The sequence below is a fragment of the Benincasa hispida genome, chromosome 10 (genome assembly GCF_009727055.1).
Source record: "Benincasa hispida cultivar B227 chromosome 10, ASM972705v1, whole genome shotgun sequence".
NCBI classification, from domain to species: Eukaryota; Viridiplantae; Streptophyta; class Magnoliopsida; order Cucurbitales; family Cucurbitaceae; genus Benincasa; species Benincasa hispida.
Window position 1 is genome coordinate 1,945,018 of NC_052358.1, and position 72,089 is coordinate 2,017,106.

Sequence of the window (72,089 nt, forward strand, 5' to 3'; positions counted from 1 at the left end):
AGGCAGTCGACTATAAAGAGACTTTCTCGCCTGTTGCCATGTTAAAGTCGATTTGCATCCTTCTGTCCATTACAACTTATTATAATTATGAGACTTCTTGAAAATGGACGTTCAAGACGGCCTCATGAATAGCAATCTTGAGGGAGCCAATTTATATGGTGCAGCCCGAGGGATTCAATAGCCCAAGGTCAAGAGCAAAGTTTACAAATTGAATCGGTCCATTTATGGACTGAACACAAGCGTCTCGATCTGGAAACATACGGTTTGATACTGCGATCAAGTCGTATGGCTTTGACTAAAACGTTAATGACCTTGTGTCTACTAAATAGATCATCAACGCTTCAGTAGTCTTCTTAGGTGTTGTATGTAGACGATATCCTCCTCGTTGGGAATGATGTAGGTTTACTAAATGCAGTTAAGAACTGGCTAGCGAACCCAATTTCCAAATGAAATATTTGGGAGAGACTCAGTTTGTTCTAGGTATAATATCTTTCGGGATCGTAAGAACAAAGTGCTAGCACTGTCTCAGGCATCGTACATTGACAAGATGTTGCTCAAGTACTCGATGCAGGACTCCAAGAAGGGGTCTATTGCCATTCAGCATGAAGTCACTTTGTCTAAGAAAATGTGTCCTAAGCGCCTCAAGAGGTTGAGAAGATGAGACGGGTTCCATATGCGTCTGCCGTTGGCAGTTTAATGTACGCGATGCTCTGTACTCATCCAGACATTTGTTACTCAGTGGGCATAGTCAGTAGATATCAGTCTAACCTAGGCCAGGGTCATTGGGCTACAGTGAAGAACATCCTCAAGTATCTTCAGAGAATGAGGGACTACATGCTCGTGTATGGTTCGAGGGATTTGATCCTTATAGGATACACAGATTATGATTTTCAGATTGATAAGGACTCTCGAAAGTCCACATAAGAGTTGGTCTTTACTCTTAATGGATGAGTTGTAGTGTGGCGAAGCATTAAGTAGGGATGCATCGCCAACTCCACTATGGAGGCGGAGTACGTAGTGGCTTGCAAAGTTGCTAAGGAGTTCATCTGGCTCAGGAAGTTCTTGACAAGCCTAGAAGTTGTTCCAGATATGTCTAAGCCCATTACCCTCTATGGTGATAATAGTGGGACAGTGGTAAACTCCAAGGAGCCAAGGAGTCACAAGCGCGACAAACACATAGAGCGGAAGTATCATCTGATCCGCGAGATAGTGCATCGAGGGGATGTGATCGTCACGAAAATTGCTTCGGAGCACAATGTTGCTGATCCATTTATGAATACTCTCACGGCTATAGTGTTTGAGGGTCATCTATGGAGCATGGGTCTACAGGATCATCCATGGCTGGACTAGGATAAGTAGGGGATTTTTTTGTATTGGGCTTTTATGCCCTAGTTTATTGTTTTGTACTATGTTTTTTGTACATCCCACTTCGCTTTAGGACAAGTGGGAGATTGTTAGGATTGATGCCCTAAAGTCTCGTGTCCTGTAGTTTGTAAACAGTTTGTACAAATGCTTGTGTTATTAATATATGATATTTACTTCACATCTTGATTTTTTTGCTCATTTACTTGTTTTAGTTGCTTTACCACAAACCAATAAACACAAAATCCTTAGTTGTCTGTATGTGACTCAAGCATGTATGTGGTGACATACAAGTGGATCGTGTTTTGAGTGATAACTAAAATGGTCTGTAGTATATGGATAAATGAGGGAAACCTTATCCTGGTAACGCTACGAAAGCGGCCCGCTTTATGGAATGGTCACAAATGTTGTGACTTGTCACAGATGGTTTGATCCTGATCATTCGTGTTGGAGACATGCGAGTGGAGGTGTCTTACACAAAGAGTTTGTATAAAACCTGACCATGAAGTGTTAACGTCTCGTTATATAATACCGTTCATGATAGAGACTTCACTTCACTAGGATGACCATAGGTAACATGACCTCAATCCTGAGTAAGTTAGGAGCTCCTGCCATTGAGGGGGGTCTTTTGATTTGTATGGGTGCAAGTCGTCAGGTCGCCAATTCAAACCTACCATTTTGGAGATTCGTCTGATTTGGGAGATGGAAACTCAGCTACACAAGATAAAATTCACTCCTTTCCCGAGGTAGGGGTAACTAGATAGATGACTCCCTTAAAGGTTGATTCCGAGGCTTGAACGATGTGGCGCCACACACATTCTCCTTTCCTGAGAGGTGTTCACACATAGTTGGACTATGTTGTATTGTTCATTAGAGGAATCAGTGGTACTTAAGGAGTGAGATGTAACTACAGGGGCATAATGATAGTTTGGCCCAATTGTACTTACGAGCATCTGTGAAGGGTCATCGTACTTATGATTGGTTATATCCGATGAACACAAAAATATATATGTGGTAAGAAGAATTTAACTGTTGGTCTTTAGTGGAATATCTGACAGTTAGCGGATGGTGGATCTCGTGGTTAAAGAGTTTAGTCAGCTATTCACATACCGTTAGAGCTTCGAGCCACAGGCCCATTAAGTCCCCTGGGTAGCTTGGATAAAGTCGGGAACCAGTATTTGGGTTAAGTTGAAATGTTCAAATTGACAAGAGAAAGTTCGATTATATATGATATAATTGGACTGGTTAATTATATATGATATAATTGGCTAAATGCATGAGATACATTATTATGGAGGAAATTAGATATAAATATGATTTATATCAAGTAGAGGAGAAAATACTATAGTAGATATGTGATATCAAACTATAGGATATAAATATAATATGATTATATTTATTTATTAATTAATTGATTAATTATATGATAATTAATCATTTTTCCATGTTCGAACGTGGGTTAGTGGACAACATCGGTTATGGTAATAGATGAGTTAAAAATGAAAAAAGTTTTCATTTTTGCATCGTGCAATCGATATTCATTCTTCCACCCAAAAGATTTCGTGAAACGATCGCCCGAGAGCCTTTACGATAGATGCTTCTCTGCCTAAACGATCGTCCACCTTGCGATTTAACTAAACGATCATACACATTTTCCTAAGTGATCGTGTAGGGAAAATGATCATTCAGCATTTCTTACACGATCGTGTAGCTCCTCTATGCGATAAGCACTTCTGCTATACGATAGCATTGTTTACTCTCCCACTTGCTTATCTCCTACACGACTCGTTTCCTCCATCCTCTACCAAATTCACCAAAGCCTACCCTTTGGGTTTTCACTCCCGGAATACCCGGGACTCATTAGTGGTGGTGTCGTCCCCGTTGCGGCTTTCGTGTTCGCAATGATCGTGCTGTTGCAATCGACGTTCCCGCCGGGCGTTGGTAGATCTCTTGGAGGGTTTCCGTTACGTTGGAGCTTCAGAGTATGAAAATAGTCTTCAATTAGTATGGAACTCTATTTCTTATGTTTTTGTTTGTTCTTAGCATGCCAATAATTAGATTTGTTTGCATAACTGTATGTGATGAATGTATATAGTTATATTTCGGTCACGGTGAGATCGGAACGATCCGAACGTGTTCATGTAACTCTCGGTATGAGATCCTTCACTTACTTCTTCCCCACATATTGTTAAAAAATATTAATAAATAAATATTTTGAAATTTGAAATTTATATACTGACACACCCTGTGTTGTGTGTTCTCTCCTATGTAATGTCTACACACTTTACTTTCTGACAACTTTTTGCAGTTTTGGTCAAAGGTTAAAAAATTAACAAAAAGTCACTACTTCGCCCCCCTCCATTTAATTTAAATATTTTAACAAAAAACTGAACAAGTAATATAACTAATATTTTGGAATCTATTTTCTTTTCCTTTTTTTTTTTTTACAAATTTTTTTTTGAACTTTTTTTAAAACGAAATTTAGGAATATATTTCTATACATTCCAATCTAATTACAAATAATAATAAGAATAGATAGTAAAATTATCAAAATATAATGAAATATGTGGTATATTTGTAAGAAAATTTGTCTTGTGTCACACTATAATTGAATAATTGAGTGAGATGCATAGTAACAATATAGTCTTGAATACAGATATTATTCATTTTTTTTAACTTGAATATTCTCTAATTTATGGTTAAAAAAACTTCTAAAATTTCAAAGTTACAAAGATATCATTCACTTTTAAAGTGTTAAAAAAAAGTATCACAATTTTTAATGCAATTATTAATGTCTTGTTATAAATACTATAAAAGTTTCAAAAGTTTCACAAACACCTTTAATTTTTTAAAAAAAGATTTCAAAATAACCTTATTGTGAGTATGTGAATATCAACCGTTAATATCTTGTTATGAATATATATATATATATATATATCCCATTGTTGAGATATATAGACTATAACAATAAAAAATATAATAACTGAACCACCAAAAAAGTCAAAAGACTTCAATGTTTTAACATAATGGTACGTTAGCAGAGTATGTGTTAATAGCGAAATACTACGCATTTGGTTATTTGTTACTTTCATGAGTTTTAAGAAGAGGTATTGATTATGGGATTTTACAAAATTTTATTCCTCAACTTGAAGTTTTGGTGTATGTTTGGTTGCTAAAATCCTAGTGTAAGAATTTGACAAATGTGAATGAGAGTATGAATATATATATATATACATGACAGTATCTATGTAATTTGTTTTTAGTTATTTCCAACTCATAGATGACTTTAAATAAATTGATCGTTATATTAGTTGAAGGATTTTTTTAATAATTTTTTTATCATTATCTTTTTAAAATGGAGAGATTTCAACTTATGAAAGTTCAAAATTATTTTTGAAACATGCTATTAATGATATTTTTAACTTTTTTTTAAAAAAATTTAAGATTATTATTGAAATTCTTAAAAATTCAAATATATTTTCGAAATAAAGTACTGGTAATTTTTATTTAAAACTAACTGTATGAATATCTTTAAACTTATTTTACAGTTTAAAGGCATTATTGATATTGCTAAGAGTTCATAAATATTTTTAAAACAAATACAAAGTTGAGGGGTTTTTTTTTTTTTTTTTAAAAAAAAAATATAATTTAGCCTTATTTATATGTCTGTTTTTCCTTTGATAATTATACTTATTTTCTCGTATTAATTGTTCTCATTTTCAATATTTTTCTTATAAAAAGTGTTATATTTAATTTTTATAAGTGTTCATCAATCAGATTTAAAATTAGTACGAGAAAAATATTTTAGATCCCATTGATAAATACTTGTTTATTATAAATAGAGAGACGTTGGTTGTTTTTAATACCAATTGATAGTGATATATCAAAATTGTTGCAATTAAAATAGATTTATTATTATTTTTTTTTATTATTACGGGTGTTAAAAAAAATTTGATGATTCGATCAATCCAATCCAACCCTGTGCGATTTGAGTTGGGTTGGGTTCAAATAAATGAAAATTTTATGGGTTGGATTGGTTTATGGATTCAGCTAATATACCCAAACCAACCCGAATTTATTATTAATTTTAAAAAATATTTTTTTTTGTTACTTATAACATAATTATTTATGCATATATTGATTTTAATTTTATTTAATTTTAATAATTTATTTTTCAACAACTCTTAAAAGTAGTTTCTAAATAAAATCTTCACTAAATAAATTAAAATTGAGTAGTTAATCTTAATTTAATATATGAAAATAATTAAATTAGATTTTTACATATTTATGTTTTGCTTCTTTTTAAAATAAAATTTTAAATAAATGACTCCAAATATTTCATGATTGTGTTAGGTTGGATTATTTTTTAATAAGGGTTATTTGGGTTGAAGAAATTTACATCCCGAATAATTGGGTTGGGTCTAAAATGTCTTTCAACTCAACTCAACCCATCCCACTAACACTCCTATTTTTTATTATTTATATATCATAAAATATTGTTAATTAATTTTACGTGAACATTTTTTTATGTCTCTACTTTTCATATTGGAATTGCTCAAGGACATCTTTGAAATGGCAAAATATTCTTTTTTTTAAAAAAAAAAAAAAAAAAAAACCCATTACTATTTAAACTCTTTTTAAAATATAAACGTTGCCTAAATTCAATTTGGTTATGCACCTTATTCCTAGGAAGAAAGAGAAAATACAAAGAAAACAAATTCTCCATAGTTCTATGCACTTTATTTCTATTACTTTCAAATATGGTTTCTATGCACATTGTTCCTTATTCGCATGGACCATCTCATACCTATTTTATTATTCATTTAATTCATTTTAAAATATGCTAACAAATGTAGTTTATCGGCCTATGATATATATTAATAACCAAAAGTTATATGATTGGGATCTCCTACCTTATATTTCAAAATACATGATTTCTTTTTTTAAAAAAAAAATTAATAATAATCTAGAGAAATTCAAACCACAAAATTATTGGTCGCAAATATATTTGTTTGTTTGATCAGTTGAGCTATGACCACTTTAATCATGATTTAATTACTTGAAACTTTGAAATAACAAATAATGTTACATGATCATATCAATTTCATTGGTCATATTATAAGGAAAAAATCTCAGTCTATCTTCCATATTTGTCCAAAGAACAGAGTTAGATGGGTAAAATGACTAAAATTTGAGATTTAATTCTTTCTTGACATTTACTGTAAAAAAGAAAAAAGAAAAACTCACATATATATTTCTTTTTAGGAACAACCTTAAATTTCGTTGAAATTGAAATTTCAAAATCTACTACGGATAATCAAAATCCTAAAATGTAATCCTACTCTGTATAATTACAAAATAGTAAGGGTAAATAGTTTCCTTATTTTTCAATATTTTAAAATCTGGAGATTAATTCTACCCAAAAGAAAACTATTTTTGATAAAATTTTGCAAAAGTAGCCTTCCAGCTCATAGGTATATATATATTCGAAAGCATGATCGGCTTGGCTCGATTTATTTGCCATTGGCTTGGGCTTCCCCTTCTCTCTCTCTCTGTAACGCCCTTTCTCTCTCCCTGCCGTTTTCTTTGAGGTTCTCGAAGCTCTGTAATCATGCTCTGCGAAGGGGACGAAGCGGCTGATCGAAAGCTGTATCCCTGTAAATCTCTGAACATGAATTCAACTCCGCTTTGTAACCGTTCGAATCAGGTAGATTATTCTCGTTCCGGTTATTATATTCCTCGTGAATGTTCTAAAGCTCAAATGCGTCTTCAAAAGATTCTGCATATAATTTCGTCTGTTCCTCGCCAAGAATCATCCGCGGATTCGCAAATCGGGAAATTAGACTCCGATAGAAACGTTAGCGGTGGAGGAGGGTTTTGTACTGATTTCAATCTGAGATTCGGCGGGTTTAAGGCGGAAGAATATCAGGAATCGGTAGCTTTTGTGGAGAATGGAGGAGGCGGCGGTGGAAATGGTTCGGTTGACGCGGTATCTGTTGGTGGTTACGCAACGGAGAAATGCTCATATGGCGATGGTGAGAGCGCGAAATGCTCTGAAAAATACGAAGACGAAGAACACGAGAAGGAAATTCCAGAACATTCGAAGATCGCTGAGAGCAGCAGATTCGACGAAAACGAAAGCGAAAAGACAGTCGAAGAAGAAGGTAAAAAGGACAAACCCCCTGGGAGTTCCGATGATCGAAGCGACGATGTTAAAGCCGAAACGGCGCCGTTTAACGGAGCGAAATGCAAGAGCAGTGGCGATTGTCTAGGTTTGCTCATCGAAGCGGCGAGACTGATATTCGGAGACATCGGTGAGAACGAATTCGATACTGAGTCAACTCAAGAAGAAAACGAGTCGAGCAGCGAGTTAGACATGAAAGATCCGAGTCGACTCGAGAAAGTATTTTCAGAGTCGCATTCAAGCGACTCGAAGAGGAAGCTAGAGGGAAATTGGATGGTGATGAACTTAGTAAGAGACATTGGCGACAGGTCGCCATTGGTGAGATCAAAGAGAGGAAGGAGCCAGGTCTTGCCATGTCGTTATAAAGACTCAGTTCTCGAGCCATGGCGATCCCAACCATTGCCAAGCAAGGTCAAGGTCTCGAGGAGACAACGACGATCGAGGTACCGCACGTAGATCGGTAAACATTGAAATTCCTTTTACATCTTGAATTCTTGATTGATAATACATCAATGTGAAGAAAATCGATAAGTAACAAGTAATCTGCCATCTGTTGATTTGGCATATCAATGTATTGTTTTTTTCTTTTGGGTTGCTCCTGAAATTGGTTCTGCAAATATGGCAGAATCTGAAACTGCAGAGAAACGAGAAGACTGAGAGAGAATCTGTCATTAATGGTGATTGTACAGTGCACGGTAAGAGCGCAGAACTGATTTCAGAAGGTGGGTTTTCATTTTAATAATGTCTTCTTCTCCTTTTCCCCCTTTGTTTCCCACTCTTTTTGTGGAGAAGATGGAGATAATGATGAATGGTTGCGTATCAAAAATCCAAAGTAATTGCTGTTAGCCTTCACTTCATGCTATGCTTCTCATTTCTTAGGAAACATAACTCAATTTTCTCTCCCTATGGTCAAAGTGGGAAACAGATGTCAAACCTTATATAAGTTTGTAATCATATGTTAATTTGAGTGTATATTTTAGCCCTAAATTTCGAAAGCCAATCTGCATATTCTTTTAGTTCCCTGCAATTATATACTATTTTATGTTCCATATTGTTGTTATTGTCCAATCTAGACATAAGTGGTTGAACACACATTAATTTAGTCATCCATTTATCTGTTTTATTTTTATTTTATAGGTTGATGTGAAACTTTGGTCACATTTTCCACTAATATGATGTTGATATAACCCTGTCAATATAGGGTTTTGATCACATTTTTCATCTTTTTATTTCTATATAATAATATAATGTTCTTGCTATGATTAAGAATAAACAGTAGTGAAAAGAACCCCGTTTTGCTATGATTTTAGAAAATTTCACACAAGGTTAGATTAAGACTATAACTTATTTGGGAGTGTTTGGAGAAATAAGGAGTTGTGAACTTTATTAGTGGTTTGGTCCAAGGAATTTGTGGATCCCACTATTAAAAAAATCAATTTTATATCCCGTAAGTTGTGGATATTCATAATTTCATTAAGTTCACAAAAATTGAATAAATTAAGATGTGAGAGAGTTAGAGGAGTGGGTGAAGGAGACAGAGGATGACCGGTGCTCCCCTGATTTTGCCTATTGTCTGTTTCTCGTAATTCCGAAGGTAGAAAGCTGGTGGGCGCATCATCCAATCATATTCCTATCTTATTTTCTCAATTGTCGGTTTTAAAATATTTCCATTTCATCATTTTCATCTTTCATACTTTCCCCCTTTTCCCCCTCTAGTTTCATTTCAAATGTGGACACTATATAAATTGCTACCTAAAAAATTAATTCATTAATTAATTTAGGTAAGATCTAAGTTTTGGTCGATGTTATAACAAATTAAATTTTATGATTGTGTCCATTTTTATGATTCAAACTTTTGAAAAAAATAATATTTAATAATATGTCGAATAATTTTTTTTTTTTAATGCATTTAGTGAATTAAAAGATACATTTTTAGAATACGTGTGTTTAAAGAATTATAAATGACGAGTTTGTAAGAGTTATTCATAGTCACTACAAACTTATTTCGCTTTATTTCTTTTTAATTTTGATTGACGGGTATATTTATTCTAAATTAGTGTTTTCTTGGTTTTTTTTTTTTTTTTTGGAGAAAAGTGTTTTTTTCTCTAAATATATCTATTCTAAATTGTGATATGTTTATATTTATTCTAAATTAGTGTTTTTTGTTTTTTTAGTTTAATTGCTTTGTTGTGTGACTGTGTCATTTGACTTTTTGATGATCGATCAACTTCACTATGTTTAAAACTTTAAATTGACTTAATTAGTAAGTTAATTGGTGGGAATTGAATTAAAATGTTAGTTAACTACTTACACTATAAAATGTTACTACTCAATGTTGAAGAGGTATTGATTCTTCCTCGTATGTTTTTATTGCAACACACTTAAAAAAAATAGCATATATTATTTTTGTTCATAGATAAATAAATACTTATTATATTTCTTAAAGTCTATAATTATTTATTTGTTTATTTTTTTTACTATATGTGTGGTAAAAGAATCAACCGTTGACTTTAAAGTTTATAGTACAAGTACGATACTGAGAAATACAGACATGGATATTGATACAAGATATGTATACAATATGAAACGATGATACGCCAATTTCTAAAAAACCAAGATACAGAGACATTTAAAGATATGTTTATATATATATACGTACACATACACACACGCATGCCTGTCTCTTATACACATCTAGATGTGTATAAGAGACAGGATTAAGGGTAGGCGGTACTAGTGTCCAAGTGTTGGTACGCTGCAAGGCATCAAGCTCTTCAACCACTGTCTCTTATACACATCTAGATGTGTATAAGAGACAGTATATATATAATAAAATAAAATAATGTCCAAATGATTTTTGTAATACATATTTTAAGCTAGATTAAAGTGGATTTAAGAAGAGTGAAAACTAAAAAGAAAAAAAAATCCAACAACGTTGAGTGGTGGTTGAGCAACTAGAGCACACGATTGTGGAAAAGTAGAAGATGAATATTGGATGAAGAGGAAGGGGGTGTGAATCATAATTTGAATAGTGAGAGAGAATGGGAGAATGATTTTTTTTTTTTAATGTTTTTATTAGTTTTTTGTTTAACGTTATTTTAGATTGATTTTATTTTGGATTGCTAGATCTAAGTGAACTTTTAAATAAACTAGGTCGTGGGTTGGATTTTTTAAATGATTGGACTTAAATTTGAAAAAAAAAAAAAACGAATCAATGTATTTCTTTCACGTATTTGGAAGGGGATACACTATCTGAAACATTAAAAAAAAAATCAGATAATTCAAATCACGTATCGAACATGTATATGTATCTGGACGTATCCACAATCACGACAACAGGGAAAATTTAAGAAGAAATGAGCAGAGCAGAGGATGACGAAAAGAGGGATATTAATTATTCTTCCCTTTCCTTTTCTATATTCAATAACTTTTCCTTTTTCTGATGATTTATTGGACACGGGAGGCTTCTATATATATATACAATTGTGTGTTAAGTAAAAGACAAAAGAATAAATCAAATCTTTCCTTTCTGTAAGTGAAGGACGACCATTGTACTAGAATTTGTTTAGGGGAGAGAGGATCCACGGTGTCACTTATGTCAGCTCCCATGTTGTGCTTTGTCACCTGCTGATGAGGCTGATTTTCATCCTTGTCATCCCCCTTAAGCGAAAGGGTAATTTTGTTAGTCCGAGCTTACTTCGAAGGTATGAAAAGCTGTCAAAAGGAAGAGCCTTGGTTAGGCAGTCGGTCAGCTGCTCTGTAGAAGGAACATAGTGGACATGGAGTTGGTCATGAAGAACAAGGTCTCGAATGAAGTGCACATCGATTTCAATGTGCTTAGTTCGCACGTGGTAGACTGGATTTGCTGCTAAGGCACCAACGCCCATGTTGTCACACCAGAGAACATGAATGCCAATTAGAGGGAAGCCAATTTCAGTTAGCAGGTTTCTCACCCATATAATCTCTATGGCAGCGTGAGTGAGAGCTCTATACTCTGAATCAGTGCTTGATCAGGCCACGGTTATTTGCTTCTTAGAAGACCAGGAAATGAGTGTGGAACCAAGGTAAATGTAATAGGCAGCAGTCGACTTTCGATCATCGAGGCTTGAAGCCCAGTCGACATCAGAGTATGTTGTAATATTGAGGTGTGGATCAGAGTTGATGGTGAGGCCAAAGTAAAAAGTCCCAGCTAGGTATCTAAGTACACGTTTAACAGCTGACTAATGAACATCAGTGGGAGCTTTGAGAAACTGGCTTAGTTTGTTGACAATAAAATCTATGTCGGGTCGAGTGTGGTGAGATACTGAAGAGCACCAACTGTGCTTCGGTAAAGAAATGGGTTATGTAAAGGTGTGACTATGCTCAGTGAGAGTAAGGTGCCAGGGACAGCAGGAGTCGGGCAGGGTTTCATGTGTTGAAGATTGAGCTTAGTCAGAAGCTCAGTAATGTATTGGGTTTAATGTAGATGAAGACAAAAGGGTGTGTAGTTTATTTGAACACCAACGAACTGACTGAGTTTGCCGAGGTCTTTAAGAGAAAATTGTTTATTGAATTATGAAATAAGGTGATCGAGGTAAGTTGGATCACTTCCAGTGAGTATCAGATCGTCCACATAGACATGTAGCATGGTAATGGTAGATGAGGTGCGCATGTAGTAGAGAGATGTGTTAAGAGAACTTACTATGAACCCGAATCGACAGATAAAGGCTTTGAGTTCATCATTCCAAGCCCGAGGAGTATGCTTAAGACCATAGATAGCTCTGTTGAGCTTGCATATGTGGTGTAGATGAGACTTGCTTTCAAATCGGGGAGGTTGAGACATGTACACTGTTTCCTTTAGCGTGCCGTTGAGAAAGGCATTGTTAAAGTAAATTTGGCAAAGAGGCCAGTGATTCGATACCTCCAGTGTGAGGACAATTCTGATGGTGGATGCCTTAACAACAGGGCTAAATGTATCAAAAAATCAAAGTCAGGGTGTTGGTGAAAGTCGTTGGCGACAAGACGTGTTTTGTATCTCTGGACAGAGCCTTGAGCATCGCGCTTTAAGCGGTAAACCCATTTGCAACTGACAACAGTGTGATCAAGGGTAGGCGGTACTAGTGTCCAAGTGTTGGTACGCTGCAAGGCATCAAGCTCTTCAACCATTGCTGCTTTCCATTGTGGAATTGTAAGAGTTTGAGAGACAAAACTGGGTTCAGTCTAAGTGAGGTTAGTGTTTAGCTCAGCAATCCAAGCTTTTGGCTTGAAGACACCAGCCTTCCCTCTGGTGATCATTGGATGAGTGCTTATGAGAGGTTGGACTGCAAGTTGTATGGGTTGCTATGGGGAAGGTGGTGGGGAGGTGATATGAGGTCACAGTATAGTAGGATCGGGAGATGAATGTGGGAGCTGAGGTGATAATATTGGAGGAGAGCCTATGAGAGGTAGGTGAGGTCTGGAATGTGGAGATGATGGACTCGATATTGGTTCAGGTAAGGTTTGGAAGGACTGAGGCTGTTGAGGGGTATTGGTGCTTGGTGATTGTTGGTTTGAGGGCGGGTGAGCAAGAGGTTGGGGAAACCAGATGGTGATTGATGGAGCTGAATTGGAAGGGTTTGAAGGCTGAATGTTGGCAAAGCCCATTTGAAAGGGGAATTCTTCTTCATTGAATATTACATGGCGGGATATGATCATTTTTCCATCATCAGTGAGGCAGCGGTAACCTTTGTGTATTGGTGAGGGACCAAGGTAGACACATTTTCTGCTATGGAAGGCAAATTTGTGAGTCTGATACAGTCGGAGATAAGGATAACATGCACAGCCAAAGACTCTGATAGAAGATAGATCCAATTTACTGCCAAGTAGGGCTCCCATCGGGCTGTTGTCCTGAAGAATAGGAGAAGGAAACGAATTAATAAGTAGAACGATAGTTTGAAATGCATACCACCATAGATGCAGGGGCATTTTGGCTTGTGCTAAGAATGTGAGACCCATCTCAACAATGTGGCGGTGTTTGCGCTCAGCACGACCATTATGAGCTGATGTGTAGGGGCAGGAGACTCTGATTTGAATTCCTAACTTATCACACATGTGAGCAATGGCTTTGTACTCACCCCCTCCATCCATCTGCAGTGTATAAAGTGTTTTGTTAAATTGAGTATGAACAAAGGCCTGAAAGTGTTGAAAGGCAGCGACAGTGTCGCTTTTCTGTTTTAAAGGATATAACCAAGTGAATCTGCTGAAGTCATCGATGAACAATACATAGTATCTGAAACCATCAGCTGATGGCATTGGGGCAGGCCCCCAGATATCAGTGTGCACTAGGTCGAAGGTTGTTTGTGCATGAGATAAAGAGTCAGAGAAGGGTAAGTTATGAGATTTTCCAAATTTACAAGCTTCACAAAAATACTTCTCATTATTAGTGATTTTCAAATTACATCCACTAATTAGTTTTAACAAAATTTTAGGGGATGGATGGCCAAGCCGCCTGTAGAGAAGCAATTTGGAGATAGTCGTGTTGGTTGTGAATGCAGATAGATGAGGAGACAGAGTGGACCGAGCAGTCAAGCTAGCACCTGATGAATCTGAAGTAGGGAGTGCATTATTTATCGATTGATAGATGGTGTCCAATTGGTAGAGTCCATCTTTAAGCCGGCCTTTCAGAAGTATTACCCCCGAGTCCTTGTCCTTAACCACATAAAAATCAGCATAAAATTCAACTACAAGGTTATTGTCCTTGGCTAATTTGGACACACTGACTAAATTTTTAGCGATAGCAGGTACACAAAGTATGGTGAGAAGTGAAAGAACACCAGACTTAGTAAGAAGATTAGAATGTCCATAACGAGATATAGTGAGGGAAGTACCATTGCCAACGATGACTTTTTCAGTATCTGTGTAGGTGGAGGAGGAGTGTAGGAAGGTAGGATTGCTAGTTGGGGTCAGCGACTGTTTCAGGAGAAGCAGCAACCGAGTGAGTGAGTAAGGCAAAGATGTTCTGTTCTTGGATTCTACTTGGTGGGAGTTGGGTAGATTCAGCTCGGGTGTGTGTCCGTCGAGGGTTATTTAAACTCCTTGTTATACCTGAAGTAGCAAATATCGGCAACTTGACCAAGTTTCTCGCAGGTTTGACAGGTAGGTCTGGTTGTCGATGCACTATTCTAGCGGCCACGTCCTATGTTACGATCTCCTCCTCCCCTGAAATTTGAAGGTCGAGTGTTTCCATACGAGTTGTGATAAGCATTTGCTGAAGTATTGGGGTTGCTTTGCACAACATTGACTGAAGGTGGGCTGGGTGAGAGAGAGACATTTGCCATTCCAGTAATCCCAGTTTCGACTGCAAGCTGATACTCAAGCCTTTTCTCATATGACAGCAGATTAGACTGTAGGTCGGACTATCGAGTTGTTTCTTTGCTTTGAACTGCTACTACCATCAGGTTGTATTCCTTGTCAAGCCTAGACAATACTTTGTGATATAAGGTCAAGTGAAGAGACCGGAGAACCTGTAAGAGCAAGACCATCAGCGTACCATTTCATCAAGGTTAGGCACTCACTCATTTTCAGTGCGCCTTTGCGGGTTTGTTGAAACATTCTTTTGAGGTAATCTGTCTCAGCCCTTGATTGAATTCCAACAAACTCTTGAACAACTTCCCATAGGTCTTTAACAGTTTGGAATCCTATAACTTGTGTAGCAATTTCCTGATTCATTGAGTTGTAGAGCCACCCTGACAGGAGCTGATCGACGGCTATCCAAGCATCGTAGGCTAGATTTAGTTGCATCTCAACGTCAGACATTGTTGCGGTAGCTGGATTGACACTCGAGCTTTCACTGGAGTGCTCACTGGCTTGTTTGGTAATGAAATGATTTGGACAATAGTTTTCCGCGGTTAGGTAGCCTTCCAGTCGGTAGCTTATGAGGATCGACCAAGCAAGATTTTGCCAGAGTAAGAAGTTCGACCTATCCATTTTAATGGATGTCACTTGATTGAGTAGTTGGTTTAAAGGAGGTCTTGTGATGTTGCCATTGTTGACAGCTCCAAGAAAGATGGTAGAGGAGGTAGCTGGTGTATTCACCATTGTATGCTATTCTTACCGTTGGCTCTAATACTAAGTCACGGCAGTAGGGAAAATTTAAGAAGAAATGAGCAGAGTAGAGGGTGACGAAAAGAGGGATATTAATTCTTCTTCCCTTCCCTTTTCTATATTCAATAACTTTTCTTTTTTCTGATGATTTATTGTACAGATGAGGTTTCTATATATATACAATTGTGTGTCAAGTAAAAGACAAAAGAATAAATCAAATCTTTCCCTTTTTGTAGGTGAAGGACGACCGTTGTACCATAATTTGTTAGGGAGAGAGAGGATCCACGGTGTCACTTATGTTAGCTCCCATGTGGCGCTTTGTCACCTGATGAGGTTGATTTTCATCCTTGTCAGCCATATCAGATATATATCTGATACCGATTCTCTACACAATTTGAATTATCTATGCTTCCTAAGAACAATATCAGTTGAACTATGTTCATTATGACCTTAAAATTGTTACTTATTTAGTTGAATAGCACAAATTTAACATGTATCCTATTATTCTAACAAATACAAAATTAAAATCTTTGTCCCATCATAAATAATAAGTGAATGGAAATGTTAAATGAGATCAATTATACATACAAGATAGCAAGTGCTCCTGTTCCAAAATCAAATAAGCGCAACAATCTTATAAAATGAGCTTTATGAATTATTCTCGAGATTCAACATTTGTTATTGATTGTACTATATTCATATAAAATAAATACATATCAGTGCTTAATTTTTATTGTTGTATTTATATTATATATGAACTTCCAATTGGAATTCTTTTATGTCATTTCTGTAAATTTTTGAATTTCTTCATATATTTATACTTTTTTTAATAATTTTTTTGTGTTACTCGTGAATACAAAACAAATAAAATATGAGTAGATAATGTTTTTTTCTCACGATTTGAATGGTCACTTCATATGAGAAAATAATAATGATCTAAAATGACAAGAAAATCCTTTTCGACTGAGATGTCTATGTTAGACGATAAAAAAAGAAAAAAAGAAAAAAAAAAAGAAAAATGAAAAATGAAAACTCGTCTCTATAAAGTTAGACAATCTTCTGTTCTACAATCAACAATAAAAAACAAATCTAAACGAAACAAGTAAAAAATTTGGATCGAGACAGAGTATTTTATGAATTTTACACTACTTTTAATTTGTTATCTTTCTAAGAAATAATGGGGAAAAAAACTAATAATTCGGATATACTGAGAACTTTATTTATCATTTTTGAAACACAATAAGTTTAAAACAATTCAAAGTGAGAATTAAAGATCAGAGAGATTCGATCATTTGTTACCTAATTATCTAACAAACTTGAAATAAAATAACAACAATGATAATATACCATTTAACAATATTGATTATTTTCATATAAAAAAATTATATTTAAAAATAAATAGAGCAGAATATATTTTTAATCCATTAAGTTTAGAATTAGTGTTTATTTGATCCTAGATTCCAAAACATATATTTTTAGTCCCTAAATTTTGAAAAATAGTTCTAAATGATCCTTAAATAAATTTGACCGTTAATTAACTAACGGAAGTTTTACGTAAGAGGTGGCATATACGTTTGATGAGGTGTGCAACTTTACTAATTTCATATTACTTTTTGAATAACATTGATTTTTTATAATTACCTTTATTCTCCCCATCTCCCTTCCTCCCCATTTTTCTGCTACTCTCTTCTTTCTCATCTTCTATGACTATCTTTCTCTCTTCTCCTCTTTCTTATTTTCTCTATAACATTCGTCTCCTTTCATACCGCTGTCATTGATTCTCACTGTATGTGTCATCATTCCTTTGTATTTAGAAAACCGAATAGAATGAAATGATGAAAAATAAACTATTTTAATAGACCATCGACGGATTTAGGGGGACTCAAGCCCACTCAATTTGATGCTCATTATAGAATATATGTATATATAGTACCAATACTAGTAGTTGGCTAGTGGTAAAATTGACTTTTAGTTCCATCTAGATCAAGGTTCTATGATAAAGTTTTGCTTCATTTATAATATTTAAGTAAAAGATGGTATTGGAAATTGAAAATTGAAATCTTTTAGAATTTGGAAAGTTTCTTTGAGATTATGTGTTTATAATTTCTGTATTACTCTTTTAGAAAAAGTTAAAGCTTTAATAAGATGAAAAAAATTCTGATTCTCACTTGGTGTTGAAGCCTCGAAGGCCGTATTCAAGTGAGAAGAAGCTGGAGATTTTTTTTTTTAAAAAATATTTTATTTATGAAATTTTAAAGATTAATAATCATCCAAAGTATCATTTTATATATGATGTTTGGAATAGCATTAGATAAAATAAAAATTTCAACAGACATTGGGTAATTTTATTTTTGGGTTGGGTTGGATTTTTTCTATTTTTGTTTGATTAGGTCGGGTCTAAGATTGAATAAAAATAAAATTAGGTTGACCCAATCCAACCCCAATTACATACATATTAATGAAGGTATATATATATTTATTTTAAAATGGATGATTTTGTGAAATTTGTATGTTTTTCTTTTAGAAATGTTTATTCTTGTGTAAAATTTGTAGTGAAGATCATTGATATTTGATATGTAAGAATTGAGTTTAACGAGATTGTAGTTATTAGATATATATGGTAGATAAATTTAAGCATTCTAAATTAGGAAGAAAACAAGTAATAGTCCGAAAATTCAATCCAACCCAAAATTTGAAGGTTGGGTTGTCATTTGGATTGCCAACCGACCTATCCAAATTTTCGGGTTGGTAAAAAAATATACTACAACTCAACTCAACCTAACTCATGTACACCCATAAAAAATATGAAAGAAGGAAGATGAAAAATGAAAGACATAACTATTAGAATGAGAAGGACGAGGTTGGGGAAGGAGAGAAGGGGAGGGCAGAAAATTTAAAACTAAAAAAATCCATATAATCTAAAAAATAACATAAGGTTAGTAAAGTTATCCACCTCATTTAAAACATGTCACTTCAACTTAAAATTTTCAAACCTAACTCTATACTTCAGGGACTAAAAGTGCATTTTACCTAAATAAATTTATTACTAATATTATTTATAAATTATACATTTTTCTCCCCCCAAAAAAAATATACATTATCGTGTATGAAATTGCTACTATTATTAAAAAAGAAAAAAAGAAAAGGAAAAAAAAATGTTAAACCGCAGTTAGAATCATCTCAAAATCTTCCCGCCATATTTCCGCAAACAAAACTGAGACGTGCGAGGCGCTCAGGTCGTCGATCATTGGGAATTTGTGAGAAATATTTTCAAAGTTCTTGCGGTGAGTTTGAGTTTGATGCATAAGTTTTTTGTTTCTGATCTTCGTTTTTGTTTGCCCTAGCTTTTAGCGATGCAGTGGTCGCCCTGTGCAACCTCTCCGCCAGTCGTTTTGGAGTCCGTGTTCTTCGATTGAATCCTCTCACACAAATGAATCCTACAGACAAACAACAAATCTCAGCTCCCAAATAAGTTTTGGAAAATCACGAGTCAAGTTTTTTCAGGTAAAAGGAAGTTTTCTTCGTAGTTTCAACAAGCTGAAGTTCGTATGATTTGATTTTTGAATTATGCTAGAATAATAAGTTTTAGGAACTTATATTTGTACAAGCCGTATTTAGATCATGTGATATTCAAGGGTTTACGAACTCATATGTAGCTCCATATACCAAATCCAGAGTCAGGGATCTCCGATTTTTTTTCTTCACACTTTGTTATTGTAGTATGACAATAATTAAGTCTGTTTAGATCTCAAATTGATATGTTCTTCATGCTATCGTGTTAATTATTCAATTTTTTGTATATTGTTCTCACAGTGTTTGGTTTTTGCTGTTTTCTTAATGTTGTAATATTTCTTTATTGACAATGAGTTGTTCGCTTGATATAGTATTCATCTTTCCGAACCAATCAAAATATGCAGAGAATTATCTTGCGCCTAGTGTATAGTTTGTTTTGGGATCAGTTCTGATTATTTGAAAACTCAACTTAGAAGATTCAAGACTCAGAAAACATTCTCCGTTTGTCAGACAATGTACGCTACCATAACATACATATTTCATGGTGATGTGGTTTTTTTTCTTTTTCACTGTTATGTGAGATCTTTGGGTTATGATAGGATTTTTAGAGGGATTTAGAGGTATTGGAAAGGAATTTGGTCTCTTACTAGGTTTCATGCTTCTCAATGATAATAATATTGATCTTTGATTTGTTTGGGTCTCCCCACCTCTCTCTCTCCTTCTTTTATAGGCTGGAGTAGATTTTTAAATAGTTAGCTCAAGTTTTGGTTTGGATCATTTTACCAGGTTGTCTTTTACTACTTACTACTGTTAGCCGTATCTGTAAACATTTGTGAATATATATCTTATCATTGTTTTCTTTTAAGAAGAAAGAAATTTTTCATTAGTAGATTGGAACCAAGTTATTTCATACCTTTCTGGAAGCAGTACTGGATGTCCTCCTTCGCTAAGCCTGTAAAGGTGTATTAGATCATTTTCCACTCGAACAACTATAACAACCCTGTCATATGTTAATTTACCTCTAAAAATTGTTGTTGTTGAGGTTCCAAAATACGTGATTCTCCTTGGTAGATCCCATATCCATTCCCTAGGAACATGAATGGGGTTTTTACTTGTTTCATCATCGGCAAAAACCTGCATTTGAGTTGATTATGTTTAGTAGAAACATTATGGATAATGGAACAATTCCAACATTAAGTCTGACTAACCTCGTTGACTTGAAAATATGTCCCGTTTAATGGAAATTTGCCTCTCATGGCTGTTCTACAGGGTATCTGGAAGGAAGTCGTTCATATATATTGGTGGTTTTGCAAAGTAGTCAAATAATAACAACTTGGTAGTTTGCTTTTTCACTTACCAAAATTGTTCCACGGACTGTTCCACTGTTTTGTTCCCTGGCAATGTTGCATGATGAACATGATCCCGCGGTACAAATTTCTCCCATTTCCTGGTACGTGCATCTTGTATTGGGTGGCTCAGATGCATTTACAGTTTCACCTGAAAACATTGATTTTTACACTTTGAGCGCTGGATCTTCCAGATCACTGGAAATTGGATTTGTCCTTCATAATACTGACATATTGAGATTTGCACGTTTTCAGATTACACACACACACACACACATTACATTATTCAGCCAGCAATACCTGGTGATAATATGCACAAAAGGTACGGGCAAGGATCATTTGGCTCTCGTCTTTCTAGCTGTAGACAGATAGTTAGAAATAAACTTCTACACCACTATAAATGAAATGGTTTTCCAGCCGGATGAGGGGTAAAGTATTTACCTCTGATAGAAGAGGATGATTATCTGGAAGTTCATAGCTGCATCATAGAAAAAGAAATTATTTCTACAATAAAGCATTTTTGGCAATTGAAATTAGTTTCTTTTCTTTTATGTGTTTTAGTGAATACTCATTTCTACAATATCTAATTCTTCCCACCCCCATTTCTACAATAGAACCTGTTAGGCTAATGTGTACCCTTTCTCTTTTTCTTGGATTTATAATTTGTGTTGTTCTAAAAACCTTCCCAACCCCCTTACATATACAATGCATACCAAAGATTTAATAACTCATATTATCCCACAAACAATAAACCGAGATAAAAATATTTTTATACATAAATCTAGTTCTTTGGTACCTCACACTACTATTCCATAACAGATCTAGCAAAAGACTAGGGTTAAAACGCTATCAAAAGCTAATTTGAGCTTTAAGTGACAATTTATAACTCATATACAGCAACTTCATCAAGTAAAAATTGGCACATAACTCACATCTCAGCTGTCAGTTTTGTTTGTTATTTTGAACTATTCAGGAGCTATTTTTTGTTTTGCAATATGTTTCAGACTAAAACTCAAAGTTTAAAGGTGTACTTACGCTTGATGCTCTGTCCTCAAGCGCTCTATATGCTTCAGTTTGCGCATCGGGATGGAAGCAGCTTTGGCGTGCAAAGGAACCAAAGCTCTAGTGATGTTATCGTCCATGCAGTTCAGTGAAGTTGTTGTAAATTGTCCAGAGCTAAGTCTGATTATAGGAACATCATCAGAATCATACTCATATAAATCTTCAATATCTGTCAATTGTGATTCATCGTATGCAGGCTCGGGTGATGGAGGCGCTTCAATGATGGGTTCACAATTGCTGGTATGGTATCTTGCTCCTGAAAATGGATTGGCATCGTTTTGGAGTACAGTGGCTGGATTCATTACTTGAGCAGTGCCTTCAAAACTTTTGTCTGGAGCCACTGTGCTTACTATTCCTTTCTCTTGCAGTCCAGGTAATGCAAGCCTTGCACTGTTTTGATTTATAGGACCCCGGCCAGAGAATACAATAATAGAACCTATAAGTCTCTATAATCTTCACACAAACTCACAACACTTGGCTTCCATAAATTTATTTTCTAGTTGTTTTAAAGTTTTCCACCACAAAATCAACATTTTCATGTGGAATAGGAAAATGTAAGCTCAGATCAGTTAGTCTCTCATTGCTCTAGTTGGGAACAAGCATGAATCGTCAAAACTTCCAAATATGTTTTACGCACAACTCAATATAAAATGTGCTTTAGTTTATAATGTGAAAATCCGTACCTTGCATATGCGCTAGCATAATGCCGACAATCTGCCCTCAGTGGACAAGCATTGCAGTTCGGTTTCCTCTTCGTGCAAAAGACCTGCAGATAAATGTTCAAGGTATATAATCGAATACTTGAAAGGTTTTATATAAAAACAAAATTATATTCTATTTGTTAACTCTTGCTAGGAACTTGCGATTTACCTTTCCAAATGTTATCAGTTGATAATGAAGTTCATACCTGTAGTGAAAACCTCAATGTGTGAACTTTTGCTTGTTCGATGGTTTTTATGAAGTACATAGTTATGTTATGGTCAAAAAAAAAAAAAAAAAAAAAAAAAAAAACTGTGATTATTGTAATTGTATGTCAAGACTGTCTAAGTAGAGTTCAAGAAGTCTCTATAATTACAGAGTTGGTTGGTCAAGCATACTGAGCCTTGGCCATAGATATTTCTGAACAGAATCCATCATAGGGAACCTACATAAAAGACATGTTAGNTCAGTTGATAATGAAGTTCATACCTGTAGTGAAAACCTCAATGTGTGAACTTTTGCTTGTTCGATGGTTTTTATGAAGTACATAGTTATGTTATGAAAAAAAAAAAAAAAAAAAAAAAAGAAGAAGAAGAAGACGAAGAAGAAGAAAAGGAAGTACGGACAGAAAATAACAGAAAAAGTGTTTAAAATTACAGAGTTGGTTGGTCAAGCATACTGAGCCTTGGCCATAGATATTTCTGAACAGAATCCATCATAGGGAACCTACATAAAAGACATGTTAGCCTCTCTTTAACGGTCATTTGAACAATGATTCGTTTTGATATTCTATACTTACGTCTCGAGAAGATGCATTTGAACCTCCTCAGGCAGCGGTTCAAGAGGAACCCATCCCAGTCGAACTGCGATTCGACCAACGTTTATGTCCACCTTATTTAAAGAACAAATAGGAGTTATGTATGGAATATCTATCTTACAAATGATTAGTTCATATTTTACTTACTGGAAAGGCAACTTGTTGAAGTGCTAAAAGCCTTATGCATTCTACACTTTTCAATCCTAGCCCATCTATCTCCAGTAGATATTCCCTTCAGGCACAAATAAGTAATAAATATCAAAATCTGAAAATTAAATTTTAAGAATAAAATTACTTTTGTTGGAATATTTAAAAGAATTTCAGCCATCAAAGAACACTTACTTAACATCCTTTGAAGGAGCATGTCTAAGCCATTCAAGGTCAATGCGACCATGTATTCTTGCTGTTCGATCGAGAAAGTCCTGTATGAAAAATAATAGACAAGGCAAGTCAGAGGCCTTGGCCTACAGCCTTAAGTTTGTATGCACTGTCATCCCAATCTTTTTATTTTTAATTTCACTTAAGTTTCTGCTAGAGGTGTTCAAAAAACCCGATGACCCAAAAAAATCAATCAATCCAATCCAATCCGTGCGGTTTGGATTGGGTTATTAACTCATTTGGGTTGCGTTGGTTCAAATAAATGAAAATTTTATGGGTTGTGTTGGTACATGGGTTCACCTAATATAACCCAAACCAACTCGAATTTATTATTAACTTTAAAATATATTTTTTTATTACTTATAACACAATTATTTATATACATATTGATTTTAATTTTATTTAATTTCAATATTTTTTGAATAATTTATTTTTTAACAACTCTTAAATGCAGTTTCTTTGCACTATAGAAAAATAATTTTCACTATATAAATTGAAATTGAATTGTTAATCTTAATTCAATATATGAAAATAATTAAATTAGATTTTTACATATTTACGTTTTGTTTCTTTTTAGAACAAAATTTTAAGATTAACTCGAACCGATAAATATTTCATAGTTGAGTTCATTTTTTAATAAGAGTTATTTGGGTTGAAAAAGTTTACAACCCGAACAATTGGGTTGGGTCTAAAAATTTTTTCAATCTAACCCAACCCAACTCAACCCATGAATACCCCTAGTTTCTGCCAAAGTGAGCTTGGCTCAGTGAACCAAGCATGTGTTTCCGTCCCTAGAGGTCGGAGGTTCAATCCCCTACCCCGACTCACGGTTGTTGTACTAATAAAAAAATCTCACTCGAGTTTTAGACCTTGATTCTTCCAGCTATGATGTTATGCTGGCCACGTTCCTTGATGGCATCTGCAATCTTGTTAGGTTCTGCAGACCGAACTGCTTCCCAGTCCACCGAATCCAGGTGATCGCAACGTCTTGGCTCACGGACATGATGCATTCTCCTCATACTATCCCATTTTTCTCGTAAATGATTCCAGTCTACTTCTTGCTTCATTTTACTCTTTTTGGCTTTCCCCCTAGAAATGCCAGTCTCTTTTTCATCATTAAGATGATTAGGATTTCTGTCTTCCGAATATCCTTTGGCCTCTTGCTTTTCACTCTCTTCGGCTTCATTGGTACTATCACTTGCTTGAATCACACTTTCTTGACTTTGGACCTTTTCAACATCAAAATCTAATTTCTGAGATGAATTGTCAATGTCACTTGAAAGCTGAGAATCAGCTTCCATTTCTCCTTGATGTGTGGTTTTTTTTATTCCATCCTTTATTTGTTCATTGCACTCAGAACACAAGCAACACTTAGCATTGACATGACCAGTGGGTTGAATTTCTTGATTTTGAAACTTTAAATCATCTGCCATTTCTTCACAATGGTTAGAATCCTCAGCACTATTTTCAAGTTCACTCTTTGATTTGCTAATGCATTCTGAGCAAAAATAGCACTTCCCTAATGCTCTCAGCATATGCATTGTGTTGCCGAAATTTAAGTTTTTGGAATTTGGTTTTTGGTCTCTCCAATCCACCTCTTTGGATTCTGAAGTTTTATTTTCTTGATTGCTTCCGCACGACGCTGTGCCATTTTGACTACTGCTATAAGGTTCTTGCTCAAGGGTTGATTTATTAGAATGGAGCACTGAGTTATCTATGCCGGCCACATTCTTAGACAAACAGGTCTCACAATCATCTTCCAAACATGTGGACACGTTAAGTGTTAAATCACGACTTCCTTTAACTGATGACCCCAGACAATCTTGAGATGAAATTACATCATTCACAGACATTAATTCTTTAGCTTCTTCAGAATCCACTGCTGCCTTGTTATTTTCCATCATACTACCATTGTTGCACAGAAAAAATCCTTCATTTATCTGACTCGATTGTTGGATGCAGAAAATCTCCTCGCCGTGATAATTTTCTGTTTCCGGGAGAGGGAATGTTGCAGCAAGTGTCATATAAGCAGAGCTGTGAAGAACAATAAAAGTATTAAGATATCAGCTTCATTTGGTACAGTTTGACTGGTGCTAGAAATCATCATCTAGAGGAAAAGGTTAATTCTTCACCTTGAAAGATGGTCAGAGACATTTTGAGTTAGAAAAACACCAACCACAGAATCCACGACCGAACCTTTCCATGGCGAAAAACGTCTATCACCTGCACATTAGAAAATTCTGCTTATATACAAAGGTTCTGAGCATTTATCGAAGTGTGCAACGTATGACAAGCACACTATCTTTTTTGCCTTTTTCTAAGATTAGTTCGTAACTAAGATATTCCAGTTCTCCTGCCTAAATAACAGATATGCAACATATTATGCAATAACATGAAATAAGCAGTTACCTAATATTACATGCATTATAGCATTAAAAGCATTTATCCGTCCGCGGAAAACTTCCCGCTCATTGTCCCACCAGCTATCGTCGATTTTTTCTTTATCATAATTACTGTCATTTTCATATAGTACCTTCCACACAGTAATATCTCTTGGGTCAAGGTAGACTCTATCCAACTCTTTTTTCTTAGTTGAGTGATGGAGAACTATTGCTCCTTGCATCCCATGAACAGAATTTTGATTGTGCTCATGCTTGCTGTTTTTCTTTCCTCCTTTACGCGCATATGGAATAATTTGCTTCTCGTGGACCCAATCAGTTCCTTCTTTCTGTGAAGGATGTGATAGACCAGTGTTGTTATTAGTTCCCACATAAGTGGAAACATTTCTGAACCGTGCTTCGTTGTAACGACCATCAACAGCATATGGAACCAAAAGCCTCTTACGGAACGAATCCATTTCTTCTCCTAGTACACCTTTATTGTTTGCTGGACAAAAACTATTATTAGTGCCTTTATTGTAAAAACTATTATTAGTGCCTTTATTGTAAGGAGCAAACTTGAACCAAAAGAAGATACCTCTTGTTTCACCTGTAAGCCTGATATGTTCATGGTTGTTCCTGATTCCTTCCCTATTGTTCCATAATACCATACTGAGGGTGGGTCTCAATTGGTTTGAATTCCCTATTAAGATCATCACATAATGTTTTATCAGTAGATTGATATCATTAAACTTCAATCTTTCTCAAAATTAGTTTGAATTTCATTTGGGATCATTAGAATAAGAATACTCAAGAACACAAAGAACAATCAAAGAACACTAAACGATAGATTTATATTGCAATATCAATGAAGAAACTACAATATACTATAGCCTTTTGAGATGGTTACTCTCCCAATATTTCTCACGGGAAATCTCTACAAAATCCTTCACTGCCTTCCTCTCATCCCACTCCCACTACTTATAACTAAAAGTCATAACAAGCATACTATCTAATTACTAACATGCTCTTTCTAATAACCGTACTAACATTTACTAATAATCCTACTATTTTTCTATAACCAGAGATCTTACAGAATCTTGGTAGTGAAACAACATACCACTTGGTCTGGCTGAAAGAGTGAAGTCCTGCTGCCTGGGCAAGTTTCCTCCATTACCTACATTATGAAGACCTGAAGTAAGATCAATTAACCTTTTGCCTTGTATTTATTTCCCATATTGGGTTGAAAAGAGGAAAGAAGCTGTCTTAAATCAAGACATTTCTCTTGGTTTTTTTTTCATTGGTGCCTAACAGTAGCAACATAATAGTTTGCTACTAAAAGAACATTGAAGTGAACCAAATTATCTGCCTTCTTGAAAACAAGAGAACGGTGTTTGCTGCAATAGTGTAGTACCTGTTATAGTTCTAGGAATTGAGAGGCCTTTCTCTGGGGGGTCCTTTTCACTTCTACCATTGATAAGCCTTAAATTAGTTAAGAAATGTTTGATATCAAGCCATTCCATTGTTAGCTGCTCATTGTATTTACCTGCAAGACAAATACTGTCAACATTTTGCCCATAAGTTTTTTAAAGATAAGTTTAAATACTATTACTGAAGTGAAGTCTTACTTAATTTTTTGTTATAAAATAAATTCCTCATCTTCTGTGGGCCCCCCTCACTTCGCACATCCGCAAACTTGGAATTAGCTTGAGTGAGTGATGTTTGAGCCGATCCTTTTGTTAGTGGCTCTTCTCTATTGACTGTAAAAATACAAAGTTCTACGTTACATTCTACAAGAGTCATAACCTTGTTGCATTCAAGACCTAACACGCAAATGGAATATGTATATATTTTGAATTGTCAAAAAGACTCAAGCTAAAAAGAAATTACTATATGTTATGGAAGTTCCTATAGATGGATCTCTCCCATTAACTTGAGAGATGGATGTTTGAGCCAATTCTTTAGTTAGTGTTTCTTCCTTATTGACAGTAAAAATACAAGGTTTTACATTACACGCTACAAGAGCCATAACCTAGTTGCAGTCAAGCCCCAACAGGCAAATGATATATCTATATATATATATATATGTATATGTATATATGCATATATTATATTTCGAGTCGTTAAAAAGACTAAAGCTAAAAAAAAATTACAATCCATTAAGGCAGTTCCTATAGATGTATCTCTCCCATGATATAGAGAGAGTGATGTTTGAGCCAATCCTTTTGTTAGTGTTTCTTCCTTATTAATTGTAAAAATACATAGTGCTAAGTTACACTCTACAAGAGACAGAGCCTTTTTGCATTAAAGACATAATATGCTATATATATATTGAATCATAAAAAAGATTCAAGCTAAAAAGAAATTACCATCCGTTAAGACAATTCCTATAGATGTCGCTCTCCCATTAGCTTGAGAGAGTGATATTTGAACCAATCTTTTTGTTAGTGTTTCTTCCTTATTGGCTGTAAAAAAAAATACAAAGTTTTATATTACATTCTACAAGAGTCATAACCTTGTTGCATTCATGACGCAACAGGCAAACGAAATATATATAATATTTCAAATTGTCAAAAATACTAAAGCTAAAAAGAAATTACCATCTGTTAAGGCAGTTCCTATAGATGCCTCTCTCCCATTAGCTTGAGAGAGTGATGTTTGAGCCAATCTTCTCGTTAGTGTTTCTTCCCTATTGACTGGAAAAATAAAAAGGGCTACATTACACTACAAAAGCCATAATCTTGTTGCATTCAAGACCCAACAGACAAATGAAATCTAATCGTAAAAAATACTTAACCTAAAAGGAAATTACCATTTGTTATGGCAGTTCCTACATATGTATCTCTCCCATTAGCCTTTAAATCAATGGGAGATTGACAAGCAAGCTCTTCTACTTTTGTGCCCCCATCACCATCTGAAATATCATAAAAAAATTTATTCAGGCATTTAAAATCTAAAGTGCAATATGATCTAGAACCTTAGAATAGATTACCTCTACTGCTACAATTTGAACTGGCTTGAGATTTCTGTTGATTCCGCGGTCTCTGTATCTGCCACCCTACAATAGGAACAATGTCATTCCCATTAAAATTTTCTGTTTTTTCTCTCTCGACGACATGTTCATGGAAGTTTCTTGGCAATTGATTACAAACTGGAAGTTCTAATAATGAAGCTAAGTTGCAGCATCTTCTAACCATTGGAGTCCTTTCTCTCTTCATGAACAAGAATGGCAGTAATTTCTTACTTGATCCCCTGTCTTTTTCTCTTGTAAACCTTAATCCATATGGTTTTTTCTCTATTGTTTTTGTTAACATTCTCTTTGAACTCCTCTTTCTCTTGCATTCTTTTGGTAAACAGAAGCTTTCATAAAGCTTTTCAGTCAAACCAAATGCACTCTTTGAATTATCCTCCTCCCCTTCCTTTGCTTCAATAGCAACAACTTCTTCAAAAGCTTTCTCACTTCCCAATTCATTCTCCACTACGACTAAATCTCCACAACTATCTATAGCATCGACTTGATCATTCTCGGCTTCCTTTGCTTCAATGGCTGCAACTTCTTCAATAACTTTCTCAATTTCCAGTTCATTCTCTACTACTAAATCTCTACAACCATCTATCGCATAGCCTCGCTCGTCCTCGGCTTCCTTTGCTTCATTGGATGCAACTTCTTCAATAACTTTCCCACTTTCCAATTCATTCTCTACTAAGACTAAATCTCTACAACTATCTACAGCATCGACTCGATCGTTCTTGGCTTCCTTTGCTCCAACGGCTGCAACTTCTTCAATAACTTTCTCACTCTCCAGTTCATTCTCTACTACTAAATCTCTATAACTAACAATAGCATTGACTTGATCATCTTCCTCGGCTTCCTTTGATTTAATTTTAGCAACTTCTGTTAGATCTCTGCCATTAACTATAGCATTGAGTTGATTATCATCTTCCAAAAATTTGGTGTTCTTAGTAGCAACAAGTTTTCGGGTTCTGGGTTTTGGTAAAGGACGAATTTTTTGAGTTCGTGGTTTATTTGGAGTCTTTGGATTTGGGGTAACTTGTTTTTGTTTTGCAGGTGTATTTGATCCTTTGTTCTTTCTTTTTCTGCCTTCTCCAATCACTTTTGGTCTGTACATTTTTTTTCTAGGCTTCTTTGTTCTGGTTAACTCTGTTTCATTGCTCTGTGGTCTCTTTCTTTTAGCTTCATGCTGCAATGGAGTTGAAATGCTTGGTTCCATTTCATTGGTGAATGGAAGAGATGTTTCAGCCATTGAAATGCTGTAACTCAAAACCACTGCCAATCAATTGAAGAAGATGAAGAACATTGAATTTCTCTTGATGAAGAAAAAAAGGGTGATTATCAGATTACACTTGGATTTTTTTCCCCTTTTGGTGTTATTTTCAGGATTTTCGAGTTGGGTTTTCTCTGTAGAACTGAAATCGCAGGGGAATCGAGAGAAAATCTTGGTGGTTATATATATATATATATATATATATATATTTTTTTTTTTGTTTTTTGTTACAATCGCATGGAATCAGAAAAAATCTTGGTGTTATATATATAATTTTTTCTTTTTTATTTTATTTTCTAAAATAAGAATATATTTTTGAAGTTTGGGTTTCGTTTTTATAGTAAAGTTTTAGAGGATGTGGCTGGCTTTTATGGTAAGTTTCAGAGGATGTGACTGTTTTTCTTCTAATTGTTAAAAAGGTTTTAATTATTATTATTGTTTTTAAAATGCACTGAAATAATATGTTTGAGTAGAAAATTTAAATTTTCGGTGTAAAATTGAGATTTGAAATGACGTGAAAATGACTTAAAATAATATATTTTTTTAAAAAACTGTAGCCTAAATTGCATCCAGTGACATTTTTTATTATAATTTTTCTTTATATAGAAAATGCTACACAAGAATGAGGTGATATTGTTCATGATATTTTGATCACGTCATTTTAGTTCACTGTCACACAATCTTTTGGATATTTGTTATGAAATTTCCCAAATTTTTGGTTGAAATGTTTTGGAGCTTTATGAATTTTTTTTTTTGAAGTTGTGTAGGTATATTTGAAATAAATGAAAATTTTTATAGTATTGGTTACAATATAGCCTCGTTAAAAAGGAAAAATTCCCTCTCATAGTTGATTTATTTTATATGTTTTGTTATGATATTTCAACATCTAATATGTTTTTTTTTCCTGTTTTCATATATAGCAAATTTTTATAATTATTTACAATGTACCATCAACAAGTTTTTCCAGTCTATTGAAATAACTTTCTGTTTTTTTTTTTTTTTTTTGCTAAAAATATTATTTTAATATTTTATATTTAATCAATTTTGATCAAAACCGACAGAGTATATTGTGTAGTTTCATTCATCAATATATTTAATATATAGCTTTTGTTTGTTTTAATTATAGGTTTAGTAGTTTATGTTAAAAGGTAGAAAATGTCATTTTAAAGATTTAATAAGCAGGGTCTACCCGTCATAATTTGTTTCATGGGGTAAATGAGAGAAAAAGAGAGTTTTGAAGGTTTTTTTCTTTTAAATATTTGAGATATTAAAAGAATTTAATCTTTGATTTCATTTTTTATAAGAAAATGAAACAATTTTGACCATAAATTTGTTAAGTTAATCATTTTAGATTTTAGTTTTTTAACCTCGTCGAATTGGACTTTAGACTAAAATCATTATTACAATTTTGCCCCTGATTTAATTTCTATTAATTTGCATGTAAAATTTAAATAGTAAATCTTGTAAAATTTTTCAGTCATCAAAATTTTGATAAAATAAAGTTTTGCACACAAAATACCAATTAAACAACATGCATGATGGGAATTTGAGTCTTTTGCAACTTTATAATTTCAAAATAATTAAAATTTTATCCAATCTACTCTCCCAAATATTAAAAATGAACGAAATAACATAAAACAGGATAAAAGGTGAAAAATATAAACGACCAACTTCAAGGTATATACATCAATCTCTCAATTTTAGAATGAACAAAATAACATAAAATATGATAAAAGTTCATAAACCAAACATATATAAACGACCAACATTTTCACCATAAAACAATAAATAAATAAATAAAATTTTTGAGGTATATGCATTAATCTCCCGATTGAGTGAAATAACATAAACTATGACAAAAATTCACAATCATAAATGTTTAAAATTGTGGGTCTTGTTTGTTAGTTGCGTTTTTGTAGGCTAGAATATGTGGGTGGTTGAGATTTTCTTGTATCTATTTTTCGGTTTCCTTTATGTATATTTATACCCTTGTATTTTTCTGTCAGAGATATAGAAATATACAAAAATACAGAATTAGTTTCACATGGTATCAGAGCCAAAAAGTGGGACAAGTCATGCAAATCGTCCTCGTACTACCGTTTGAGGCTCCTTGTTGCCGTCCGACTAGATACCCTCGCCTGCTCTAGCTTTAGTGTAGTATGAGGCTGCTCTCCGCGCCGTTGTGGAAGATCCAACGCTCACCGTCAGATCTAATGCTCACCGTCTGTTCGTGGCAGATCCAGTGCCCTAGCCTCCTAGTGCCATCGTCTGAGGCTCCTCTTGCCAACGCGTCGATCCTGCTCCCTGTGCGTCAATCTACTTCGTCCCAGCGTTCAACTTTGTGACCCGAAGATCCACCACATTAACATCGCGAGTCGTGCATAATCCCAGCAGAGCCAAGTCACGCCATATCTCAGTCGAGCCGAGATGATTAGTTGTCCATTTTAAATTGGTATCGCTTGTGAATCTATCCGTCTTTGTTTATTTTCCTTTGTAATTGAGAAAATTGACGTATTTCATCCTATTAGCACTATGCTTGATGACACCAACTACATCACTTTAGCTTATCAAATGAAGAGCTTCTTAATTGGTCGACGGATTGTTATCGGCGATATCACTCAACCTGTCAAATGAACTACTGAAGAAGATAGAAGTTTGTTAAAAGATTAGAGGATTGAGATAGCAAAAATCACTAGATAATCACCTGGTTGGGTAAAACTTCCATCCTTGTTATATACACCCAATTTGATGCATTCAATAATGCTAAAAAACTTTGAGATTTTCTGTCTATGTTGTTCCAAATTGTTGGTCTAGCTCACTACTATCAACTACATACTACTCTGGTCAACACCGGTCAAGAGGCTGGACAATCTGAGAATGAGTACCTTGTTATTATCCAGTCCATTTGGACTTAGTTAGACCAAGTTAAAACTAGTTTAGATCATCTGCGACTCATCAAGGTTCTTATGGGACTCCGTCCAGAATATGAGTTTGTTTGTGTCGCCTTGTTGCATCACAATTCTCTACCATCCCTCGATGCCGTGATTTAGGAAATTCTTTTTTAGGAGAAATGACTTGGGATAGTCTTCTTTCTGTCATCAAATGTTACTTTCGTAACCACTTATTCACGCTCTCTATATGAGTCACATTTTTGCAAAAATTGTAAACTGCATGGTTATAAGTTTTCTAATTGCCCTACCACTGAATGCAAGTATTGCCACAAGCGTGGTCATATTTTGGACAACTGTCCTACTCAACCACTTCGCCCCTAGGTTACATCACTAAGTCAAAAAGCTTTTCTAAAATTGGTTCTCCATCAATTGTTGTTGCCGCCACCTCTTCCAATGTGACACCTTTCGTTCTTCCGAGTCTCCAAATTAATGACCTTCAGAATTTGCTCAAACAGGTGTTATCTTCCAATTCCTTTGCTCTTCCCGTCACCCCAAGTACATCTTGGCTCCTTCATCTAACTTATTGCAATCATATGACCTTTAATATAGCTTTGTTGTCTTCCTTAACTCCTGTAAAATCTCTTCCTTCGGTACGATGGTAACCACATGACTATTTCTCACATTGGCACTGTTAATACTTCAACCATAAACCTTTATGATACTTATCATGTCCTCAATCTGACATTTAATCTTGCTTCTGTTGGTCAAATGTGTGACCTAAGACCCACTGTTTTCTTTTCCCCTCATGTTATCAAGTTTAAGATATGCGAACATGTTAGACGATTGGTACAAGTTGCAAGGTGGGAAGATTATTTGAGCTCACATTCTTTCAACCATTAGTACTCCCACCTATTTCTGTTGTTGTCACTGATATCAGTACTTTTCAGTGGCATCTGCATCTAGGTCATGCATCTTCTGACAAGCTTCGTAATTTAATTTTTGTTGCTAGTTTGAATAATGTTTCACAATTCAGTTCTTTTGACTGTTTGCATTGCAAACTTGTGAAGCAACCTAGTCTCTCTTTTTCTACTTCCATTTCATTATGTGACACCCTGTTTAATCTAATTTATTTTGATGTTTAGGGTTCTATGCCTACTCCTATCGTTAAGGGTTTTCGATATTTTGTGTTATTTATTTATGAATACTCCTGTTTTACCTGGATATATTTTCTTAAACATCGTTCTTCCTTCCTAAATCTACGTTGACCCTGCCACAATGATTCACACTCAGTTCTCTCGCACCATTAAAATTCTTCGCACAGATAATGCAATGGAGTATGAGGACTCTCAGCTTCTTTCTTTCCTTGCACAACAGGACACTCTTTTCCAACGTTCGTGTCCACATACTTCTCAATAAAATGGTTGAGTTGAGTGAAAACATCATCATATCCTAGATTATGTCCATGCTAGCTTCTCTTTGCGTTTTGCCCTGAGAAGTTTTGGAGTGAGGCTGGCCTTACGTCTGTTTATGCTATCAATCGCCTACCTTCTACAGTTGTACACAACCTATCTCCTTTTGAACGGTTGTATATGTTGGGTTATATGTCATAAAACTCGCAGTTTGTAAGATTAAACATATTCTATTTTCAATAAAGATCTTATTGAGGTTTTGTTTGATAAAACTGTTATTAAATAGGTAAATCGCACTAAATCTAATAAACTAAGATCCATGGTTATTACATGATTACTTGGAACTTTATGTGGAGACATAAGAGTAGATCCAGTTCGAATAGATAGCCAAAACGATCTATAAGTATGATAAGACTGGGTCCTTATTCTGAAAACATTATCGGATGCGACCCATTTTGTACTTTGTGAAAATGATATGATCTTGAATCGTTCATGTGAAGATATGCGAGTGGAGACATCCTATGCAAAGAGTTTGTATAAGACCAGACCAAGAAATAAGTCATTCTTACTTTATAATGTTGTTTACTGTTTAAGACTGACTGTTTCAAAGTGATGACCTAGGTAATTTGACATTAATCTTGAGCTAACTATGAACTCCTGTTTATTCGGGATTATCCTTAGATTTATATAGGTGAAGGTTGGCTTAACAACGCCAACTCAATAAGTCTCCCATTTCAGGGGTAAGACCAGGTATATAGCTGGAAACATAAGGTACAAGACAAAATTCTCTCTTATCCGCTTTTAGGGATAATAGAGAGGTTGTTCCCTTAAGTGTTGACTTGGGGTTTTGAACAAGGGGCCCCACATTCTTATTGGCCACAGAGGGACTCGATTTGGTGACTAGATCACAAACCAATTGTTCATTAGAGAATCAATGAGACTTAAGGAACAAGATGTAATCTAGGGGGTAAAACAACTCTTGATCCAACCGTTATTATGAACAACCTGTGAAGGGTTGACTTACTGATCATGGTTAAATAAAGTGAACAGAAATATATCTAAGGTGAAGGGAGTGCAACTACTGGGCTTTAGTGGAGTGACCTGGTAGTTAACGAATGTTGATTAATTTGGTTTAAATAGTTTAGCCAATTAATCTCGAATCATTGGAGCCTATGCTTTGTAAGTCCATTAGGTCCTCTTACTAGCTCACAAATAATTAAGCCTTAGAATAGCGTGATGAGTAAATTTGAAATGTTCAAATTCAATTTAAAGGAATTGGTAATTATATACGATATAATTATACGTTTAATTATCGAATTAAATGAAATTGGAGGATTGGATAATATTTAAATATGATTTAAATATTAAATTACATGAATAGATTCATGATTGTGGAATTGGTGGTGTAAATAATTTAATATTGAATATTAAATTATTTTTATTAATTAAATTGTTTATTAAATTATTTTTATTTAAAATTAATTATTTGAATTAATTTTATTTAAAATTAGAAATTTGAATTTTATGAAAAATTCATATATCAAATTTAGTTTTACTTTATTTTATTTTTTTTTGAAAATTTAAATTAAAGAAAATTGAATTTTAATTTAGAAAAATGAAAATACACCCACTTTGACCAACTTAATTCCCACTTGAATATTGACTGTTTGGTGGCAAGAGGTTATGAATTTACTTTGCATGATCAGGTTGAATAAACTTGTGTGGAAATTACTGAGAAGGATGACATACAAAAGTAAATCTTTGTTGGTTTTTTAAGAAAAAAGACTTCTTCAACTCAAAATAAAAAAATCAAACTTCCTTTCCAAAATTCCCTCAAAATTTCAGCTTATTTTGGAAATTCACCTTCTAATCTAAGGTCCAAGAGAATTATAGGGAAGATTAAGTGATGGTCTACCAACATTTAGAGTGAAGAATGAAGCTAGATTTAAAGATTGAAGAGTTCTTAAAAGGTTAGTTTTCTGAAACCCTATTTTAGTTCTTGAACATACTAGCTTAGATGCTAAAATTGATCAAATTAAAGTGCTTAATGATCTTTATTGCTTCCGCTAATTTCATTCTTACTCCATTAGTATGGCACTTCTCCCTTTTACTCGTATATTAAGGTCTTTGGGTGGGCGTTTTTTTTGTTCTTCTTCATCTTCATGAACATACAAAACTTGAACCTCAAGCTCGTCTATGTTGTTTTCTTGGTTATGGAACTAAACATAAAAGGTTCTGATGTTCGGATCTTATTTCTAGAAGGCTTTGTATCTCATGTCATGTCACGTTTTAGGAACATCGTATGTTCTCTAGTCTTTCTACTTTTCATGCTTTCCTAACTAACCCTCATCCATTCGTCACCGATCCTTCACTGATCTCTTCCCTACCTGTGATTCTTTGTCTGCCTGTGATTCTTTTCCCGACCTTTCCATCATGTCTCTTTTTGAGCTCAATCCACCTTTTCCCATTGGTGAACTCCCCGATCTATCATCTGTCCCTGATGTAGAACCAAAACCTACACATGTTCGTCGATCCACCCGGGTAAGAAAAACTCATTATAATCTCAAATATTATCACTATTTTTCCATTGTCATATCTTTGGTTGAACCTTCCTCCTATCATGAGGCATGTACTAACCCTCTTTGGCAGCAAGCAATGACTGAGGAACTTCAAGCTTTGGAGAAAACTCATACCTGAGATTATGTTGAGTTACCTCATCGCAAGAAACCTATTGAGTGTAAGTGGATCTATAAAATCAAGACTCGTTTCGATGGGTCCATTGAACTTTATAAGGCTTGTCTGGTAGCCAAAGGGTATTTTCAAGAGTATGGTATCGATTATGAGGAAATTTTTGCTCCCATTGTCTGAATGACATCTATTTGGAGTTTTTTGGCCGTACAAGTGCTAAATAGTGGTCTTTTATTCAAATTGATGTCAAGAATGCTTTCCTTAATGGCACTTTATATGAAGAAGTATATATGAAGCCATCGCTCGATATCTCTCCTCCACCTTAGAAAGTCTATCTTCTTCGTCGTGCTTTATATGGGCTAAAACAAGCACCCCGCGCCTAGTTTCCAACTTTCAGTGCCACTGTCACCCAACTTGGTTTACCTCAGGCGCTCACGACTCAGCTCTCTTTACTCATAACACTCCACATGGCATCGTTCTCCTCTTTTATATTTAGATAACATGATTATCACTGATGATGATCCCCATTCTACATCTGATCTTCAATGCTACCTGGAAGAACACTTTTAGTTGAAAGATATATTGGGTTGTATGTCCTAAAACTTGCAGTTTGTAAAGTTAAACATTTTTATTATCAATAAAGATGTTATTCAACATTTATTTAATAAATTTGTTATTGAATTTGTAAATTGCATTTGTAAAGATTAAAATCCAATAAACTAAGATTTGTAGCTATTAAATGAATACCTGAACTTTATATGGAGATATAAAGATGGATCGAGTTTGAATAAATAGCCAAAATGGTCTATAGTATACGAATAAGGTTAGGTGCCTTATCTTCGTTGCGACCCACTTTGTAGTTATTACAATTTGTTGTAAGGTGCTACAAACGAAGTTCCTGATTCATTTATGTATTGACATGAGGAGTGGGAGTATTCTATGAAATGAGTTTTCATAAGATCAGACCAAGAAATAAGTCACTCTTTCTTTATAACGTTATTTACCGTTTAAGACCGACTATTTCGCTTAGATGACCTAGGTAACTCAATCTTAATCCTGAGCTAACTATGAACTCCTATTTATTCAGGATTATCCTTAGATTTGCATAAGTGAGGGTTAACTCAACAGTGTTGACTCAATAAGCCTCCCATTTTAAGGGTAAGACCGGGTAGATAGCTGGGGACATAAATTGCAAGATGGAACTCATGCCTACCCGATTTAGGGATAGGAGGAAGGTTGTTATCTTAAATGCTGAATTCAGATCTTGAACAAGGGGTCCTACCCTCTCATTGGCCTGAGAGGGATCCGGTTTAGTGATTGAATCACAAACCAATTGTTCATTAGAGGATTAGTGGAACTTTAAGGAGCAAGATGTAATTTCGAGGATAAAATAACATTTGACCTAACCGTTATTACAAACAATTTGTGAAGGGTCAACTTATTGATTATGGTTAAATCAAGTGGACACAAATATATCAACAGTGAGGAGAGTGCAACTATCGAGCTATAGTAGTGTGACTCGGTAGTTAACGATTCAGTCTAAAGAGTATTAGCTAATTAATCTCAAATCGTTGGAGCTCATGATCTGTAGGTTCATAAAGTCCCTCTACTAGCTCGTAAAACATGAACATCTTAAATTAATAAATTGAGTAAATTTGAAATGATTTCAATTTGAAACGTTCAAATTGAATTTAGGGTTATCAATTTGAAGTGTTAAAATTACAATTAGGGTTTGAATAATTATATTCGATATAATTAAACGTTTAATTTATCGAAATTAAATGAAATTAGAGAGTTTATAATTAATTTAATATTTTATATTAAATTATTATTTAATTAATTTTTAATTTTAACACACTTTGAGAAATTGAATTTTAAATTTTTTTAATTTAATTAATTTTGAATTAATTACAAATAAAATTCATTTTGAAAATTGAAATTGAAAATTAATAATAATAATATAATAAACTCATGGTGGAATTTTCCAATTTTAGAAAATTCAACGTGTTTCATTATTCTTTTTACAACTAACCCACTTTCCTCATGAAATTGAAGTGTCATTGACCTTTGTGACTGAGTGGTTGCATGTATTAGATACATAAAAGCTTGAAATTTCAAAATCGAAGGAGGATTTTTTGCTAAAAAAATCAGTTTTCTGCAGAAAGTTTATCTTCATCTCAAACCCACTCCATTTCACTTGACATTCACTTCAATCTTAAGTTTCATCACTCAAATTTAAGACTGAGAATAGTAGAGAAGAACTTTTAGTGGTTCATTGAAGATTTGAAGCTGAGAAATTATGAAGAGCGGCTTGGATTGGAGGAATTCTTCAAAGTTATATTTTTTTTTAAACCCTATTATGTGAAAATATGTTTAACATGCTTTTAAAACTCAAATTAAGTGTAATTAGAATGCTTATTGATTATGATTGCTTTTGTTGCTTGCTTATATATTCCATCAAGATTTGGGAACATTAAGTTATTTTCTTGATCTTCAGGTTCGTTCTGTCCTGATGGGTACTACTTATCTCAAACAAAATATGTGTATGATCTTTTGGCTCATTCTAGTATCACTAATGCTACCACTACATTGTTGTTGGAATCAAATGTTCGTCTGACTTCTTTCGATGGTGTTTTTCTCAAGAATCCAACTTTGTATAGGCAATTTGTTGTTGGTCTACTTAACTGTAACACGTCTAGGCATTGCCTATGCAATTTATGTTGTTAGTCAATTCATGTCTGCCCTCGTACTATTCATTTCACTATTGTGCTTTGTATTATGTGTTATGTTAAAGGCACACTAGAACATGATCTTCAGTTCTCTTCTTAATCCTCATTGGTTCTCTCAAGCTATTTTGACGCTGACTGGACAGGCAATCCTACGGATAGACGATCCACTGCAGGTTACTGTTTTTATTTGGGTGGTTCTCTCATCTTCTAGCGGAGTAAGTAACAAACTGTTGTTTCTCGTTCCAACACAGAGTCGGAATATCGTACGCTTGCTGATGCTACTTCAGAGGTCTTACTACTTTGTTAACTACTGGCTGACATGGGCGCTCCCTAAACCTCTGCTACTATTCTTCACCGTACAATCGTAGTGCTATTCAAATTGCTCATGATAATATGTTCTATGAACAGACGAAGCATATCGAAACTGACTATCATTTTGTTCATCATCATCTCCAAAGTTCCACCCATGCCTTTAAGCCATATCTTCGACCGAGCAACCAGCAGATAAAGGTGTACATGGATTGGGTTGGGTTGGGTTGAGAGTATTTTTTGGACCAACCCAAAAGAAAAATATTTAAAATTCATAAATTAAGCAATACAAGTAATCAAATTTTAAACAAAGAAAAATATATATAGTATATTTTATCTATATATATAAAATTCGAGTTGGGTTGGGTCAACCCAATTTCTTTTTAACCAACCCACGACCCAACCCAACCCAACAAAAATAGAAAAATTTTAACCCAACCCAACCCAAAAACAAAACTAATCCAATCCAACCTTGTATTTTGGGTTGGGTAGTCCGCATTGTTCAGGTTGTCGGGTTATTTGAACATCCCTACTAGCAGACATCTTCACCAAAGCACTCTCCCTTGTATGCTTAGAGAAATCAGTGGTACTTAAGGAGTTAGAGGTAACTACAGGGGTAAAACGGTAATTTGATTAAGCTGTAGTTATGAGCGATTTGTGAAGGGTCGACTCACCATTGATTGGTTATATCTGTGGATACAGAAATATATCTACAGTGCGAAGAGTACAGGTATCGATATTTAGTGGAGTGACTGATAGTTAATGAAGATTGATTAATTTAATTAAAGAATTTAATTAATTGATCTCATATCATTGGGACTTCTAATTTGTAGGTCCATAAAGTTCCCTTTTTAGCTCATTAAAGGATAGATAAGAGGAACGATTTGAATTGTTCAAGTCATTTGATGGAATAGCATATTAATGAGATTAATATGATATAGTTAATTATAGACTAATATGATATAGTTAATTATAGATGTGAACTCCTGTTTATGAGGGGCAATCCTTTGATTTTCATAGGTGAGAGTGGCATTGTTAGCCAACTTAACAAACCTACCATTTTGGGGATCTGTCCGAGTAGGGAGCTAGGAACACAACTACACAATATAGAATTCACTTATTTCCGTCTTTAGGGAAAGTAGATAAATTGCTCCCCTAATAGTTGATTTCGGGTCTTGAACATTGAGGCCTCAATCTTTTATTGGCCTGAGAGGTGTTAGTTTATAGTTGGACTATAACCTGTTTGTTCATTAAAGGAATCAGTGGTACGTAAGAAGTTAGAGGAAATTACAGGGGTAAAACGGTAATTTGACCCAGCTGTAGTTATGAGTGATTTGTGAAGGGTCGACTCACTGTTGATTGGTTATATCCGTGGATACAAAAATATACCTACAGTGCAAAGAGTGTAAGTATTGGTCTTTAGTGGAATGACCGGTAGTTAATTAAGATTGATTAATTTTATTAAAGAGTTTAATTAATTAATCTCATATCATTAGAGCTTCTAATCTGTAGGTCCATAGGGTTCCCTTGTTAGCTCACTAAAGGATAGATAAAAGGAAAGTTTTGAATTTTTTAAGTCAATCGATGAAATAATATATTAATGAGATTAATATGATATGATTAATTATAGATGTGATTTATAATTAAGAGAGAAATATTTGAATAAGATTCAAATATTAAATTCTTATGAATTAGATTCATAAAGAGAATTAATTTATTAACTCTGAGAGGTGAAGGCAAAAAAATATGTGATGTTTATTTATTAATTAATTAACTATATATATTAAATTTAATTTAATATATATGGTTATTTAATTTGTATGTTAATTAATTGAATAAATGTTATTTAATTAATTAGGCTTAAGGGTAAATTGAGAAAGACTGGAGAAAAAGTATACCCTTATTCATACAAATATCCCTTTATGACCAATTTAGGGGATGAAATTTCATTATGAAAAACCCTAGCTTCCATTCCAGATTTCCTCTCAATTTTTTTCCTCTCAATTATTCTCTATTATTCTTCCTCCTCCAAGGTGATAGAGACCACTCTTCTACCCTTGGATTCCTAAAGAATAACAAGGTTACACTTGCGGTGGTATCCTTTGTTTGTTGAAGAAATGTTCGTGAGAAGACGAAGAGGAAAGCGTGAAGAGTTTGGGGTTTGAAAAAGGTTTGTTGCTTTATCCCTTTGTTTCTTCTTTTAAAACATGCTTTCTATAATGTTTATCCATTATTATTTATGTTTCTTTGTTGTTTTTGTTTCCTTAAAAACTGAAAAAACAAAATGCAAGGCGATCTCAAGCTTCCACGAGAATTCGGTTCCCTTCACACCTTCGACTACAAACTTCAACGAAAATATCCTTCAATGACCACCTTCAAATGAGTAACTCCCACGACCAGCTTCGGACGTCGACAACCACCTCCAACAACAAACTCTAGCAACCAACTCCAATACCACTTTCATGTGACCAACTTCAGGCTTCGACAACCACCTCAGACTACAAACTCCAGCAAAAATAATTTTTCGACGATCAACTTCAACGACCAGNAAAATCTTATAAAATTAAAATGCTAAATACCAAATTTCTAAGATATTTATTGCAAACTTCAAATAAAGACAAATATCACAACAATTTTAAAAGAAAAATATTTAAAATTCATAAATTAAGCAATACAAGTAATCAAATTTTAAACAAAGAAAAATATATATAGTATATTTTATCTATATATATAAAATTCGAGTTGGGTTGGGTCAACCCAATTTCTTTTTAACCAACCCACGACCCAACCCAACCCAACAAAAATAGAAAAATTTTAACCCAACCCAACCCAAAAACAAAACTAATCCAATCCAACCTTGTATTTTGGGTTGGGTAGTCCGCATTGTTCAGGTTGTCGGGTTATTTGAACATCCCTACTAGCAGACATCTTCACCAAAGCACTCTCCCTTGTATGCTTAGAGAAATCAGTGGTACTTAAGGAGTTAGAGGTAACTACAGGGGTAAAACGGTAATTTGATTAAGCTGTAGTTATGAGCGATTTGTGAAGGGTCGACTCACCATTGATTGGTTATATCTGTGGATACAGAAATATATCTACAGTGCGAAGAGTACAGGTATCGATATTTAGTGGAGTGACTGATAGTTAATGAAGATTGATTAATTTAATTAAAGAATTTAATTAATTGATCTCATATCATTGGGACTTCTAATTTGTAGGTCCATAAAGTTCCCTTTTTAGCTCATTAAAGGATAGATAAGAGGAACGATTTGAATTGTTCAAGTCATTTGATGGAATAGCATATTAATGAGATTAATATGATATAGTTAATTATAGACTAATATGATATAGTTAATTATAGATGTGAACTCCTGTTTATGAGGGGCAATCCTTTGATTTTCATAGGTGAGAGTGGCATTGTTAGCCAACTTAACAAACCTACCATTTTGGGGATCTGTCCGAGTAGGGAGCTAGGAACACAACTACACAATATAGAATTCACTTATTTCCGTCTTTAGGGAAAGTAGATAAATTGCTCCCCTAATAGTTGATTTCGGGTCTTGAACATTGAGGCCTCAATCTTTTATTGGCCTGAGAGGTGTTAGTTTATAGTTGGACTATAACCTGTTTGTTCATTAAAGGAATCAGTGGTACGTAAGAAGTTAGAGGAAATTACAGGGGTAAAACGGTAATTTGACCCAGCTGTAGTTATGAGTGATTTGTGAAGGGTCGACTCACTGTTGATTGGTTATATCCGTGGATACAAAAATATACCTACAGTGCAAAGAGTGTAAGTATTGGTCTTTAGTGGAATGACCGGTAGTTAATTAAGATTGATTAATTTTATTAAAGAGTTTAATTAATTAATCTCATATCATTAGAGCTTCTAATCTGTAGGTCCATAGGGTTCCCTTGTTAGCTCACTAAAGGATAGATAAAAGGAAAGTTTTGAATTTTTTAAGTCAATCGATGAAATAATATATTAATGAGATTAATATGATATGATTAATTATAGATGTGATTTATAATTAAGAGAGAAATATTTGAATAAGATTCAAATATTAAATTCTTATGAATTAGATTCATAAAGAGAATTAATTTATTAACTCTGAGAGGTGAAGGCAAAAAAATATGTGATGTTTATTTATTAATTAATTAACTATATATATTAAATTTAATTTAATATATATGGTTATTTAATTTGTATGTTAATTAATTGAATAAATGTTATTTAATTAATTAGGCTTAAGGGTAAATTGAGAAAGACTGGAGAAAAAGTATACCCTTATTCATACAAATATCCCTTTATGACCAATTTAGGGGATGAAATTTCATTATGAAAAACCCTAGCTTCCATTCCAGATTTCCTCTCAATTTTTTTCCTCTCAATTATTCTCTATTATTCTTCCTCCTCCAAGGTGATAGAGACCACTCTTCTACCCTTGGATTCCTAAAGAATAACAAGGTTACACTTGCGGTGGTATCCTTTGTTTGTTGAAGAAATGTTCGTGAGAAGACGAAGAGGAAAGCGTGAAGAGTTTGGGGTTTGAAAAAGGTTTGTTGCTTTATCCCTTTGTTTCTTCTTTTAAAACATGCTTTCTATAATGTTTATCCATTATTATTTATGTTTCTTTGTTGTTTTTGTTTCCTTAAAAACTGAAAAAACAAAATGCAAGGCGATCTCAAGCTTCCACGAGAATTCGGTTCCCTTCACACCTTCGACTACAAACTTCAACGAAAATATCCTTCAATGACCACCTTCAAATGAGTAACTCCCACGACCAGCTTCGGACGTCGACAACCACCTCCAACAACAAACTCTAGCAACCAACTCCAATACCACTTTCATGTGACCAACTTCAGGCTTCGACAACCACCTCAGACTACAAACTCCAGCAAAAATAATTTTTCGACGATCAACTTCAACGACCAGGTTCGCACGACCAACTTCGGGCTCCGAAAACCACCTTTGACAATAAACTTCGATGACCAACTCCAATACCACCTTCATGTGACCAACTTCAAGCTCCGATAACCATTTTTGACTCAAACTCCAAAAATTATCTTCAATAATCAACTTCGACAACCACTTCCAATTATTATAAGATTGATGTCTGTTAAAGTATGTTGTAGGGTTGTTGATCATATTAATAATAGTATTTTGTTTACACTAAGTGCAATATTTTTACGTAGAAATTTGTAAAATATATTTTTATTTAATTGAATTTGCATATTAAATGAGTGTTAAGAATATTTTAAAAAATATGTATGTAGTAAAAAAGTATGCAACATATAATAAAAAAAAACTATAAAATGGATTTTTTTTCCTATAACATTTTCTAGCAAAAATTAGTGAAAATTTGAGATTTATTCTATGACGATCCTCCAAATTTGAAGGAATTGAAAATGAAATTGTTGAAGAAATGTGATGACATTTGATTGGTTACTAAGATGATGGAGGAGATTCAATTTTAAAAAAAATACAATAGAGTAGAAATACAAAGCAACAATAAGAAGAAGAATAAAAAGAAGAAAATGATAATGAATTTCATAGAGAAAAAAAAAATTAGAAATCAATAGTTTTAATTTCTCTTTGATTTCTCATTTTATTTAACTATATTTATGCAAGAAATGTAGTGAGTTAATTGTTGATCATTACCCAAAAGAAAGAAAAAAAGAAAGAAAAGCTTTAAAATTTTAAAGAAAAAAATTGCCATCCATATTTTATTAAAACAAAGGTGGATAGTATTATTGAATAAAAAAGTTTCAAAACAAAAATAGTAATCATAAAAACAGAGTATTTATAGTTTAATTAACTACATCAGATACCCAAACATATGGATTCAACTTTGCACCCCAGACATATGAATTCATACCAAATAACTATGCACCATAAACACAAACATATAAACTCTACAAATATAATGAACTCTACAGACATATGAACTCCGGACATCCTATCTCAACTTAGCACCCTAAATAGTCGCTTAAGGTTAAAATTATAATATTTGAAATTTAGAGACCAAATAGAAACTAAATAATATCTAAAGACCAAAAATATATATTTTTTCAAATAAAAATAATTCAAGTAAAAAATAAAAGCCCTTTTACATTTATTTTTCTAGTTGGAAGATTTTGGATCACATATTATTTTGGTATGGTTCATTTGGACGTACATCACTTATATGTGCATGTTTTATTCTTATTCACCAGGTATATAACTTTTTAAATAGAATTATTTTATTTTGTTATCAATGATAAATGTTTGTATGTAATGCGATATTCTTTTTTTGAAAAGGGATAAATATTATTACCTATGAGAAGATAATGCAAAAGAATTACGCTCATTTTGGGCTAAAGACAAAAGCCATAAAGGGAAGGAATTAAACCAGAAAACATGAGATTCATTATCAACAGCATAGGAAGCTAAAGAGTGAGCTAAATTATTGTAATTACGGGAAATGTGGCCGATTGAAAAGGAAGACAGAAAATGAAGAGTTTCCTGAATTTTATCACACTAAACACCAATTTCATTTCTATATGAAGAAGATCCATCGAGGGCTTTAACTACAATGAGGGAATTAGACTCAATTTGAAAATGATGAAGATTGGGGCTAAGGGCCAAATCAATTCCACGATGAATAGCTGCCAATTCCACAAGAGTTGGATTTTGAAAGGGATCGAATTCTCGACTTGAAGCTGCTCTGATTACAACACCTAACCGAGAGTGAGATTCTTTAGAAATCCAAGCACCATCGACATTGAGCTTGAACCACCCTTTTGGAGGAGGAAACCAACTTGGCGAGGTCTGGGATGATGAAGCCCTAGATTTAGAGCTTGGAAGACATTTTTGTTGAGATTCTTCAAAGTAAATAGGATCCATGTAGATTTTGCAAAGACCTTAGGATATAGTTTTCCATATAAATTAGCATTTCTATCATTCCAAATACTCCAACAAATAGTGCAAGCTAGAGATAGATCTATAGAATTTAGATTTGAGCACCATTTAAACTGTTGGTCCATCATTTGACCGATTTGAAGAGGATAAGGGAAGCATTGAGGACAGAGTTAGATTCCAAATTTTCTTTGATCGAGTGCAGAACAGAAGAGAATGTTTGGGAGTTAATCTTTATGATTACAGCAGGGGCAAGTTGATGAACAACTAACACCTTTATTCAGAAGATGGCTTCTCGTGGGTATACAATTTTTTAAAACCTTCCACATAAATTTTTTTATTTTGGTGTGATTCTAAAGTTTCCATAAATGTTTCCAATTAGAAATTAGTGGTTGGGGGTTAGATGAGGAAGAAGGCTTTTTGGTAGAAAAGGCTAGTCTATAACCACTTTTGACATTATATTTTCCATCTGAGGAGTAGTGCCAAATCCAAATATCATCCCTTTGATTTGTTCGAAGGGGAATGAGTTTAATAATATTCACATTTTCTTTATCAAGAAATGTATATAGTTTTGAATAATTCCATTAACCATTTTTCATCAATAAATTCATTCACTGTCCAATCAAAAGTTGATGGGTTATGAGAGATGGTTTTAAAAGTCGATTCCCTTGGTATCCAAGGGTTAGAAAACACAAAAATTTTGGAACCATCACCCACTTGATACCAAATGCCTTTGATTAAAAAATTTCTTCCCCAAACAACAATTAAAAAAAAAAAAAAGGGAGGGTGGAATAGGATTGCTTGAATGAAGGAATCAGACCCGAAATTTCCATGAGTAGCGGAAATAAGATAATTCCAAATCACAATCATGAATGAACATCACATTTACAGTCGAACACAGAAACATGCGGTTCTACAATTCTTACAGAAATTACAGCATGAATAACTCAAATGAACAAAGAGAAAACTGTACGAACATTTGAAGATGCGTTTTCACGCTCCTTTGCGCACGACCGCTCGAATAATAGAAACCTCGAACACCCGATCTACCCAGCTGCAACACAGCACGAACACTTCGTGCTCATCCTCAATAATCGCCTCAGCCACGAACTCCACAGCAACAGTTATACGATCGTTTAGCTCATCGCTTAGCTCGGTCTATCGCCTACATACACTACACTACACGATTGTTTACTTTGGGCAAGCGATCATCTAGCAAAAGCTATGTGATCGTTTGGTAAATATTGTACGATTGTTTAGCTCGCCACTATATGATCGTTTAGCTACCAATCTCTATATTTACTTGACGACTACCATGAAATCCTTTTTGTCAAGAGAAATATCAAAAAACTTTTATGAAAAATTTTCAACAATTTGTAAACTTACTAAAATTAGGAAAACCATTTTCCTTTTATCTCACGGTTATCATGAAAATCCAATAACCACCCACTCAATTGGTTATTAAAGAAAAATAATTAATTATCCAATAATTAAATATAAATGATAACCAACTTATCATACTATATTTATAACCTATAGGTTTAATATTTCATCTCATGAAACATATAACTCATAGTTCTTTTTCTATTCCATGGTACTTAATATAAATCTCATTTACATCAATCCTCCACTAGATGTATCTCATACATCATATCGATTATATCATATATAATCAAAATACCCCTTGTCAATTTGAACATTTCAAATCAACACTAAGAATTGATCCTCAACTGAATCCATTGAGCTACCAAGGGGACCTTATAAACCTGTAGCTTGAAGCTCCAATGGTATGTGAATAACCGACTAAACTCTTTAGTCACGGGATCCACCATTCGTTAACTTTCAAGCACTCCACTAAAGACCGAGAGTTGAACTCTCCTTACCACGGATATATTATGTGTCCATCTCAACCAATCAGCAGTGCGAAAACCCTTCACAGATCACTCGTAAGTACAATTGGGCCAATAACTATTATGCCTCTATAGTTACACCTATCTTCTTAAGTACCACTGATCCCTCTAATGAACATAAGTCATAGTTCTACTATGACTGAGTCTTCTCTTCCAAAGAGAAGTTGTGACCACTATGTTCAAGTCCCGGAATCAGCCTTTAAGGGAGCAATCTCTCTACTTATCCCTGCTTCGGGAAAGGAGTGAATTCTATCTTGTGGATTGAGTTCCCAGCTCCTAGATCAAAAAAGTCCCCAAAAAGGTAGGCATGTTGAGTTGACAATCTGGCCACTCTCACCCATACTAATCAAAGGACTGCCTTTAAAGGCAGGAGTTCCCAAAACACTCAGAATTGAGGTCGTGTCACCTATGGTCGTTTAAGTGATATGCAAATCTTTAGTATCAACGACGTTATATACAGAGTCTAGTCATCTCGTGGCAATTTGGGGATCTACAAGGTGAAGACCCACATGCTCATCTTACCAGCTTTGTGGAGATGTGCAGTACTTTCTCCATCCTTGGCGTAACCCCAGAAGGTATTAGACTTTACCTCTTCCCATATACACTGAGGGATGAGGCTAAGAGGTGGGCTCATTCATTGGAGCTAAACGAAATAACGTCCTGGGACCAGTTAGTGGAACGGTTCATGAAGAAGTTCTTCCCTCCAGCAGTCAACGCAAGGAGACAAAATGATGTGCTGAACTTTGAGCAAATGGATAACGAGACTCTGAGCACCGCTTGGGTGCGATTCAGAAGGTTGGTGAAAAATTTTCCGCATATTGGGATTCTCGATTGCGTTCTGATGGAAACGTTTTATAACGGCTTGAACAGATCAATGCAAGCCGTTGCTGATGCCTCCTGGGAAGATTTATGGATAAAACCTACACAAAAGCCAAGGTCATCCTTGATCGCATATCACGAAACACTGATGACTAGGTGGACGACGGGTACGGAGGTAAGGTTCTGAGAGATGAAGAAACGATAATGCCATTGCACCAGCGGATACAATGACAACTTTGGCCGCACAAATGGCCGCGGTGACCTCTCTTCTCCAAACGATGACACTTAATCAAGGTGCCCTCTCTCAAAGTTCAGCGCAACCCAATGCGCCGGCACAAGTGGCCGCAATAAATTGCATCCAATGTGGAGGGGGCCATACTGTAGAAATGTGCCCATCAAACCCGCAACAAGTGTTTGCTATCCAAAATAATCCGTACAGCAACACTTATAATCCCGGTTGATGGAATCACCCTAACTTCGATTAGGGAGGAAATCACAACCAAGGGGGCAGAGTAACCATCAGAACAGCAACTCTGGGAATCGAGGAAATCCTCCACCTTTTCATCAAAATCAGAATTAGGGTCATCAGAGACAACTGCAAAACCAGTCGTCCTCCTCAAACACCTCTAGAAATTCATTGGAGTCCCTGCTCAAGCAATATGTTGAGAAAAACGATGTTGTAATGCAGTCGCAGGCATCTTCAATCAGGAACTTGGAGATCCAAGTTGGGCAATTGGCAGCGAACTTCGCAATAGAACACCTGGAACGCTGCCAAGTAATTCTGAAGCCCCAGGATCTCACGGGAAGGAACAATGTCCTTGATGACATTGTGCAGGCAAGCAGGATTGACCGCTTGCGGGGATGCTATTGCGGTAACTCTGAAAAACTTCTTTCAATTAGCATCCTTATAACTATGTTTAAGTTTTTCTTTACAGCTTTCATTTACTGATTTTTAAATTGCGTTATTTACTGCTTATTAGAATTAGCCTTTACTGCTTTACGTGTTTACTTTCAATTTAATTCAATTATGCATTTCTATGTCGTGTTTAATTTCTTTACTTTTATGTATTAGTAGCGTTGTTCTTAACATTTTTGTGAATGATTGAATAAAATGATGAACACCGCAAAGTCTTATCGACTTGCGTGTTTGATGAATTAAAAAGAAAAATAAAGATTGGTATGCATTACGATGATGGGTACATCTTGTGATAATAAGATACACTTTGCATCCATTCAACCCAAATGCATTGCGCTGAGGGGTGTGTTGCGCTCGTATGTATTTTTCGCCCATCCTTAGTAAAAACACACTATGTTGAGGTAGTGTTGCGCCAGTAGAAATACCGTGCGCTCGTCCTCCAGAAATGCACTGAGTTGAGGGGCGTATTGCGATGATACATGCGTTGTTGCCCGTCCTCTACAAATATGCATTTGTGTTAATGGAGGCGTGGTGTTAATCTTTAATCTTGCACCCGTCTGAATCACATACAAAGGATAAATTCATTCATTATTTCTTTGTATAGAAGCTATTTCTTGATTCTTTGTATATGCTAAAATTTTTTATTGCGTTATTTGTAATTCTTTGTATACTTGGTTAATTTTTAATACAACTGAGTAACAATTCTTTCCGTATGCGTTAGCCTCTTATTTATCATCCTTTGTCAATCATTGTGATGTTCTTTATCTTTTATTTTGCGTTATTCATTGTGCTGCCATGATGAGTTATGTGCATACCCTTTGCAACATTTCCCACACTTTGTATTTTCTGACTAACACTTAGATAATTCGTAGCAATAGCACTGCTTTACCTTTTATCCTTCAAGACTCTGCACAAACCTTCGTTTCAAAATTTTTACTAAGTGTTTTGTCTATTCTGTCCAAAACAACGCAATGAGGACCTTGCACATATCTAAATTTGGGGGTGGAGAAGGTCTGAGCAGATGCGACCAAGTGGATGTGGTCATTAGAAAAATGCGTTCATTGTCAAAAAAAAAACAAAAATCATACAAACTCCAATGTCAGCGCAAGGGAAAATCAAAATCCCAACCTGATAAGAGTTAAGTCATGAAAGAAACCTGCTTGTAGTTGGATATTCGCATGACACCCGTGGGAGCAAGCTAAAACGAAGGTAGGTTTCCAAGAACGACACAATATGAAAAGAAAAAAAAATGAGAGAAAAATAAAAGAATATAAGAGAAAACTCCTCTGACCAGCAAAAGTTAAACTCAACTGAAAATCAAGAGTTGAAATTGAGATTGGCACACAACCGTAGTTGGATGTTCGCATGACACCCGTGGGAACAAGCCAAAACAAAGGGTGTAACCATGATCAAGAGTCTCTAATACGCAAATCAGACCACCGCATTCAGACGCACCAAGTTGTTTTTACAAGAAGATGTAAACATTCTTTTCAAAACAAGAAAGGAATTTTTTAGTAGAGATTTGTTGTATAAAAGAATAAAGTAGGGCATGTTTATGAATTATCAATGATAGAAGGAAATTGCATTATCAAGTAATGTTGCCTAGGTGAAGCATTCGGAGCAACCAATCGACGCAAAGTTAGGATAGGAATTTAGCAATATTGCTTTAGTAGAAGATATGCTTGAGGACAAGCAGAAGCAGGAATATCTTTTGAACAGAATAGCGTTGACAGTGTAAAGGCCTTGGGAAGCAAGGGATTGCTACCAGGCTCTCTATCCTTAACTTCCATTGTCAGTTTGTACTCAAACTTATCTATAGAAATGGAATTTACTTCTTTATCTGTTCACTCTCTGTTTATCACGCATGAGTAGCTAAATCTGTCGAATGGGTTGAGAAGTACTTAGCTAACTTAACTGGGATATTCACTTTATGTGATTATCTTGTATTATGTATGCTTCATTTGTTCATTAGAGATACTCGGGAGGGTAGTCTAAGGACAAGATCTAGGTTTGGAAAAGTCAGGTTAGAATCTAGGCTCGAGAGAGTCAGATTAGAATGCATAATCAAGAGATAGGAGCTTAGGAATAAGCACTGTTTGCTATTAACGCATCGCATGCATCCTAGAGATAGGATATGATTGTGTGCTACCTTGTCCTTGTATGCATCTTGCACCATCACATAGGAAAAGAGTAGAGACTTAGGAATAAGCTCTATGGACATTGTTGTACTCAACACATGCGTCCTAGACTTAGGAGCACCGCATTTGCATTGGAAAATGATTTACTGTTGCATGAGAGTAGCATGATCACATAGTCTAACGCATTCCCAGGAAACGCTAGCTAAAGACCTTCTCAACCCGTTCCTCCGCATACTCAGTGTATTTACTGCATAATCACCTTTTCTCAAATCTGCCACATTTATTTATTTTATTACCGTAAACAACAAACCAAAGCAACCATTGATTTATTTGGTTACCGCAAATTCTTCTGAGAAATTACCACAGCATATTGTTTTCTCAAGTCCCTGAGTTCGACCCTGGACTTACCAGGAAACTCAGTGGGGTTTATACTAGGATTTCACTGAGAAAACTTGTTGCTCAATGCATTTCCATCACCGCATCTCATTCCATATTTCCACTTCATAAAATAACGCATCATCAATCACTTAGCCCGGTCTGTCGCCTACAGACACTATACGATCGTTTACTTTGGGCAAGTGATCGTCTAGCAAAAGCTATGCGATCGTTTGATCAATACTGTATGATCGTTTAGCTCGCCACTGCATGATCGTTTAGCTCGCCTAATCTGTCGTTTAGTAAATCTATATTTACTTGACGTCTACCGTGAGATCCTTTTCGTCGAGAGAAATCTCAAAAAACTTTTATGAAAATTTTTCAACAGTTTGTAAAACTTACTAAAATTAGGAAAACCATTTTCCTTTTATCTCACGGTTACCATGAAAATCCAATAACCACTACTCAATTGGTTATTAAAGAAAGAAATAATTAATTATCCAATAATTAATATTATTATAAATATAAATGATAACCAACTTATAATACTATATTCATAACCTATAGTTTTAATATTTCATCTCATGAAACATATAAACCATAGTTCTTTTTCTATTCCGTGGTACTTAATGTAAATCTCATTTACATCAATCCTTCACTAGATGTATCTCATACATCATACCGATTATATCATATATAATCAAAATACCTCTTGTCAATTTGAACCTTTCAAATTAACACCAAGAACTGATCCTCAACTGAATCCATTGAGCTACCAAGGGACCTTATGGACCTGTAGCTCGAAGCTTCAACAGTACGTGAATAACTGGCTAAACTCTTTAGTCATGGGATCCACCATTCGTTAACTGCCATGCACTCCACTAAAGACCGATAGCTGAACTCTTCTTACCACAGATATATTATGTGTCCATCTTAACCAATCAGCAGTGCGACAACCTTTCACAGATCGCTCGTAAGTACAGTTGGGCCAATAATCGTTATGCCCCTATAGTTACATCTGTCTCCTTAAGTACCACTGATCCCTCTAATGAACATAAGTCATAGTCCTACTATGATTGAGTCTTCTCTTCCAAAGCGAAGATGTGGCCACTATGTTCAAACCTCGGAATCAACCCTTAAGGGAGCAATCTCTCTACTTATCCCTACTTCAGGAAAGGAGTGAATTCTATCTTGTGGATTGAGTTTCCAGCTCCCATATCACACAAGTCTCCAAAAAGGTAGGCATGTTGAGTTGACAATCTTGTCACTCTCACCCATACTAATAAAAAAATCGCCTTCAAAGGCAGGAGTTCTCAAAACACTCAGGATTGAGGTCGTATCACCTATGGTCGTTTAGGTTAGATGTAAGTCTCTAGTATCAACATCGTTATATATAGAGTCTAGTCATCTCGTGGTCCAGGTCTTATACAAACTCTTTGTATAGGACATCCCCGCTCGCACGTCTCCACATGAATGGTCAGGATCTACCATTTGTAGTAGTTTACAACACTTGTAAACTTCTACAAAGTGGGTTCTATCCATAGTGTCACAAGGATCAAGTATATTACCTTAATCCTTATACTACAGACCTATTTAGGTTATCACTTAAGGCATGATCTACCTGTATATCACATATACATGCTTAAGTTCACATAAGATAACCAAGGAGCTTTGTTTATTGGATATGAGTAAATGCCAGAACTAAATAACACTTATTTTATTCATTAAACAATGTGTATCTGTACAAAACAATGAGACTCTAGGAGAATTAGGACACCAATCCCAACATTGGAATGACTTTTGTTTGAAGAAAGTCACATTCAAAATAGTATTTGGCTTTAATAACTTTAGATAATAAGCTTTTGGGATTAGTCAATAAATTCCAAGCTTGCTTTACTAAGAGGGCTTGGTTGAATAGATCAATATCCTTGAAGTTGAGTCCACCGTGTTCTTTAGGCATGCACAATTTATCCCAACTTAGGCAATGGATTTTATTCTTGGCATTTGATGAACCCTACCAAAAGTGAGATATAGCTCGAGCGATCACAATGAATCTATTTTGGTAACCAAAAGCAACTCATTGGGTAGACAGAAATAGCTTGGTTTATGCTTTTGAGAAGAATTTCTTTGTCTATAATGGAGAATATAAGTGCTTTCCAACTATGAATTGCTTTCCAGATTTTTTTTTTTTTTTTTGAATGTAACTAAGGTCATCCTTCTTCTTTTTAGAGAAGCTTGATGATATGCCAAGATAAAACCCCAACTTATTAACCAGAGAAACTCCTAACTGTCCTACAAAGATGATTGTAAAGTATGATTAATGTTAGGAGAAATAGTAAGGGTTGACTTATTATAATTGATGCATTGTCCTGAGCCAGCTTCACATTTTTTTATAATTTTAAAAATAAAATGATATTCTTTTAATGTAGCTTTGAAAAGGAGAATCCTATCATCCGCAAAAAGAAGGTGAGAAATAGGAGGAGCCAAACGAGCAATAAATATTCCAAAAATGACATTAGAATTTAAGGCATGGTTAAGCAAATAGGATAGACCTTCCAAACAAATTAAAAATAAAAGGGGAGAAAGAGGATCTCTGGAGACCTCTAGAGGGAGTGATATTACCTTTGGCTTGACCATTGATAAGAATAGAAAATGAAACAGAGGAAATGCAATTCATGATTAATTCAATTCAAATGGAATTGAAGCTCATTTTAGTCATGATTGCCTTGAGATATGTCCATTCAACGCAGTCAAAAGCTTTTCTCTTGTCTAGTTTAAGAGTTGCAAAACCTTTCTTTTCTTTATTTCTATTTATTAGAGTATTAATACATTCGTGACCTATAATAATATCGTTTGAAATATATCGAGATGATAGAAAAGCAGATTGAGGAAAGAAATAACTTTTGCAAGAATAGGCTTAAGTTTGTTGGTTAAAACTTTGGAAACAAATTTATATAAAACATTATATAAACTAATGAGCTTATAATATATGACATGAAAGGGGTTTTTAAGGAATTAAGGCAATATTTGTATGATTCCAACTTTTGATGAGATAATTATTATTAAGAATATTAAGACAACAAAGATAAGTAATGTTACCAACTAAGTTAGCTTCATTTTGGAATCTTTACCTGAAAGTTTCCTTCATTTCCATAGCAATGCTGTTTTGAACAGGATTGACTACAACTTAACCAGCCTCTCAACGAGCTACAGACCTTCTAGTTCTTAATGAAAAGCAAAGGACATAAGGGTGAAACAAATGTTGTTTTAGATCGACACCAGCATGTAGCGGAAGAAATCAGGATCTATAAGCATTCTAATTCATTAATTTGGGTTGAAAAGAAACATGCTAAAAACCGAGTATAATGGGTTTCATGAACATACCTTGGCCGAACCAACGAAATCTCCATTTCCAGCTGCAAAATCCTCCGAGTCCTTGTGTAGACCACCACAAGATCTTCCCTAATATCCTCTTGGTGATCTAGATTGAGTTGTGAGACTCAAAATAAGCTGGAATCAAAGAAAATATGGAGAAAGCTCACTGAACCAACCCATTAAAGAACACTTTCTTCATCCGAAATTTTCAGCAAAAATTCAGTCGGTTCATCCTCTTTTTCTTCACTCCAATCTCTTCAATATATTGCAGACTATCATGCAAATAGATGTGCTGCATGGGATGCAGCTCATGCTTGGAGTAAAACCAAAAAGATGAGGTGGTGAGTTCCTTGTAAGCTAGTTGAAGATGAACTTTGAAAAACCCATTTTCAAGTTTTATGTAATTTTTCAATTTCAAAAAATCCATTTTGATTTTAAAATCATATTTTTATTTCTAAAATAAAAATTTATTAATTTTACAAATTAATTTTCTAATAAAATTAATAAATAATTATTTAAACAATTTAAATAATTCTAATTAATTTAATATCCAATATTAAATTAATTTTTACACAAATTCATCTTCATATATTTAAATCATATTTAAATATATTTTCTCCAATTCCGTTTGATTATAATTTGAACATTTCAAATTAACTTATCACACTACTCTAGAGCTAATCCATTTTCGAGCTAGTAGGAGGACCTCATGAACCTACAAATCATGGGCTCCAACGATCTGAGATTAATCGGCTAAACTCATTAGACCGATCTAATCATCATTCGTTAACTAATGGGTCACTCCACTAAAGCCCATAGTTGAACTCCCTTCACTATAGATATATTATGTCCACTCCATATAACCATGATTAGCAAGTTAACCCTTCACAGGTTGTTTGCAATAACGGCTGGGTCAAATCTCTGTTTTACCCCCAAAATTACCTCTCATTCCTTAAGTCCCCACTGATCCCCTAATGAACAACTGTTTTGTGATCCAATCACAAAATTGAGTCCCTTTCATGCCAAATGAGAGGGCGGGATCCCTTGTTCAAGCCCCATAATCAACACTTAAGGGAACAACCTCTCTACTATCCCTAAAGCGGGTAAGAGTGAATTCTCTCTTGCACCCTATGTCCCCAGCTATCTATCCATCTTACCCCTGAAATGGCAGTCATATTGAGCCAACGCTGTTGAGCCAACCCTCACCTATGAAAATCTAAGGGTAATCCCAGATAAATAGGAGTTCATAGTTAGCTCAGGATTAAGGTCAAGTTACCTAGGTCATCGCTTTAAAATAGTCAGTTTTAAACAGTAAACAATGTTATAAAGTAAGAATGACTCATTTCGTGGTCCGATCTTGTACAAACTCTTGTGCATAAGGACACCCCCACTTCTCATGTCCAATATGAACAAAATAGGATCACTTCGTTTGTAGCACTTTACAACTACAGAGCAGGCCACATCCAATAGTGTTACCAGAATAAGGTACCCAACCTTATCCATGTACTATAGATCATTTTAACTATTTACTCGAACCTGGTCCACCTTTATGTCTCCACATAAAGTTCAAGTACTCATCCAATAGTCAAGGGACTTTTAGGTTTATTGGATTTCTATTCAAGCAATAGATCTATTTAATAACACCTTTATTGAATTATCATAATAAGTTTCATTGTTTACATACCACGAGTTTTAGAACATAAAACCCAACATGTTGTTCATCATCTAAGAAGTTCCACAGAGATTCGACCTCTGGAACAAAGTTTGTACCTTTTTCCTCCGGCACTAAAAAGTGAAAGAAGAAGAAAGGTGGAAAGGGGAAAGCAAATCCACCAGTAACTACTCAAAAGTAAGCCAAGGTTGAAAAGGGAATTTGTTTCTGCTGCAACCAAAAGGAACATTGGAAAATGAACTGTCCTAAGTATCTGGCAGAAGAGAAGAAGGCCCAACAAGATAAATGTGATTTGCTTGTATTAGAAACATATTTAGTAGAGAATGATGATTTTTCCTAGATTATAAATTATGACGTCACTAACCACGTTTGTTCTTCATTTCAGGGAATTAGTTCCTAGCAACAACTAGATGCTGGTGAGATGACGATGCGGGTTGAAACTAGGCACGTCGTCTCGGTTGTGGCAGTTGGAGGTCTTCAACTGACTTTATAGAATAAATTCATTTTGTTAGAAAATGTATATGTAGCTCCTGGTTTAAAAAAGAACACTGCAAAATGTTTGCTTAAACAATCGTACTATATCAACTTTATTGTAAATAAATTGTTTATTTCCAAAAATGGTGTTGATATTTGTTCTGCTAAACTGGAAAACAACCTTTATGTGCTAAGACCGTTAGCAACTAAGGCACTCCATAACACTGAAATGTTTAAAACTGCAGTAACTCAACATAAAAGGCTTAAAATTTCTCCTAAAGAAAATGCCCAACTTTGGCACCGGAGGTTAGGACACATCAATCTCAGTAGGATTAAGAGATTGGTGAAGAATGGATTTCTAAGTGAGTTAGAAGAAAATTTTTTACCTGTGTGTGAGTCATGCCTTGAAGGAAAAATGGCTAAGAGACTCTATAATGGAAAAGGTCACAGGGCCAAATAACCTTTAAAGCTAGTACGTTCAGACCTTTGTGGTCCAATGAATGTAAAAATGAGGGGAGGTTATGAATATTTCATCACCTTTACTGATAATTATTCAAGACATGAGAAGTTTATTTAATGTAACATAAATCTAAATCTTTTTAAAAGTTCAAAGAATTCAAGGCTGAAGTTGAAAATGCATCAAGTAAAAAAATAAAGACATTTCGATCTGATCGAGGTGGAGAGTTATAGACCTGACATTCCAAAATTATTTGATAGAACATGGAAAAGTATCCCAACTCTCAGCACCTGGTACACCTCAGTAGAAAGGTGTATCAAAAAGGAGAAATCGAACCCTATTGGACATGGTTAGGTCTATAATGAGTTATGTTTCCTTACCTGACTCGTTTTGGGGTCATGCAGTGGAAACTGCAACGTACATTTTGCATTGTGTTCCATCCAAGAGTGTTACCAAAATACCTTTGGAGTTATGGAATGGTCGTAAAGCTAGTTTACGTCATTTCAGAATCTGAGGTTGCCCAACGCATATGCTTGAGGCTAATCCTAAGAAATTGGAATCTTGTTCAAAATTTTGCCTATTTGCAGACTACCCCTAAGGAATGAGAGGTAGTTTCTTCTTTGACCGAAAGGAAAACAAAGTGTTGTATCAATAAATGCTACTTTTCTTGAAGAAGACTGATAACTGGTAGAAATACAAGTTATTTATATCATCTTACTTAGAATATGAGGCAATAGGAAGAAAAAGTTGCATCAAACATAGTAAAATTAGCTTAGAAACGCAAAGATTGTAAAAGTATCGCAAACACACCCGTTGACCATATTGTGATGGCAAAAAGGATGTCCAAACCTTTTTTTTGTAGGTTATCACCGTATGTGACGATTTCTCATGGACAAAAAGATCAACGCATTCTTGGGGATTTCTGAAATTGTACAGCTTTTCTGATGTACGACTTGACAAATAAAATGTGGAGCAAAGCGGACATTCCCACCAAGCCTCGACAGGAAAAACTAACTTTTCAAAGCGGAACCACTGACGCAAGAGGTGCTAAAGTCTATAAATAGCAACACTCAGCACAAGGAGAACACACGGAAAAATAGATGAAAAAGAAGTCATGTGTAAGGGACTTTCTTCCCTTAAGAACTCTCCTGATAAGGGAATTCTCCACCTCGTTCCTCCATCACGCCGGCAAGCAAGCAGGTTCGATCGAGATCCGTGCTAAGACATTGACATGCAGCTCTCAACTGTTCTTACTTTTTGTTCATCGATTGTTGTTCATTTCTTGTCTTCATTCATATCTCTGTAACAAACGCTTTATCTTTACCAATTAATACCACTATCATGTTCATCTTTATCTCTTTGTTCACTATAACGCCTTCATCCTCCATTTTTCTCACCATGAGTCACTAAACCTCCAGGGTGTGGGGGAAGGATTGAGCGAGTGAGTCAATCCATGTTGAAGAAGTCAGCTAAATTTATTTAATGTATGCTCAATGGCATATTCACCTACGAGAGCAGAAGTGAAGATGTTAATCTACCTCTCGAAAGAAGGTTGATAGAATACGTTAACTAGAGCAAGATGGAAACAACCATGTGTTTGGAAATGTTCATCCTTAATCATCATAGAAATATAGTGACGGTGGCGATCATCGAGAGGCGTAAGCCAAGGGAAAATGGAACCTTAGTTGCGTTCTCAACAAGATTAACAAACTTGAGATAATATTTTCCCCTAAACCCATTCTCACTCTGTGATTCTATCCATAAGACTTGTCATCGCATTCTCTCACGAACACCTTGCATAAATTCAGATTTATTTACCTATTTGTTCATTCATCATCGCATTTTACTCTTTAGCACCTCACAATTTTAATTTATTTATGATCGCATATATCACTTCATTGTCACACTAGCATCGCAAATCCCCGTGTTCGACCTTGGATCATTTTGAGAAACTCACGGTGGAATTATACTTGGTTTCATCGCGAGAAAACTTGTGACACACAAACCATATGAACACATTAATTGGCATTATACAGTGAATTCTGTAGCATCGCATATATCATCGGGTAGCATGATTAAGATATCGCATATCATTTTTGCGGTGGCATTCTATAAAGAATAAAGACCACATAAGGAAGCACAAGCCCCACAGTAAAATTGTGTTGAATGAAGTTTCCAAAGAAACTACTGAACCTTCAACAAAAGTTGTTGGAAAACTCAACACCTCAACAAGAGTTGTTGAAGTTGGATCATCTAGTGAGTCAAATCCACCTCAAGTTTTCAGGGAACCTCGACGCAGTAGGAAGGTTGCAAACCCACCTGTCCGATATATGGGTTTAACTGAAATCCTAACTATGGTAGCTGACAGAGATATTGATGATCTATTGTCTTACAAGAAGGTAATAGAGGATGTTGACAAAGATGAATGGATTAAAGTTATGGATCTCGAAATGGAGTCAATGTACTTCAATCTAATATGGATCTTGTAGATCAACCTGATGCGGTAAAATCTATAGATTGCAAATGGTTCTACAAGAGAAAATAGGGTGCTGATGGGAAGGTGCAAACCTTCAAGACTAGACTACAGGCAAAGGATTATACCCAGATTAAGGGAGTTGACTATGAGGAGACTTTCTCACCAATTTCCCTTCTTAAGTCTACCTGGATTCTCATGTCCATTGCCTCATATTATGACTATGAGATTTGGCAAATGGACGTCAAAAATGCCTTTCTAAATGGCAATCTTGATGAGACCATTTATATGAAGCAACCCGAAGGATTCATAATCTAAGGTCAAGAGAAAAGAGTTTGCAGGCTTAATCGGTCCATTTATGGACTGAAACAAGCTTCTTTATCTTGGAACATAAGGTTTGATATTGCGATCAAATCTTATGACTTTGATCAAAATGTTGATGAGCCTTGTGTTTACAAGAGGATCATTAATAGTTCAGTAGCTTTCTTAGTGTTATATGTAGATGATATCCTACTCATTGGGAATGATGTAGGTCTACTGAGTGAAGTTAAGAACTGACTAGCAACCCAATTCCAAATGAAAGATTTGGGAAAGGCGTAGTTTATTCTGGACATTCAGATCTTTAGAGATCAAAATAACAAAACGCTAGCTCCGTCTCAAGCATCGTACATTGACAAAATGCTTGTCAAGTATCAATGTAGAATTCCAAGAGAGGTTTACTACCTTTCAGGCATAGAGTGATATTGTCAAAGGAACAATGTCCTAAGACACCTTAAGAGGTTGAGGGGATGAGACGAATCCCCTATGCATTGGCTATTGGCAATCTAATGTATGCGATGTTATGTCGAGACCCGACATCTGTTATGCGGTAAGTATAGTCAATAGATATCAGTCTAATCCAGGATTTGATCACTGGACTGCCGTAAAAAATTTCCTCAAGTATCTGCGGAGAACGAGGGTGTACATGCTCGTGTATGGTTCTAAGGATCTGATTCTTACTGGAAACATGGACTCTGATTTTCAGACTGGTAGGGATTCTAGAAATCCACTTTAGGATCGATGTTCACCCTCAACGAAGGAGCAATAGTTTGAAGAAGCATCAAGCAATGGTACATTGCTGAATCCACTATGGAGGCTAAGTATGTAGAGGCTTGTGAAGCTGCTAAGAAAGTTGTTTGGATCAGAAAATTCTTGATGGATCTGGAAGTCGTTCCAGACATGTCAAAGCATATCACACTTGATAGTTGGTAGAAATACAAGCTATTGTAGCCTTTTATTTAGAATTATAAGGGCTAACAAATAGATGCATTGATAATATTAAGAATTCATGTGAAAAATGAGATTGCGTCGATCAACACTGAAAATCTCTTCTAACCCAATATTATGTGTTATTTTGCATCAGAATGTCTATTTTTGTAGCTATCGCAGGAATCAATCGCATGTGTTGATCCCAGACCATCACAAAGTTGATCACATGCGTTCATCAAATGTATGTTGCGGCTACAGAGTAATAACCGTGATAGAAGGTTGATTGCAAGGTGGGTGGAATGCATTGGTACTTTGGAAAAGCAAGCATGAACGCATACCTTGGGAGTATCAAAAGGATAAGATGATGTTGACATTTCACCTACCGCGTCAGAAGTGGCAGTGATTCAGAGCGAGACCACCAATGCTGTTGGCGTTTGAGCTCTATAAATAGAGCCTTAGAGCCCAAATTCAAGGTACCCGAGCTTCTGCCTTAAGGCAGATCCTTGTGATCACAGATGAGAGCATGAGCAAGATTTTCCTTGAGGATTCTTTACCTCCACAATCCATTCCGAGTGACGATCGGAGTTTTGCCGGAGATAGAGCTCGAAAAAGACTACTCCACCATCCATCCATGGCACCACCGACAGCCTTGACGTACATCTGATGGAAGCAATAGATTGCCTACATCTAGCCTTCCATCTTTCTTCTTATCTTTGTATTGTATTACATTTTGGCTTAAGACATTAATACATTTTGTAACCAATGCATTTCTTTAGGTCCTTCAACACCGTCTTCATCATCATCATCATCATCATCATCTTTTATTTCCATTACAGAGAAGTGTAGATTGCAAGAGTTATCGCCTACTCAATCATGCGGCATATAGATATGACGCATGTAGCAACCCACCGAGAGGTGTACGTTGTGTGAGTATAACGAGTCAATCCTCTTTGCTTAGTATGAGGCTATCGCAATGCTTGTCTATGAGCTCGTAGCTATAACCACTACCCGAGAAGGTAAGTAGTGGAACTCACTAAGCAAAGTAAGCAATGTTCCTAGAGATAGGAATAATCTTATGCTCAATGTAACCATGCGTTATAGAGATATAAGCATGAGGTTGACCACCGAGAGGTGCGTTAGTGTGGCGAGCTGGGATTACCCTTGTGACCAAGCTTACAATTCTATTTTCTTCATGCATATTATTACGCGTTAACAGTTGCCACATCTCTATCAATTCTTATAGTTAAACTTCCATTGCTCAATCTGTTTAGTTAGGAGTAGGAGTAGCACATAATTCCATTAATTTCTATCTTTTTACTTTTATTCATCGCCTCAAACGCATTACTTCACAAACATCATGGAGTTATAAGTCCCTGTGTTCGACCTCAGATCACCCCGAGAAACTTGCGTTCTTGTTATAATTGGTGAGAAAGTAAGAAAACTTGCAACAGGAATGCATGGTCATCGCATACATTCTTAAATGCATATTGTATATTTCCTAGTCCAACGCATGACCATCGACGCATGGAGACCAACGCATAACATAACACGCATATTTATTTTCCTCTCCTTTCCTAACACATTAACACTTTATTGTGATAATAGTGGTATTGCGGCTAATTTCCGAGAGCTTAGGAGTCACAAACGCGGGAAACACATAGAGCGAAAGTATCATCTCATCCGAGAGATTGTGCATCAAGGGGAGTGATCGTCACACAGATATCTTTGAAGAACAATATTACTGATCCATTTACAAAGGCTCTCATGGCTAAGGTATTTGAGGGTCATTTGCAGAGTATGGGTCTATGGGACAGACCACGTTTAGACTAGGGCAAGTGAGAGATTTTGTACTGGCCGGTTTGTGCCCTAGTTTATTGCTTTGTGTACTTTGTATTATAGTTTGAATTTTACACTGTACAACCTACTAGCTTTAGATCAAGTGGAAAATTGTTGGGGTTGATGCCTTAAATCTTGTAGGGTCCTATAGTTTTTAATTGTAACGTACAGACATTTTATTTATGTAATAAAATATTTGATGTTTTATTTCAAAATTAGTTGCATTAACCACAAACCAATAAACTAACATCTAAGGTTATCTTGTAGCTTAAACATGTATGTAGATATTGGGATTGGTGTCCTAAATCTCTCGGAGTTTCGTAGTTTGCAATCTATACATATTGTTATGAATAAAATAAAAGTTATTTAATATGGCATTTACTCATATCCAATAAACAAAGCTCCATGGTTATTGTATGTAAACTTAAGCATGTATATGAGATATACAAGTAGATCATGCCTTAAGTGATAAACTAAATAGGTCTGTAGTATAAGGATTAAGGTGGAATACCTGATCCTGGTGACACTACAGATACAACCCGCTTTGTAGATGTTTTTAAGTGTTGTGAACTACTACAGATGGTAGATCCTGACCATATGGAGACATGCGAGTGAAGGTGTCCTATACAAAGAGTTTGTATAAGATTGGATCACGAGTTGACCAGTCTCTGTATATAACGTTGTTGATAATAGAGACTTACATCTCACCTAAACGGCCGTAGGTGACATGACCTTAATCCTGAGTGTTTTGGGAACTCCTGCCTTCGAGGGCAGTCCTTTGATTTGTATTGGTGTGAGTGGCCAGATTGCCAACTTAACATGCCTACCTTTTTGGGGACTGATTTGGGAGTTGGTGTTGGGGTTGATTCCTTAAAGTTTCATGTCCTGTAGTTTGTAAACAGTTTGTACAACTCTTGTGCTGTATAATATATGATATTTACTTCACATCTTTTTTTTTGCTCAGTTGCATGTTTTATTTGCTTTACCACTAACCAATAAACGTAAAATCTCTGGTTATCTATATGTAACCTAAGCATGTATATGGTGACATACAATTGGATCATGTCTTGAGTGATAACTAAAATGGTTTGTAGTATAGGATCTATAAGGGAAACTTTATCCTGGTAACGCTACGGATGCAGCCTGCTTTGTGGAATGGTCATAAGTGTTGTGACTTATCACAAATGGTCTAATCTTGATCATTCTGTAGGGGACATGCGGCCGGGGGCTTCTTATACAAAGAGTTTGTATAAGACCTGACCATGAAGTGTTAACGTCTCGTTATATAACACCGTTCATGACAGAGACTTCACTTCACTAGGATGACCATAGGTAACATGACCTTCAATCTGAGTGAGTTAGGAACTCCTGCCATTAAGGGCGGTTCTTTGATTTGTATGGGTGCGAGTGGCTAGGTCACCGATTCAAACCTACCATTTTGAAGATTTATCTGATTTGGGAGCTAGGAACTCAGCTACATAAGATGGAATTCACTCCTTCCCTGAAGCAGGGGTAAGTAGATAGATTACTCCTTTAAGGGATGATTCCAGGGCTTGAACGATGTGGCGCCACACACCTTTTCTTTGCCCGAGAGGTGTTCACATATAGTTGGACTATGTTGTATTGTTCATTAGAGGAATCAGTGGTACTTAAGGAGTGAGATGTAACTACAGGAGCAAAATGGTAAATTGGCCCAGCTGTACTTATGAGCATCTGTGAAGGGTCTTACTCATGATTGGTTATATTTGATGGCACAGAAATATATCTGTGGTAAGAAAGTTCAGCTATTGGTCTTTAGTGGAATTCCTGGCAGTTAACGGATGGTGGATCTCGTGGCTAAAGAGTTTAGTCAGCTATTCACAGACCATTGGAGCTTCGAGCCACAAGTCTATTAGGTCCCCTGGGTAGCTTGTATAAAGTCGAAAACCAATGTTTGGATCAGTTTGAAATGTTCAAATTGACAAAAGGGAGTTCGATTATATTGATATAATTGAACTGGTTGATTATATATGATATAATTGACTAAATGTATGATATACGTTATTTTGGAGGAATCTAGATATAAATATGATTTATATCATGTGGAGGATAAATTACTATAGTAGATATGTGATATCAAACTATAGGATAAGAATATAATATGATTATATTCATTAATTATTAAATTGGTTAATTATATGATAATTGGCCTAAAACTTCTCTCGGTCGTGTGTTAGTAAGAGCAACAGCATTCGGTTATGGTAACCGATGAATAAAATGAAAATTTGTTTCATTTGCAAGAGTTCGAAAAAATTAACAATTAGTGTGAAAACGTAACGATCGTATAGTTTGGGAGCCTATACAATAGTCGCTCATCGCCTAAACGATCGCACATCCGCGCCTAAACAATCGGTTAGCTTAAACGATCGCATAGTGTGCCGTGTTTTCTAAACAGCCGTCTACCATTTACTAAATGATCGCTTAGTAAAACCTACACGATCGTGTAGCTTCTTCTAAACAATAAGCACTTAGCTATACGATAGCTCATTTTCTCTCCTACTTGCTTATCGTCTACACGATTTGCTCTTTCTCCAACCTCTACAAATTCACCAAAGACCACATTTTGGATTCTCACTCCGAGAATATCAAGGGCTCCATTTTGGTGGTGTCGTCCCTGCTGCATTCAATTGTTCGTGACTGTTCGTGTTGCTGTCATTCGTGTAGACGATTGTGCTGCTACAGCCAACTTGTTTGCTGGGCAATAGAGTATGAATGGAGGTTCTTTCGCTGCGTAAGGGTTCCAAAGCTTGAAGAGGGTCTTCAACTGGTATGAAAACTCTTTTCCTTGTATTTTAGTGTTCAAAGCATGTCGTTAATTATTGTAAATTTGCATAACTGTATGTTAAAATGTATGTGTTGTATTTCAATCACAATGAAATCGAAAAGATCCGAACGCACTCATGGATACTCTTCGTTAAGAGTTCCTACAGTTGGGAACTCAATTACACAAAATGAAATTCACTTCTTCTCCGAAAGCAGGGGTAAGTAGATAGATTGCTTCCTTAAGGGTTGATTTCGGGGCTTGAACATAGTGGCTACAGCTTCTCTTTGGAATAGAGGACTTAGTCATAGTAGGACTATGACTTATGTTCATTAAAGGGATCTGTGATACTTAAGGAGTTGGATGTAACTATAGGGGCATAATGATTATTCTGTACTTACGAGCAATCTGTGAAAGGTTATTGCACTGTTGATTGGTTGATATGGACACATAATATATCTGTAGTAAGAAGAGTTTAGTTGTCGGTCTTTAGTGGAGTGCCTAGTAGTTAACGAATGGTAGATCCTGTGACTAAAGAGTTTAATATGTTATTCACATACCATTGGAGCTTCGAGCTACAGGTCCATAAGGTCCCCTTGGTAACTCAATGGATTTAAGTTGAGAATCAGTTCTTGGTGTTGATTTGAAATATTCAATTTGACAAGAGGTAATTCGATTATATATGATATGATCGGTGTGATGTATGAGATACATCAAGTGGAGGATTAATGTAAATGAGATTTACATTAAGTATCATAAAATAGAAAAAGACCTATGGTTTATATGTTTCATGAGATGAAATATTAAAACTATAGGTTATAATATGGTAAGTTGTTATCATATATATTTATATAATTTATTGATAATTATCTCTTTTCTCTAATAACCAATTGAGTGGGAGGTTATTGGTAGTTTCATGGTAACCGTGAGATAAAAGGAAAAATGTTTTCCTAAATTTAGTAGATTTGCTAAAGTTGTTGAGAGTTTCTATTCTCAGGAGTTCTCACGGAAAGGCTATCAAGTGGATTAGATTCACTAAACGATAGCTGAAAGAGAGACTAAACGATCGTGGAGTGACACTATACGAAAGTTCACTCAGTTGGCATTAGCTAAACGATCACGAAGCTTTTGCTAAACGATTGCCATAGACATTTGTTAAATGATTGGGCATCGTCTATACGATAGGCCTTTGTCATCTCCCACTTGCTCAATTGTTTACATGATTGTTCTTCCTCCGATCTCGTCCTCTAACCAAGTCCACACAGAGCCCACACTTCTGGATTCTCACACCAAGAATAACAAGCTAGCCATTGTAATGGTGTCGTACAAAACTCGATATCATTCGAGGTTTGTTTGGAGGCCGTTCATTGTGTTCGTGATCTTTGAGATCACCGTGTTCGTGGTCACTATGATCGTGTTGTGTTGCAGTCGTAGTGTTCGAACATTCGTGATTGTTATTTTGCTGATTGTTCGAGCGTTCGTGATTGAGGGTGTTTGAAGATGAGTCTTCAAAGGTATGTGTATTCTGTCCCTTGATCTTTGTAAAGCATACCTTAATTTCATATGTTGCATGACCAGTTAGTTTTCGTTTCTTGACTGTAATTGTGTTTGTTCATATACGAATGAAATTTGGAACGATCATTCCGCTGCTCATGAAAATCTTCATGTCGGATTTCTTTCAGTAGAGATATACGGGTGAATCATGTTTAAGTGATAATCTAAATGGTCTGTAGTAGATGGATAAGGCTGGACACTTTATCCTAGTGACACTACGAGTATGACCCGTTTTGTATATGTTACAATTGTTGCAAAGTGTTGTAAATGATATGATCATGATCATTCATATGGAGACATGTGAGTGTGGATATTAAGACCGGACCACGAGATGTTTAGTCTCATTATACAACGTCGTTCATATAAAGACTTACATTTCACCAGGATGACCATAGGTAACATGACTTGAATATTGAGTGAGTTGTGCTTATGAGGGCGATCCTTTGATTTGTATGGGGGAGAGTGGCCAAATCGCCGACTCAACAAGCCCACCATTTTGGGGATTCGTCTGATTGAGGAACTAGGAACACAACTACACAAGAAGAAATTCACTCCTTCCTCAATGTCGGGTAAGTAGATAAATTGCTCCCCTAAGTCCGGATTCAGGGACTTGAAAAATGTGGCACCACACCCTCTCCTGGCCCAATAGGGGTTTATGATTTATTGTTCATTAGAGGGATCAGTGGTACTTTAGAAGTAACTATAGAGGCAAAATGGTAATTTTGGCCTAGCTGTAGTTACGAGCAATTTGTGAAGGGTCATCGTACTGTTGATTGGTTATATCCAATGGATACAGAAAAATATCTGTGGTGCGAAGAGTGCAGCTAACGGTCTTTAGTGGAGTGCCCGTTAGCTAACAGATGGTGAATAATTTAAATTAAAGAATTTAATTAATTATTCATGTACTATTGAAGCGTCAAACTACATGTCCATGAAGTCCCCTCGGTAGCTCAAAGTTTTTTTTTTTTTTTAATGAGAATCAGTTTTTGAATTAATTTGAATGGTTCAAATTAATTAAGAGAATTATGTAATATAATTAATTTGATTTAATTATATATGATATAATTACTATAATGTATTTGATACATTATAATATTAAGTATTTATGAGAAGAAATAAATATTTGAATGTGATTCAAATATTAATTATATGAATTGGATTCATATGGTTAAAATCAATATAAATATGATTTATATTAAAAGTCGTTGGAAAGATAAATATATGTTATATTTGATATGACATATAGTTTAATATATATTATATGATAAGAAGATAAATGTATGTTATATTTGATATGACATATAGTTTAATATATATTATATGATAAGATAGTTATCATATGAATATATATTAAATAATTTACATCATATGAAGATGTATTAAATAATTTATTAAATAAATAAATAAGTTTAATTTAATTAATTAATGTTATTTGGGAGGGAGTTGTATCTACCTCCTTTTTTTCTCTCCGAATCGTGTATGTGGGTTAGTTACACTCTCTTCCTCTGTTCTCCTCTCTCAATCCTTTCCTTCACCAAAATAGTCAGAGCACACTCTTTGAGGGAGTTGTATGTTTTGTTTAATTAAATGCATGATCTGTTAGTTACACTTTCTTATTCCCTTTTTCTCTTATTGGTTTCTCAAGCATGTTATATGTTGTTTAATTAAATGCATGATCTGTTATGTTTCTCTGTAAATTTGTGTTCTGTAAATTTTTTAGAATTAGGATAATCTGCTTCCACTACGCACCCTTCACAAGATCCTTCACGATGGTAGTAAGGAAGGCGTGCTAGCATAGATTTTAAAGGAGATGTTGTGGAGATGTTATGGTTACAAGCTTGTTGCAGATGGAAAATAGGAAAGAGAGAAAGAAAATGATGGGATAAGAGGGAGGTAAAGTAGAATTAGAGTTTTTTAATATATATATATTATATATATAGGTAGGGAGGAGAGTGCTTAGATTTTTTCCCAAAAATTATAAATATATTCAAACCTTTAAAATAAGGGTTATTTTTTTTTTAAATAAAACAATATAAAACAAATCTTATCAAAATAATAAATAAGTATTTAAATATATTTTATATACTATGATATATTGTTATATCATTATATTACATTTTAGAAAGTATAAACTATACAAATAGTAATAATATACCCAACAAATTAATATAATAACAAAAACATAAACAAATAATAATAATAATTAAAAGATAAAACATAATCTGATAACATATTCAAATAGATATTGCTGGAGAAAAATGAGTGAGAATCTCCAATTTTAATTCGGAAATGTGATTGCAAATGTAGATTAGTTAATCTCATAACTTCATGTTATGATTGCACCGCATTTGTAAATGTATATTGTTTAATTTTTAGAGTCCATTGAGGAAAGATTGGAAATACTTGAAAAAAAAAGTATAAATAAAACTAAATCTACCAATTGAAAAAGAGTTGGATAAACCAAATTTGATAATAATGTGCTCAAAAGATTCAAGAGAAAGTTCTATTTTTGCTAAATTATTATTCAAATATATAGTGGATCAGGTACATTAGAAAATAGTCAACCACCACCTAAAAATCATAATTCTAATTCTTGGTGTTCCCCGCAACCACGAAAGTCCCGATATATTGCAGTGTCTAACTTTGATTTTCTCGAATGAATGAGATTTCATCTTCTTTAATCGAAAAACAAAGAAAGTTGATTATAATAATGAAACAAAAGAAGATTGAATTGTCATACAAGAACAAATGAAAAGGAAAAGAGGAAATTCGATAGATTGATGGAAAGAGAAAAAGAGGAAAAGAGAAATCTAATTTGTTGTAAAGCCATAGCAAAAAATTTAGCTTGTGAAAAAAGCACAATAAAACCTAAATCAATAAATAATTTGTGTGAGTAACAAAAGTAATGATTATTATTATTATTATTATTTTTACATTTTTTTTGTTTACAATAGTGATAGATATTTCTTTTTCAAATCGTTAAAATAATATAAAAGAGTTTAAACCTTAAAAAATATGAGAAATATACAGCTAAT

The 72,089-nt window shown here is 34.9% G+C and overlaps 2 protein-coding genes and 1 long non-coding RNA gene across 4 annotated transcripts; 2 read left to right on the forward strand and 1 right to left on the reverse strand.

Annotated features, from left to right (window-relative positions):
- The first annotated feature begins 6,860 nt into the window (after positions 1-6,860).
- Positions 6,861-8,587, forward strand: LOC120088485. Of its 2 annotated transcripts, none has more exons than XM_039045825.1 (2): positions 6,861-7,989; positions 8,172-8,587. In XM_039045825.1, exons 1-2 carry the CDS (start codon positions 6,974-6,976, stop codon positions 8,176-8,178), a joined length of 1,023 nt encoding a protein of 340 aa, XP_038901753.1. In that variant the 5' UTR covers positions 6,861-6,973; the 3' UTR covers positions 8,179-8,587. The 2 variants fall into 2 exon arrangements, with proteins under 2 accessions (XP_038901753.1, XP_038901751.1); XM_039045823.1 differs by having other exon boundaries at positions 6,861-8,006; positions 8,172-8,585.
- A 10,147-nt stretch (positions 8,588-18,734) lies between these two features.
- Positions 18,735-21,446, forward strand: LOC120089526. Its single transcript, XR_005485203.1, has 3 exons — positions 18,735-18,864; positions 18,952-19,111; positions 20,390-21,446. It is a non-coding gene; the product is annotated as an uncharacterized LOC120089526 (long non-coding RNA).
- A 24-nt stretch (positions 21,447-21,470) lies between these two features.
- On the reverse strand, positions 21,471-26,544 carry LOC120088204 (transcriptional activator DEMETER-like). Its single transcript, XM_039045328.1, has 9 exons — positions 25,832-26,544; positions 25,555-25,645; positions 24,289-25,483; positions 23,387-23,466; positions 23,192-23,276; positions 23,027-23,118; positions 22,885-22,953; positions 22,399-22,435; positions 21,471-22,294 (listed from the first exon to the last, which is right to left on the reverse strand). The coding sequence occupies exons 1-9, from the start codon at positions 26,514-26,516 to the stop codon at positions 22,169-22,171; spliced, it is 2,460 nt and encodes an 819-aa protein (XP_038901256.1). The 5' UTR covers positions 26,517-26,544; the 3' UTR covers positions 21,471-22,168.
- Positions 26,545-72,089: the final 45,545 nt, after the last annotated feature.

Bases quoted from the DNA above. Each gene is read 5' to 3' on its own strand.
- LOC120088485 (XM_039045823.1), top strand. From the start codon at position 6,974: ATGCTCTGCGAAGGGGACGAAGCGGCTGATCGAAAGCTGTATCCCTGT.
- LOC120088204 (XM_039045328.1), bottom strand. From the start codon at position 26,516: ATGATCTTAATAGGGAATTCAAACCAATTGAGACCCACCCTCAGTATG. The intron at 25,484-25,554 runs GTGAAGAATTAA...ATGAAGCTGATA, and splicing joins GTCTCTGACCATCTTTCAAG to TCTTAATACTTTTATTGTTC. The intron at 23,277-23,386 runs GTAAGTGTTCTT...TTGTGCCTGAAG, and splicing joins GCTCCTTCAAAGGATGTTAA to GGAATATCTACTGGAGATAG.